A 72,089-nucleotide genomic window follows, 5' to 3' on the forward strand; every position below is an offset into this window, starting at 1 on the left:
AAGGCTGCTCCCTTCTTTGTTAATCGGGTAATTGGTGCAATTATCTCCGAAAAATGTTTGATAAAACGTCTATAAAAATTGGCGAATCCCACAAACCGTTGCACCTCCTTCACATTTTTGGGAATGGGCCAGTCCATGATTGCTTGAACTTTACTAGTGTCCATGCATAATCCTGAAGGAGAGATTACATAACCCAGAAACTGTATTTCCCTTTGATGGAATTCGCACTTCTCTAGCTTGATGCAGAGTTGGTTGTCCCTCAAACGTTTCAGCACGGTCTTCACGTGATTTTGATGTTCTTCTAACGTGTTGGAAAAAATTAGAATATCATCAAGGTAGATGACAACAAATAAGTCTAGTAAATCTCTGAAAAGGTCATTGACAAAGTGTTGGAAGGTTGCCGGTGCATTACAAAGACCAAAGGGCATGACCATGTATTCAAAATGCCCATATCGTGATCTAAACGCTGTCTTCCATTCATCCCCTGGTCTAATACGAATAAGATTATAGGCTCCTCGGAGGTCTAGCTTTGTGAATATTTTTGCCTGATGGACTCTCTCCAGCAACTCAGGAATCAATGGGAGGGGATAACGGTTCTTAATGGTAATTTTATTCAGCTCCCTGTAGTCGATGCATGGTCTAAGGGAACCATCCTTCTTTTTAACAAAAAATATGGGTGCGCCTGCTGGTGATGAAGATGGACGAATAAATCCCTTTGCCAAATTCTCATCAATGTATTCCTTGAGAGACTTCAGTTCTGGTTTGGCTAAAGGATAGATGGTTCCAAAAGGTATAGCCGCACCTGGTAACAACTCCACCGGACAGTCATAATCGCGGTGTGGCGGGAGTTTGTCAGCATTCTTCTTATCGCAGACATCAGCGAATTCTGCATATATGGATGGCAATCCTGTAGTTGATTGAGGATTCTCCTCTGGCTTGCTCTGGGGTTGTTCCGAAAAACACTCCTGTTGTAAAGACTCAGATGGGAAGGATATTTTCTTAGTCTCCCAATCAATTATAGGGTTCTGTGTACGCAGCCATGGCAATCCCAAAATAATAGGGAAGTGTGGAGATGAAATTAGAAGGAAAGATAGGACCTCATGGTGATTAAGCTCCATGACCATCTCCAGGGGTTCGGTCTCATGATCAACTGGTCCTGAGTTCAGTGGAGACCCATCCACAGTTTCCATAACGATAGGAGACCGCCTTTTTTGCAGTTTCACCCCATGTCTTCTGGCAAAGTCAATGTCCATAAAGTTACCGTTAGCTCCAGAATCGACCATAGCTTGTGTGGATATCCACTGGGAGTTGGCTAGGAATTTTACAGACATAACACAGTGGGAGTCCTTGTTCTCCTTTCCTATACCAGGTGCGATGGAGCGGGTAACTGCAACCACAGGTGAAACATGTTCAGAGCACACAGATTCCTCATCTGAAAATTCTGGTTCGACCATAGCGGCAACAGTCTTGCGCCCCCGGTGGGGACAATTAATGAGGAAGTGATCATTCTTTCCACAATAGAAACATTGATTCTCTCGAAGCCTACGTTCTCTTCTTTCAGCATTTTCACGTCTCTGCATGCTGTCTACTTGCATCAGCTCTACTCCGGATTCCTGGTACCCTTTCTCCTGGGAGTCTCTGGTAGCTGGAGCTGAAACAGAAGTATAGCTGTTATTATTACGGAACCACAAGGAGCCCCATCTCTCCTGTTTACGTTCAGCCAATCTAGTGTCAATCCGGATACAGTGTTGTACGAATTTATCCACCTCAGTGGGGGCTTCAGCACGTGCCAACTCATCCTTTATTGTCCCAGAAAGTCCATTTCTGAAGATTGTAAGCTTAGCAGCATCATTCCATTTAGTGTCAATTACCCACCTCCTGAATTCCAAGGCATATTCAGCTACTGAGCGTTTGCCCTGGCGTAGTGCTAGTAAAGTCGCCTCTGCTGTAGCCACTCGGTTGGGGTCGTCAAACACTTCACTCATAGCTGCCAGGAAGTCTTTTAAATTATTCAGCCGAACATCGTTTGTCTCGATGAAAGGGCTAGCCCAGGCTAATGCCTTATGTGTCAGGAGCATGATGACGCACAAAACCTTGGATCGGTCTGTGGGGTAATGCATGGGATGAGCTTCAAAAAAGAGTTGGCACTGATTGAGGAATCCTCGAAATTTATCTCGGTCCCCACCAAACCTAAAGGGTGGAAGTGGCAGAGTGGGAAGGGCAGATGCTGTTCCACCACGCTCTTGGGACTCCAGTTTGACCACGCGGTCAGTTAGATCACGTACCAATTCCTGCAAGTTTTGGATGGCTTGTCCATAAACTTGAATGTGGTGTGTAGTCTGATTTTCCAAGGCCGTATGTTTAGTCTTGAAGTCACGCACCTCACTATGAAGCTTGGACAGTGTACCGTGCATCTGGTTCACACGGTCCTCCAGACTCTTAATCCCGGCGGATTCCATTATTAAGGCTTGAGTATCCTGTTACGATACTGGTGATACAGCTGGAATCCAATAGCCAGGAAGGACGGCAGACACAGCGGAGTAGGAGACTTGGTCGATGGATAGCCAGAGGTTGGTGCACAGAGCGGGTAGTCGGGTGAAGCCAGGAGTCGGTACACGGAGCGGGTAGTCAGATGAAGCCAGGAGTCGGTACACAGAGCGGGTAGTCGGGTGAAGCCAGGAGTCGGTACACGGGGCGGGTAGTCAGATGAAGCCAGGAGTCGATACACGGAGCGGGTAAGCAGGAGAAGCCAGGAGTCAGTACACGGAGCGGGTAAGCAGGAGAAGCCAAGGTATACTGAGCAAGAATACCTCAGAGCTAGAGGACTGGGAACAAACACAATACTCAAGCATTGTTTATAATATGCTCTGGCTATATATAGGGCCAAACAGGAAACAAGATGGCCGCCAACAGGAAACAAGATGGCCATGGTCATGAAGCAATACTCGCCATATTAACTGTGGGCAAGAGTCAGGGAACAGCAGCCTCCAGTGGTGGGAGTAGTAATGACATTTGAATAGCGGCCAACAGTGGAGATCCTTGGAACAGCATCTTCACATGATGATGAAACACAGGTTCTAACACACAGATTCTGACATATTCCTTCAAATTGCAAATTTTTGAGCATTAAGGTTTTTCATGAGTATTGTAGTAACGTGAATGGCTGTGTTTCATATTACTTAGAGATGAGCAAATTGTTTCGTTCTGAGATGGGTTGGACCTGAATCTTCCGAATATTCCAAACAAAACAATTTGTGATTTGACTTGAATTAGCTAAAATGGATGCCTCGGAAGGCATTGTGGTAAATCATCATATTGAAGAGATCCCAGAGTATGATAGGTAGAAGCCTTGAGGAGGTTAAAAAAAATAAAAAACATTAATATAATCACCTTTCATTACATTTTTTTGGGCCTCCTTGCAGTGTCCAGCACTCTTCTTTGATGTTACCAGCCTGGGCTCAGTGTTGGTCGCTGAGCTTCCCTCTCCTCTTATGGGCCTCCACTTTTGTCATGACATCATCCACCCAGGGTCCTAACTGAGGTCTGTGATTGAGTCACAGTAGTCACATGACCACACCAAGTGTCATGATATCATCAGGGACCCAAGGCACCCAAATCCAAACCAGATCAGGGCAGCATGGTGTCTCAGTGGTTCTCACTGTTGCCTTGAACTCTTAGAGTCCTTGATTGAAATCCAACCAATCTGCAAGACATTTGTATGTTCTCCGTGTATTTATATGGGATTCTTCCTATATACAAAATACTGATAGGGAATTTAGATTGTGAGGCTAATATGGGACAGTGACTGACAACTTCAGCAATCAATAAATCAGCAATTAAATCCTTAAAGGGATTCTACCATTAAAATCAAATTTTTTTGTTGATCACACGAAGGAATAGCCTTAAGAAAGTCTATTCTTCTTCTAGCTTTAGAGGTCTTCTCTGCTCTGCCGTTTGGTAGAAATCCTGGTTTTCATCGGTATGCAAATGAGTTCTATCGCAGAACTAGGGGCGGTCTTCAGCGCTCAAACAGCACTGGGGCATCCCCAAAGCTGTGAGAGAAATCTCCAGCGCCGCCTCCATCTTCTTCAGGAACTTCTTCCTGCATCTTCTTCCGGCGCTGGGGGTCAAACTTCTAGGCCTCGGGCTGAGCCGACAGTGCATGCCCGCTTATACAGTAAGTAAGCGGCCATTTTATTGTGGCCTGTGGACATGCGCATTTGGCTCTGCCCGAGGCCTTGAAGTTTGACCACCAGCGCCGAAAGAAGACATGTGAAGAGACCGTTCCTGAAGAAGATAGAGGCGTCACTGGAGATTTCGCAGCATTGGCGACGCCCCCAGTGCTGTTTGAACGCTGGAGACCGCTTCCAGTGCTGCGAGAGAACTCATTTGCTTACTAATGAAAACCGGGATTTCTTCGGAACGGCGGCACAGGGAAGACATCTAAAGGTAAGACAAGAATAGCCTTCCTTAAAGCGATTCCTACGTGTGACCGACAAAAATTAGATTTTAATGGTAGAATCCCTTTAAATCCTTAATACAAAGGTGACTGTAATCTATACGATACTCTACTATGTTATACTTTATTATTACAGCAAGGATATGATGGTTAAAATATAAGCAACAAAGAGAACTAGAAGACTCCTTTAAGTAACTTGACTTGGGTTTTAGTATAGCAAAGGTTTTCAGCTAAAGCATGCTGTGTAATAATCCGCCTATGCAAGACCTCAGGCAAGTTCTCTCCAGTATTCACATTTATATGCACAATGGAAACAGTTACCTGTGACCTGAACTACTGTTCACTATATCTCAGGTTATCAATTTGCAGAACTGCAAACTGTATTTTCTTATCTCTCCATATAATTGGAGTGAATGATAGCATTAGGATGGGCTGGAGGTAATGACCGGGCTCTCTGGAGTAAAGAACTCGGAGCTGATTGACAGTGATAATTGTTATGACAACTGGTTTGGAAAACAAAATATCCACATTTTATGTACGTGATGAGCGTGTCATAAGAGAGCACCCAAAATAGAAGAATAAACAAGTATCCTTCAGACAAGTAACTGAAAGTTATCACAACTAAAAACTATGGGAGACACAGTAGTGAACAGTATAACACCAACCGGCGTACTAGCTCTCCCAGCAAACACATCCACCAGGTTAGGTTTCCTTCTCACTGTGCGGTTCCTGCTACTTATGCCGCTCAACCTGCACATAGAGCAGGTTTGACCTTCCACCTTGCAAATTGATGTACACACCTGTGAGCCTTCCCCAACCAATCCCTAACAGCCTTAGGTATAAAGGTCACACCTTGCCAGAGCACTGCAGGTTCACAGCGTAGTTTGTTCTTGCATGGACATCTACTGGTTTCTCCAGCATTGTAAGGATTTTGCTATGTATCGGCCATCACCCTGGCTACTGTATTTGTATGTTCCTCCTGATGAATTACAGAGTAAATAAAATAGGCATGTATCTTATGAGTTACTGTAACATTCTGGTGCAACCTTACAGCCCTTTAGCCAATAGTTAGAGGTAGGTAGACACCTTACAATGCCATATACACTATATAAGGTGCTGCATGTGTCCTCAGAAACTAGTTGCCGTAATGGTGGAGATAGTGAAGGATCTGTGATTCTGTTCTGCCTTCCAAGTGTTGTGTTCAGGGTCAGAATCCTTTCCATTTTAGAAGATACTCTACCTCTTTCAGGTGGCAAACCAAGCATGCTGATAGTATGCCCCAACTTTTTTTTAGACAGAAGACCTTGAGAAAGCCTATATCCATGGAAGATCTGTGCTTAGTTCTCAAAGATGTTTAGAACAAGCTTCCTGTGCAAATGTGGCAAGAAGAATCGATGGTGTTTTGGAGGCAAAGGACGATCACACCAAGTATTGATTTGGAAGACAAGCGTCATAATGTGCTTCACCTGACTGTGATTGTGCTTTAGCAGTCTCCTGGGCCTCTAACAATATTCAGAAGGTCATAACAAGAAGACTAGGACCCGCATATGATGCTGCAACAAGCACAAAAGATGTGAGTGTTTCTAACAATAACTCACCTCTGCTAAGTTCTCTTTAGACCCCAGAGCTTAATATTGGTTTGTGAGTAGCCCCCAAAATCTCAGGTTTAGCCAACCCCAAAATTCATAATAACCCTGGCTTGTTCGCTCATACCTCACCAAAACGAAATTTCCCCATATGTTCTATTTAGCTGGATTCACTTCTTTTTTTTTATAGGCAAAATCATGTTAAGAACTGCATGTTTTTTATTTGCTGTAATGTGTAGCACACACTATTATGCACTTCAGCTGAGTTGCACATTTCTACTATGCCTATCAGCCAGTGTGTGAAGGATCTCTCCTTTGCCAAGTCATTTGGCACACCTGCGATCACTCTTCTTACCTTCCACTTATGCTCCGTGAGTTTCTGAGTTCATAGGATAATATGAAACGAGTTTTATAAATTTTATATATTTCTTAACCCAAGTGGGCTGGTAAAAGCCACTAACATATCCAGAAATATATATCAATGGCTCACGAAGCAAATACAGGTAAAAGCACAATACAATACAGAAAATAAAATGGGAATAAAGGAGTAGAAAAGGATAGGTGTGGTCTGGTTCGCTGGGGCCTCACTCCTAGTCCTCTGGGAATTTTCTTCAGTCACTAACTGAGCATCAGAATCGGAACATTCCTTGCTGTCTTTTTACTGAATGACTAAGAATCTAGGTCTTCTTTGCACTGTGTAAACACAGCCTTTAAGATTATTGCAGAACAGCTTCTGACTTGTTCTTTATCTTGCTGCTTCTATCTCTATATATCACACAGGGACTATTGCATGGTAACAGTGTGAACTAGACTTCTGTGACACACTTTCTGTACTTGAGTCTATGGGGAACATTATATCTCTATATCTCCATTCAAGACAATAGGCAATCCTACGCACCCATCATGGAGTCATAGTAGAAGCTGCCAGCATTTTTTGATTTTTAGATTTTTTTTTTTTGTCTAGGAGGTCAATATAGTTTGGAAATTTCCTCGAAAATTCTGCAGGAGGAAACTAAAAATCGAAGACCTCTACTAATTGAATACACCCAGGAGGATACAATATAAGCTGACATCGAGATTATAACTCAAAAAACAGTACGATATGCTCTTTAAATAATAGACATCCCCCGGGTGTACTATCTCAGGTGAGAGGCGCCAACACTTTGCCCTATCTTTCAGTGAACAGTGCTCCATGAATTTTTCCGTTTTCAAGTATACCTAAGTAAATGTCAAGTGATGTCAAAAAGTAATTTACGATATTCTTTAAAAAGACCTATTCTCCCAAACCCAATTTTTCTGCATATAGATTAGCCATTTCTTATCTTTCTAACCTTAAAATGTATATAAATGTATACCGGCGACATGTAAGGAATGACATTTGCAGGCAATCAAATTCGTATATTGAATTGGCAGTATCAATATTGTTATACAATGTGACAACCACACAAGAGCCCAAACTTCATTTATAAGAAAACACTAGAAATATATTATGTGTCAAGGCAGAAAACCCTGGTACAATTTCATCCTTAGAGATTAAGAAGAAAAAGCCAGGAAACTTCTTGTCTTCAATTAACACCCCATAGGTTTCCACAGTCCTTCGTCTATATGAAATTAATAAAAGCCTTCTCTGTTGATAATTCCAATTTAAGTTAATCAATCTTGAGTGGGATGCAAGAAAGTATTATTTTTTCTTTATTATCAAGTAGATGACGGGATTAGCCGCTTATTATTAATATGTTCTGGAACCCACGTGTAGAATGAAATGCATTTCTTATAGAGGGTTACCATTTTTATACGGCAAATTGACTTAGCCCACCATCTCATTGGAAAAGTCCAATGAAGAATGACCCTTAGTTCCAAAAATATTCTGGATTTCGCCATTGGACTGTATCTTCATGCATTAAAGTAGTGCACACACACTATCTCATATACATAGTAGAGATGAGCGAACACTGTTCGGATCAGCCGTTCCGAACAGCACGCTCCCATAGAAATAAATGGAAGCAGCTGGCACATACACTTTGCCGGCGGCCGGTCTCTTAACCCCCCGCGTGCCGGCTACGTCCATTCATTTCTATGGGAGCGTGCTGTTCGGAACGGCTGTTCCGAACAGTGTTCGCTCATCTCTAATACATAGAGTAAGGGAGGTTCTTAATGGGAACACATCTTGTATGTTATCCTGGGTTTTCTAGGTTACCTGAAAAAACAAGGAGAAGTTGAGGGTGAGTTAAAATAAAAGAAGTGATACTCATCTAATCCCCACCTACATTCTGACGGCATGGTGCCAAGCTGAAAGTGTAGGGTCTCAGGTGTATGGTGCGGAAAATTACTGGTCTCAGTGGTCAGACGTTGGGCACAGTGACATATCATCAGTCACCTGAGCCTGGGCACTTCTAGACCTACTGAGCCAGCAATGGAGAGAATGGGGGGGTGCATCCACCAAATGGAGGACCAGTAGTAGGTGAGTATCACTTCATTTTTTTTAACAGAGTTCAAGGTGTTGACTCGTTGACTTATTTTGGTGCCACAATATGTATCTTAACGTACACATCATTGACAGACATTTTTTTTTCTATTGAACGAATATGTCCAGAGTTCTTTACCAGCTTATTGTTATGATAGTATCTCTGAAGCAAACATCAGAAATTGCAGAACCTGGCTGAAAACAGAGAGCAGTAGAACAAGGTGTTACCGGACAATCAAGCAACTTCATTACTGACAGCGGCAAAGTCAGATAGACTTTTGCTGAATTTGGGGCCCAAGTTATCACCACAGGAACAGAGATAAGAAATAAACACTCCAAAAAGTGAAGTTTAATCAGAACCAATGGGGATGAATCAGAAGAGTGAACATGTCCAAACCAAAAGTCAGTCTCAGCCAACAAGCAGATTTACAGTAACAAGTCAAAGGTCAAAATAGAGCAGTCCAGTACACACAATAGAGGATATAGCAGACACAGTGAGTGTAACCAAATAGCCGGCACCTGGCTGAGAAGGAAGAGGGTTTCAATATTCCTCCCCAGCTGCTAATTGGATCAACATAGGAGAACCCTGAAAACTGGAGAAGCTTCACAGGTTGGCACAGTAACCATAAAGCAATAGCAGCTAAATTGAAATTTCTGACACTTACATTCATATACTCCACATATATGGGGTCTTTTTTGTAATTCTGAAGAGTTAACAATTCTGAACAAGACACTGGAGACCATTACATTACTAATCCCATCCACAAAAAGACATGGTAGCATGACAACCGTGCTGCAAAGAATTGGTAGAGAAAGTGACAAATAACTTCTTCTGATGTCATGTTGCCATCATCTAGTAAGCATTCAGATACATATTTGCCACTTCCTATGTTCATAAGCTTAGAAAAGTTATTTAAGTTTGTTTAAGTTTTTGCAGATTTTATACATTCTGGTTGGCCCATGTAGCACCTTAAAGGGGTATTCCCATCTCAAGGATCCTATCTATACTGGTAGCTTATGTAAATTGAACAGTTTTCCTACATATATTGCTTTAGAAATACTGTTTTGTTTGCCTGCTATGTGAACTTATTCCTCCTATTGTTTACACAGAGTTGCTATAACCACGGACCTATAGGACAAATGATGTCACTTACTCACTGCTCTTGCTGGCAGGACTGCAGTTTGCTGATATAGCTGAATCTCTTATCTCTCTATGTAAACACACAGATAAGACTGAGCCTGTTCTGTACAAGCATCTGCATATTATCTGATCTACATAAGTATTAAGGGGATATTGTCACTCCTTGAGGAGAGACCACCATATAGGTGTGTGGAGACTTATTAAGCCTTTAGCACTCCACTTCGCAAGGGACCATGGGAAGAATATGCAAATCTGTCTTCCATGATGTAATTAGGAAGTCAGCTGCTGCCTCAGTGTTGCAAACCAATAGAGGGCGCTTACTGGAATGTGCAAGCCTGTCTTCCCTGATGTAGTTAGGAAGACAGAATTTCAGTGAAATAACCCAATAAAGGTTTGCTCCCTTTCACATCATGCTCAACCTTCCAAGAGGCCTTTGTTTTGCAATGACGCTAGGATTATTACCAGGTATAGTCTCTCAATCGAGGACAGCCGTTTCGATGTACTTGCATCTCGTCAGCTCGATGTAGAGAGGACTATAACCTGGTAGAGGTGAGAGGCTTAGACAGGGTTAAGGGGATATTGTCACTCCTTGGGGAGAGACCACCATATAGGTGTGTGGAGACTTATTAAGCCTTTAGCACTCCACTTCGCAAGGGACCATGGGAAGAATATGCAAATCTGTCTTCCATGATGTAATTAGGAAGTCAGCTGCTGCCTCAGTGTTGTAAACCAATAGAGGGCGCTCACTGGAATGTACATAAGTATTGTGATACTTATCAGCAAGCTGTGAGAGGGGGAGGGAAAAATGCGGGAAATGAGAAGAAGAAGCAGCTGAAACACTGAGATGGGAAAACCCCTTTAATAACTCACGTGCATATACAGCGCTTATTGACTTTGTTACTAAGAATCAAATCTGTACCTCTGTCTGATATTATATAAAGGTTTTTTTTAGAGCTTCCTACAGATAATATGATGCCCTGAAAAGACTCCACAGGGAGAAGGCGCCATTCATGTGAATAATGGAGAAACTAATATATCAACTGGTCAAAGACTGTTTTCCAGTTGCCTGGAACAGAACCAATTAATTTTTCACATGTAGCGCAGGTGAAAATCTCACAAGTTAATAAAAATAAATCCCTCCTTCAAAATACATCAATATTGGGAATTATGTTTTAACCTGCACAACAAAAAATGTAAATATAAAGTGATATGAATGACAATGGGAATCCTGTTGACCAATACTTTCTCACTTTTTAATTATATTTGCAGAGACACCAGCGCTAGGAAAGATTAGTCTCCTTTCTTCCTACACCCACACGTTATTCACATTAATCAGGGAGTTATTAAAATAGACACACTTCTGATAAGCTCTCCAGACTCTAAGCTTACTTTTGTGCTTTTAACAGAATCCTTTCTCCTTCAGGTCTATTTAGACACTGAACAAAGCTTTAATTGAATAAAGTGAGAAGTAGATTAGGTGAAGTTCTTTGTAGATTAGGTGAAGTTCATTGTACCAAGCATATTTTCTTTTAATAATAATAATTTCAAATAAAATCTTACTATGCTCTTATATTATAATATAAGATTATGTTTGCTTGAGCTGTACAGGGCAAGGCAAGAGGGGAACAAATAAAAAAAAAAAAATGACAAAAAAATACAATAAATGCTGTATACAAAATAGCAAAAAAAATATAGAAAATAATAAAATAATGACATATATACAAAACATAATAAACAAAATAAAGATATAAAAATAATAAAATAATGAGAGATATGTAAATACACAAAACAAACTTTAGATATACAACAAGATAATAAATATATAAAATTAAAATGTACATATGAAACACAATAAACTCTCTCTCTGCACGGAACAAATGGACAGAAAAGTAGTTCACAATCTACTTTTCTGTCCACATGATTCGTGCAGAGACTGTGCGGAAAGCACATGGACCCCATTATAGTCTATGGCAGTGATGGCGAACCTATGGCACGCGTGCCAGAGAGGGCACGCAGAGCCCTCTATGACGGCACGCGTGCGGTCGCCCTGATTGCTCACTACCGCGCAGCCTACACTGACTACAGTCTCTGACCCATTTCACACCTACCTTGACAGTTATAAAAAAAAAAAAAAAAAAACGCATAAAAAACCGGGAGTGATTAATAGGAGTTGTTGAATGTGTGACATATATGACGCTAGGTTTACAACTACGTTCAGGTTCCCATTCTTTGGGTCCGCTTGGGGACCCGAAACATGGAAACCCAATTTGCTTACAAATCAGTTACCCACAGGAACCAGTGGACCTCATAGACTATAATGGGGTCTGGCGGTTTTTCGCCCGACAAATGCAGAGAGAAAAGTCCTGCTAGCATTTTTCAAGCGGATTTGGAAATCCCTAAATGGAAACCGGGCTCAAGTGGGAATCTAGTCTTAGAAGAGTTTTTAATTTTTTAGATAACAATATTGCTATCTGTTTATGTCAGCCATGAGTTGGTGTAGCCCCAACAAAAAGTGAATAACATGCCATATGTGCCATTCCCAACATCTCCTCCACTCATACAGTACTCTCTTCTACACTTTTGTTGAGTTTTTCCAATATTTCCCACCCAGGGTCCCTACTGGTCCATTATTATTTATTTTTATATGTAGATTGGGAACCCCATATAGGGATCACAATGTACATTTTTTTCCCTATCAGTATGTCTTTCGAGTATGGGAGGAAATCCACGCAAACACGGGGAGAACATACAAACTCCTTACAGATGTTGTTCCTGGCCGGTTTCAAACCCAGGACTTCAACGCTGCAAGGCTGCAGTGCTAACCACTGAGCCACCGTGTTGCCCTTCCCAACTGGTCCATTATGTCCACTCTTGTAACTAAGAATCTGAATAGGATTTCTAGAAACTTCATTGAAGGAAACAGCTCAAGGACATTTCCGCTTCTGTGAGTTTTTGACTTTAGAGGGAATGCTCTGTAAGCCTCGGCATAAATCTCTGCCCTCTAATAGAAATTTGTGTAGACAAATTGAGTCAGTACATCAGTCAGCGCCGGAGCTGCAGTGCAGATTGTGCTTTGATCTCTTGTATTATCCTGTTTTCTATAACACCTGTACTCTGATAATCTTCCCACGACTGCTTACATAGTCTGTCACATTTGCCAGTTTTCTTGTCACTGGATTATTTAAGTCCCTTGTCATAACTTCAAGGTTCATTTTATTGTCACATCTTCTTACTAATCCTCTATCAGCATAATTTTCACACCGATCTTTCATGTTCACGTCTCTCATATGATTAATTTAAAGTGCTTATCCTGCTTTTCACCTGGGGAGCCCGAACCCCCCGACTGTTCACCTTTTGTTTTTCCCTCACCCCCTATGGCGCACATAAAATACTAAAATCACGAACAGAGGAGGACATCACGAATAGATGAAGAGCAAAGCATATAGGAATGCGAGGACGACTTTATAGAGAAAGTGGAAGTTCGGAAACAAAGTTGATGCCGAGTCGAGAGCTTAAAGGGAATGTAAACCAAAAAATTATTTGTTATGTTTTTAAGATTTATTTGTTGATTTTATTTTTAATTTTCCATTTCATTATCTATATAAAAAATTAATTATGTCCTGCAATTTTCACTCTGACCTCTAAGCCTCCGTCCATTACATCACAGACAGTATTACAGTAGACAATACCACCGACCATTCCTTGCATCTACTACTGACAATAGAAGATTTCACATCTTTGCTGCTCCCTTTCCTTACACAGGGCGTGCCAAGAAAACTATGACCAAATGCTGTTCACAAAGCAAAGGAGAAGCTCAGACAAAATGGCAGCCCCCATGAACCGAAAACAGAGCAAGGCTACATTCACATTGGCATGTCCATTGTTCTGGTCCTCATCAGAACAATGGATGGGTGGACTGATAAAATAGCAGATCTATATGGAGCCTGACAGATCCCAGTGCTTACAATTGTATCCATTGGGTGTCCATTGCTTTTAAACTGAAAGTGGTGGCTCAAAACGTTGTGCGTTGAGGAATTTTCAGTCTGCCAATGTCAGGTGCACAATGCAGATGTGAATGTAACCTAAAATCTATCATCAGGTAATAAAAAACAAAAATTCTCTATCTGGTTTTAATAGAATAAAAATTGGTGCTACAGTATATGCAAGGCATTGCCCATAGATATTGCCTACCTGTAGAGTTGAGCAAACTTCCCAAGATCCATTTAGTTTTGGGTTTAGGTGGCTGGGGTCGCTGATTCATTTCAGGTCAAACAAATTAAGTATGAAGTGAAAGTGAAATTATTAGAATCTGGTGTAAAAAAACATAATGAGCGTGCTATTGGCATTGCGAATCCGCCTGCTCCGGCGTTTCGGCAGTTGGCCTGCCGCTGAACTCATTCTTTTTCCAGGTATGTTTAAAATTGGCAAACTGCCAATTTGGATTAAAGGGGTTTGTCAGCACTGCCTGGAGCAGATCAGATAATATGCAAATGCATGTACACAATGGACTCAGCGTTATCTGTGTGTTTACATAGAGAGATAACAGACCTGGCTTTATCAGCAACCTGATAGCTGAGATAAGAGCAGTGTAATACCGTATATTATATGAACATAAATTCATAACAGTCGTGAAGCCAAGTCATTAACCATAGGTAGCCTGTGTGTTAATCGAGGTTACAAACTATCTATGTGCCAAATTTCATCCAAATCCTTTCAGTTGTTTTTGCGTGATCGAGTAACAAACATCCAAACTTTCACATTTATAATATTAGTAGCAAGGAGATTCAGATTTGTTTAAAGGTTCTATAGCCTCTAAAAATGTTGCACAAATGGCTGAAAATGGATAAAAAAATTGACTATCCCTTGTCAGCAATTTCGGTATCAACTTTGCACATGTGGGCGCTGCCATTGTTGTTCACATTCATGCAAAACTTTACACATTCTGTCAAACTCCCTGGGAAAAGTGAACATGCAACTATGCTGAAGTCCAGCCACAAATTTTCAGTTGAAATGTGCTCAATGCATTGACTCGTTTCTCACAAACTTTGACATTGTTGTTTAAGACAATTTTCTTAAGCCTACGTTTGAGTTTATTGTCTTCCAGGACAATAAATCCACGTCGTAGTTCTCTTGCCAACCGCAGCAGATTTTCGGCCAGGATTTCTCTGTATTTTGCTGCTTTTAAGTTTGCTCTAACTTCACAAATGTTCCAGAATCTGCTGCAAAGATGCTTTCCCATAGCATAATATGTTCAGTAATATTGTCTATAACTCATGAATAGGGTTGAGCCGATCTGGAGAATTCAGGATCGATTTTAAAATCTGATTTCCGATAATTTTACAGCCGATCCTGATCGTGGAATTTGCTCGATCGCTGATCGGGATCCAATCTTTCCCAATCGCTCAACCCTATTAATGATATTTACATTAATAGGGTTGAGCCGATCTTGAGATAACCTCTGACCTTGATTCCGCCGGAAAAGATCGGAATTCCGATCGTGAAATTTACTCAATTGCTGATCGGAATCCGATCCCGATCGCTCAACCCTACTCATGAAGGTTAAAAGATAAAATACATTTGAGATTAATGGAATTTTTAACGGATTTGTGATGGTTCAGCTAGTGTACATTGCTAAAATCTTGTAACGGACACTGCTGACTCTCACCAACAGTAGTGTGAACAATGCCTTAGCCATAACATTAAAACGTATTCACATGTTGTTGCACTTTCATTTTTTGAAAAGTCTTATTAAAAAAAGAAAATCCACCATGGATTATTTTTTTTTTAAGGGGATATTGTCACTCCTTAGGGAGAGACCACCATATAGGTGTGTGGAGACTTATTAAGCCTTTAGGAGTGACAATATCCCCTTAACCCTGTCTAAGCCTCTCACCTCTACCAGGTTATAGTCCTCTCTACATCGAGCTGAGGAGATGCAAGTATATCGAAACGGCCGTCCTCGATTGAGAGACTATACCTGGTAATAATCCCAGCGTCATTGAAAAACAAAGGCCTCTTAGAAGGTCGAGCATGATGCGTAAAGGGAGCAAATCTTTATTGGGTTATTTCACTGGAATTCTTTCTTCCTAACTACATCAGGGAAGACAAGCTTGCACATTCCAGTGAGCGCCCTCTATTGGTTTGCAACACTGAGGCAGCAGCTGACTTCCTAATTACATCATGGAAGACAGATTTGCATATTCTTCCCATAGTTTTTTTTAGGCAATAATACAATGTATTTAAAAAACGTAAAGGCATGAATACTTCTTTTAAGAATTTGTCAATTTGAAAATAGCACAATGTGCCGTCTCCAATTTCCATAGGCCTGTTGGTAAACCTGCTGAGCCATCTTGGCTTAATGGGATAGGATGGGCAAAACAAACAAAATAATTGACAAATCCAACTCAATAACAGTCGGAGACTCGCAGCGTTCACACCGTTGCTCACTTCTAAAGATGTTCTGTTACATTGGCCATTAACAGAGAATTACATCATCGCCCGGTGACATGCGAGTGGGGTTAACATTAAACCGTGGGTACGTTAGTAGATTCCTCCTCTGTGGCCGAACTCCCGAATGCATTTGGCCAAGTATTCTGCATTAATGCAACCGTTAAAAGTCGCAAAACAATGAATAGGTTTCGTAAAGCAGAATACACCACAGGCTGTTGGCATTCCAGTGTAATGTTTGCCAAAAGAGTCATCATCATTAATACGAGAGCCAAGTGGTAACAGCCCAGAGACAATGCTTTTAGAAGGCCCCGGTCCAGATCCTAGAGCTGGTCAGATGTTCATCCAGGACTAATGGTTTGGGATTTCTTATTTATATGTCCTGTTATAACTTCATCTAATACAAGTTAGCTCAAGGAAATGTAACGTGTCTGCCATGTACTATCTGTTCCTGCCAGGTTACCCCTGTGGCACACTTAACAGCTCCTTGCTGTTCGCTTGTATCATCCTAGCAAACACAATACTGAAGTTCTCCATTGCTGCCTTGCACTGAAGCTGCTCTGTGGCTCTTCCAGTTGGTGCAGTACACACAGTAATGCACTTCTGCCTAAAACGAGCGAGGAGAGAGAAGTGTCAGAGAACCCCTAGCTGCTGAGTAAACACCCCGAAAGCTTTTCCACTTCACTTGCATCACTATAAAATTTCTCGGTCCACGACAAGAAGATAGAATTGGAAACAAGGTGCTGTGATTACCTTCATGTCCATTTCCTACTGACAGACTCCCTTTAAAGACGACCCTCTACTTTTGGTTTGGCTTTAAGACAATGGGGGAGATTTATCAATCCCTCTATGCCAGAATGTGGCGCACATTTGGTGAAAGGCGTTTTTTTGCACCAACTGTGCACCACAACCCCCAATCTGCGCCTTGTCTAACACATTTTTTTAGCTGTGGGTGGAGGGGGGGCTAGGAACAGGACAGGATGGGGTAGGGACGTCTAGGCCTGACTTATTCATTAGAACTCACACCAGTTTTATGGCGAGTTATAATGGAAATTTACACAATTACCTAATGGCATAGACTTCCATTCTTGCACTTGGATGTCCAGGCCTTCTTCATAAATAATGATTTATTCCTTACACCAGTGAGGGACTTTATTAAGACTTGAGTGTGATACAACACTCTTAATAAATCTTCCCTACTATATGTCCCCATTAGGATCCTCTTTTACTCTGGGTGTGCAATACTTTAATGTATAAAAGATACAGATAGCGACAGAGTTAAAATTGATACTTGCCGTCAACAGTGGAGCCGCACCAGAACAGCGGGACTGTCATCCATCCTGGTTTGGTGAGTGGACCCCCTACCATCGGACCTGGAGCAGATGCACTATTTGCCCCTATGGTTAGCGTAGCCTTGCTCTACACACTGTATAATGGTCTAAGGCCTGGTACACATCTGCATTCAGTAATCCGTTTGCGGAGTCCACTTGACAAGCGGTGAGCTTATGAAAGCACACGGACCCTATAGACGTGTGTTTTCCACGTGGAACATGCAGAGAGAAAAGTACTTCATGAACTACTTCCACACGGACCCTATAGACGTGTGTTTTCCACGTGGAACATGCAGAGAGAAAAGTACTTCATGAACTACTTTCCTCTCCACATGACTCACTTGGACACCGCGTGGGAAAACACACGGACCCCATTATTGTCTATGGGGTCCGTGTGCCTTCATAAGCTCACCGCTTGTCAATAGGGTTGAGCGTTTGGGATCGGATGTTGATCGGCGATTGAGCAAATTTCACGTTCGCGATCTGCTGGAAAATGATCGGAAATCGGATTTTAAAATCGATCCTGAAATCTCAAGATCAGCTCTACTTGTCCCCAAGTGGACTGCTTTAACGGAATACTGAACGCAGATGTGAACCAGGCCTAACAAAGGCAAAGTCTACATTACGAGACGTAGTACCCTTTCTGACCCCTGCCTATTACAATCTTGTGTTGTATTAAACAATGGAATAACGCAGCTAAAAGTCATTTGGCAAAACTCTACCAAGGCCATTTTATAAGAGGGTGCCCACTAAGGACCCCATTAATAAGACTTGATAGAGTGCCACCTACTACACACAAATACATCAAGTGTATCGTGAACAGTTTTTACAGCAATTACTACCTACCCAGGAAAAGATTTTAATAAAATCAATCATTAACGTTTACTCTTCATCAGCTAAATTCATGGGATCAAAACTTATTTACATCTAAACGGGCTCACCTGGCTGAGCAACGCTATTCACTTAATTACCATAATGTCTACTGACATTGCAGAAGTTACAAAATTGCTGATTTAATTATGTTACCTTAATGGACGGTGAATAAAAAGTCAGAGCCGGAGATGAATTTTAATGAAAAAGGTGAAACCACACATGTCCCACCATCACCTCCGGCAATGTGTATTATTGCACAATGTGGAGAAATACAGAGAGGGTTGGAGATGAGGATTAAGAGATAATCAAACTAACATGTTCAAAGTATTTTCCTTCTGCCTTCCAGCCGGCAAAATATTGAACGGCTAATAAGAAGCTGAGGTTTTAGAAAATTCTAAAATATGACTTTTTAAAAATTAAGACCAGATACACAATACTTCCCATACATCATTATACTAGTAGCAATTTTGGCAAAAATATTGTCTCGATTTTTTCAAGTTCATGGGCAATTGTCGATATCAATCTACCGCATATACTCGCGTATAAGCCGACCTGAATAGAAGCAGAGACCTCTAATTTTACCACAAAAAAACTGGGAAAACTTATATGAACTACAATGGAATAACACTCTGACTTCCAGTATTTCCGAATCCTCAGGCAGTTACTGTATGAACTATTTCAATCTTAGTTGCTTGCAATATATCCTCTTCCTGCCTCCTAATTTAAAAAAACATGTCGGTCATTAATGGGATTCTTTCATGTTTTTCATACAAAGACTACGTCAGAATAGACTTTAGAAAGGCTATTCTCCTACTGTCAAGACTTGAACCCAGGGACTTCAGTGTCCAAGGCTGCACCTCTTCCAACTGGACAGCTGATCTGAGCCTAGTTCCCGTTGCCTCTAGTTTCAGTTACCGCCTCTCTGGTTTGGGCTCCACCAAGTTCTCTGATTGAACTTCCTATATAATCCACTTCCTGCCTTGTGAGATTATTGAGCTCTGCTTGTAATCTAGCTAGACCAGGGGTAGGGAACCTTTGTCTCTCCAGCTGCTGTGAAACTACAACTCCCAACATGCTCCATTCACTTCCAAGAACAGCAGAGCAAGTATGCATGTTGGGAGTTGTAGTTTTGCAACAGCTGGAAAGCCAAAGGTTCCCTACCCCTGAGCTAGACTCTCCTGCTCTACTGCCACTCACCTTGTGCATTGACCACTGGCTTCCTCTTAAGTTACCAGCCTTGCAAATAAGTCACCTTCCAAGTAGTAGCAACTTAAGACTCTGAACCAGACCATTGCACCTACCTTTGTTATTCTGATCTAGCGACGCTGCTGTCTCATTCTGCTGACATCTCTCCGCCACATCATCACACGCATGATTAGCCGGCAGAACCGATTGCGCATGTTCATTCGGCCATTTTTGCGTTTCCTCTTACACGAGTGTCCGACTCTGCCAGCTGATAACGCAGTGACGGAACAATACAGAGGCATTGCTGGAGAGTCTTCGGGGAGCACAAGGGATGCACCCTGTGCTTTGTGAAGACTCATTTATATAAGGAAGAAATTTCTCAGGAATGCCTGCTAAGTTTGTTTTATATACTTCTATTTGATATTCAAAAAACCCATATTAGACAATGCTGATTACACATAAGCTTATTTTAGGAAGACAGGGCTTGGTGAATAGGAGTTTTAGGAAAAGTGCCCATATAGTGCTTCCATAACTTCGGGAGCTACAGAGAAAGTATAGCCCCATTGTACTATACCATTTCCTTAATTCCCATTTACCGCTATGGGAGTTACAAAAACAGTGTACGACAGCCGAGTTCAATAATTTCTGTATCTCCTGACCATCTTAGATTTCAGTGTCATTTTCATCCCTGTCTTCTCCTTACCTCTGAACAAGTTGTTGTCTCCTTTTTTTTTGCCACCTACCACGGATCCGGTTTTACGTCGCTTCTGCGCCACATACTGCTTTTTGCCAGAACTGGAATGTCCCAAAAATGACCAGCGAAACAGACCGGTGTTTCTCTGCCCAAGGCTGCACAAACATAGGCCTCTTCTATTGCACTGTGTCAAATGTGTGGGCCATCTCCTGACAGTACAGAGACTAAATAGCACATCAGGCACCAAAACTAACAGCATTGATTGCTCAGAAATGGAGGGGGCTAGAGAGAAAAAAAAATCCAACTGGGCCAGAATCAGTGAAGCAGTTTTGGTGGTGAAGGGGAAAGGTTCTCATGTCCTCCAACATCAGCCGTGTTTTATATTGCAGGAAAACTGACCGTGCGCTGACTTCATTATGGTTGCAGAGATATTGGTACCATTAACTTTGGTACTGATATCACTGTACTGTTAGAGGGACATGGCAGCTCTGGAACAGCATGGGATTGGACATTATGACTCTCATAATGGCATACAGCATTCTAAAGGTTTTGTTTTGTTTTTTTCCTAAAAAACGAGCCAGAAAAAGGTTATTTGGAGTGTTAGGGAGCCTTCACATGGAGTAAACGCGTGTATATTTTTGCAAAATACACGTGTAAAAATACACGTGTAAATATGAGACTCCCATTGACTTCAATGACATTTTACAGGCGTATTTTTACACGTGTAAAAAATATCATTGAAGTCAATGGGAGTCTTATTTTTACATGTGTATTTTGCAAATATACATGTGCGTTTACTCCGTGTGAAGGCTCCTTTACATTGTGAGAAAAGTAGCCTGTCTCCGAGTAGTCAGGTCTTGACCTCAAACTTTAACAGGACGTTACTCCTTAGGGCAGAGACGGGCAGCGCTCAGATAACTCTTCTTCTGTATGACCATGTTATAATTTCAGAAACTTACCAATAGAGTGAAGAATCATATTAAAAATATCTCCTGATAATTAAGATTAACTGAAGAGAAAGACATTAACAGTAGAGCTGTATGCAACAGGGAAAGTTATAGAAGAAGCAATATAGATTTGAGATAGAAAAATAGCAGAGGCAAATAGAGAAAACGGCAAGACATAGTATAAAGGTAAAGACTGAAGAAGGTACTAAGATCCCTAGGTAATGGGAGTGCCTCAGATAACATAGTAGGGGGGCGATGAGGCTCGAAACTTGTGGCTATACATGGAAGCTGTTTAAGGAAAACCCTAAATAAATAAGACATGACACATGGAGGAATTACTGACAATGCAGTAATACAATGAGAACGTTGGCTTGCCTAGAAATATGAAATTTTACAAATTCTTGGGTGCCTTTTTAGTGCCAAATTTTCTTGTAAGCACAAAGCTGTGGGTGTTTTTTATTCCCTCCACCCCGAAAACAAATGCCCATAACCTTCAGCCTTCTCGTTGTAGTGAAACTAGATCTCCCTGCACGTTCCATTCTCTTCGGTTAAAAGTTTAATAAGAAGCCAAGCAAGACTGGACTCAAATACTTGGACTTCTAGGCTTACAACAAGATGGACCCCATCCCTATAAGCAACCCCTTCCCCTTCTTTGTGACTAAACAGAATCAGACAAGCAGCCATCAAAGTGTAGGGAATGTGGTGAAGGAACAGACTCTTAAGCTCCACATCTCAAGTGACGTTGCCAAGAAATGCATCTAAAAGATATTACATTTAGGCAAGTGGTAAAGAATTCTGTATTCAGAAAACTGACATTTACAGCATATCCACCTTTACCAAGAATAGATATTGAGGAGCTAAACTTGCTGCTGTGAAGGGAGAGATGGCCACACGTGTGACTCTGTCCACTATCTTTCTAGGGATATCTATACAAATAGCTGAGCGTTCTTATAGCTAAGGCCCCAAATAGAGAGCCGCAGCCCAGACCTAGACCCCCCCCCCCCCCCAGAACTCTATTGTCACCATGAAGAAAACGCAATTCCTATCAGCATTGATGACTACGGTTCTGGGAATCCAGGTCACAGCATAGGCTTCTGCCTGGAAAATATGGCCGACATCCAGACATAGACCTCACCCTTAAGTCCATTTATATACCGGATTCTAAACATTTCAGTGTTGTGGTATAATGCTGGCCATGTATATTTTGGACAGTTTTATTTTGCAGTGAAAACTGCATAAGAAAAACCTGATCAAAATCTGAATGTACAGGCACTTTATTACAATCCTAATTATACTGACAGCCTAGCATTAGCACAGGCTATTAATATGCCGAGCCCAGAAAACTACTTTATAGCTCCCTTCATTCTGAAGTTTATGCGGGTGTAGAGATGAGCGAGTACTCCCGTTTCGAATAGCACGCACCCTTAGGAATGAATGGATGCAGCCGGCAGGCAGTGGGTTAAGTGGCCGGCCGCCAGCAAAGTCTGCGTGCCGGCCGCTTCCATTCAATCCTATGGGTGCCGTTTCGAATAGTACTCGCTCATCTCTATGCGGGTGGCATCCCAGTACATCCTAGGAAGGGGAAAACATTTGAATTCTATATGTAAAATGTTGTTAAAGGTGGACATAAGCCAAGTAAATGTCTATAGACTATGGATACAAATTTTAAGATTTTTTTTTTTTTTTGGTAAAAAATGAATTGCAAAAATTAGGGAGGGGGGGGGGGGGGTTATTTTACAGATACGCTAGGTTCACACTAGCATTCGGGTTTCCGTTCTCTGGGTCCCCCCCCCAAAAAAAAGGATACTCCATCTGCTTCAAAAACGGTCACCCGCAGAAATTTGCAAAGCCCATAGATCATAATGGGGTCCGCAAGGTGGAGTGAAAAGTCCTGTTTGCCTATTTTCAAAAGTAATGGGAGACGGAGTCTCCAAATGGTCACCCAACACTATCAGCCTTGGCTTTATAGGAGACAATTTGCATTTATTGACAATAGGGGACAAATAGTTTACTCATTGACTCCCACTTGCATCTATTGGAAATACAAAAAGGAATGGGAATGGAAGTTCTACATGAGGCAATGACAACCCCAGGAAGTGAGGAATGCAAAAGAGTCTTAAAAAAATAAATAAAATTCAAATGTTAAACGGAATCGGAATATAATAACATTTGTGCGGACTCTTTGCTTTCTGTTTATCCTCCGTCAACGCCTCAAACCCTCCAACTTTGTTAAAGTAAACCATGAATTCCCACCAGAGGAGAGAAGTGTGAATTTAGAAGCATAGTAGAAAGAAACAGCGGAGGAAAGAAGAGGCAGCAAGAGAGAGACAGAAGAGAGAATACAGAGCTACAGAAGTGTTTATTGAGCATGCTACAGAGGTAAGCAGGATACACACAAGATGAAATCAAAACCACCGTCAAACCTTCCGACTTTGTTAGAAAATTAATTTTTAATTGTGCCGCAACCAAACTAGACTGAATTTTACATTTTCTAAAGATGTAAAAACTCAACTAATAGAAAATATACATGACCGTTTATTTCCTACATAGATAAACAGAATCTATGGATTGTAACCAAATACATCAATTGGTAAAATGTACTTGTCCTGGACCGAATCAAGGGAATGGCTCCGGTGGGGGAGGGGAAAACGAGGAGCCGCTCTCTTGCCAGTGGCCTGTAGATTCTGAGCCATGTCTATAAGTCAGGTCTGTTTCTAAAATACAAAATATTTCTGAAGTTCTTTATTAAAACATAATATTACAATGCAAGGAAGAAAAAAAAAAAAATTTAAGACTAAAGGCACATAAACTTTGGTCCCACCTGGTTTGTCAGTTCTCAAAAAAAAAAAAACTGCCACTGTTCTCGTCGTAGGTCAAAAGGGCTCTCCCTGCCATAGTAAGAACACATGCACCGGTTTCTGAAAATCGCTTGACCAGTCTGCACATGCTCAGAAATCCACAACTATATCCAAGTAGAATTACAAACAGAAGATGGCAATATATAGTTCAATGCACATCAGTCAATGTCAAACTTCAAAAAACTACAGAAAATATTCAGCCACAAACAAGACGTTACTTTAGTGCCGACATTTAAATGATACGACTCACGAGAGTGGAGGGTAAAGGTTAAGCGTTTACAAGGTTTTTCTATCGTGTGGCCGAAACTTCCGGAACCTTCCTTGCTGCCAAATGAGGAAAAAGCAAAATAAAATAGAATAAAGGGCGCGTGTCAGAGCCGTTGTCAACGCTGAACTGACTACTGGGTAAGGGGGCGTACAAACTTGCGCCACTGTCCGCCTGCCATGATCCCGCTGAAATTGGAGCTTGGGGGGGCGGCTTGCATACAGTCAGTTTAAAAACCCTCTCATTTTAAGTCGGCGGTGTCCGTGTGAGGCCTCTCCACCGTGAAACTGTTTTTTGTTTTTATTTTAGCACAGACACAAACGCCTCCATGTCTGACTTTGTGTCCATGCAAAAAAAAAAAAAAGGTGGTTTCACAGCGGAGAGGCCACATACGGACACCACCGTCTTGCTTTAAAAACCCATTGAAGTGGGGCAGCACGGTGGCTCAGTGGTTAGCACTGCAGCCTTGGAGTTCTGGGTTCGAATCCCACCAGGAACAACATCTGCAAGGAGTTTGTATGTTCTCCCCGTGTTTGCGTGGATTTCCTCCAATTCTACAAAGACATACTGATCGTAAAAAAAAAAATACATTGTGATCCCTATATGGGGCTCACAATCTACATTAAAAAAAAAACAAAACACACACCTCCTAGAAATGAGTGGGCTTTTAAACTGACTGTATGCAAGCCGTCCCAAGCAGCATCACGGTGGGAAGACAGTAGCACAAGTGTGAACGCCTTGATTTAGAATTGGAGAGAAAATGAAAATGTATCCAGTGTGCAAACGAACCACAAGTGCCCAAAAGACGCTCCTGACTGTGCCAAGTACTCTTAAGGTCTCCCCCCAGCTTTGACAAATAAACCCTTTGCAGTTCGACATCACTCTGTGTGGCGCAATAATCTTGTGTATGTACCTTGCGGCTTTGCTACCCGCCACATTGACATACTGTTTCTGATACACGTGCTGTCCTGGGATCTCAGCACGGTTAGGACTGTCCACTGGACATACTGGATAAATCCATTTTCTCGCTAACTAGTCTGTGGCATTTAAGGGTAAGTTCACACTGGGTTTTTTGGTCAGGATTTTGAGGCCGTTTCCGCCTCAAAATCCTGACCAAAAAGATGGCTCCCATTGAAATCAACGGGAGCTGGTCAGTTCTTTTTTCTGGGAGCGACATGCTCATTCTTCAGGGCAATTCGCCTCACGACATCCGCCTGAGACACTCCCTCCTCCCGACTAGGCCCATTCATTTGGGCCTAATCCAGAGCAGAGTGCGCGTCTAGATGCCTATGCATTGCACCGGCATCCAGTCGCAACTACCCGTATTTTGGTCTGGAACCTGAGGCAGCCTCTGCCACAAGTTCCGGACCATAAACCCCCGTCTGAACTTACCCTAACACTCCTACCCAATGCTGAAAATCAGTCACTAGTGACCAAGGCTCTGAGCGAATCCCTTTCAATCTCACCTTGAGATTATAAACAGGTAAACTAATAACATAAAGAATCCCAGAACACATAACAAGGCAATCGATAGGAACGGCAACAAAAAGGGGTAAAAAGCAAAAGCGGTTCTGAGCAGAAGCAGCAAACCTTAACCTTTGCCCACATCTGGTGCATAATGTATTTATACACATGTAACAATGTGCCCATGATGGTTCACCGGTGTCTAAAATGGTAACACTTAAGGAAAAAATACACACTTTCATAAGGCACATGTCCATGGAGGAAAAAGAAAAAGCTGAAATGGAAACTTAAACACAAATGGCTTCCCTAGTCACCTGGTACAAGCTGCAGCTAAATGTTGACTGCGTCTTAAATCAATTCATGTAATGAACCAAGGAATGATGACAGAGTGAAGAACAAAATAGACTCTGGTCCCCACTGTTGTGAACAGTCTATTGGTGACAATACACTGAACAATGCAATAACACCAGACGCTCTGTTTGCTCGGCCTCCTCCTCGCCCCCTTAAATGGTGGACTTGGAGAATGAGACCCTCAGATGGTGATTATCAGCAATGTTGTAGTTGTGGAGGTCAATCAGCGCCTGGATAGCTTCTTCCACAGTGGACATCTGGAGGAGGGCCATTTTATGGTCCCTAAATGGAAGAAATTCAAGAGAAAAATGACATGCTGTTATATAAACTCTAAAATGGGGAAACACAATAGGGTCGGGGGCAAGGCAAGGTTACACACTGGTAAAGCTTCAGGACTAATGTACACCCTGATCTCCTGGTCATTACTTTTGCAGAGGGCTGCAGGGGAGGCCATAACTCTCATTCCTGTGTCTCCCCTGTAGCCACTTCAGACTCCACAGTGACTCTGGTCACAGTTCCATTCAGTAGGATGAAGTCGGTCATGTGACGCCGGCTTTACGAGCGCTCCCATTGAAGTGAATGGGAAGTGTTCGGGATCCTTCCGCAGCGCTCGCGTGTACGGCTGTGAATGAGTATTTTTACAAGCCCGGCGTTACTCCGTGTGAAGGCAGCCTTATTTTGTTTTGTTTTCGCTGCAAATTGTGTTTTAGAATTTTACCATATAATATTTGGTGCAATGTACTGGAAATCAGAAAAAAAAAATATTTTTAAAGATGTTTGGTTTCAGCGGATTGCCTATAATCAGTATTGCAGTCTATGGTAAAATCCCTACCTCAGGCAAGCCTCAATAGATATACAGTTATGACAGGCCTCCTGGCCGACATGGACACAAGATAGCTCCTGCCACATTGCTGTGCGGAAAGATCCTGCAACATTAAAGAGAAGAGGTGCGGGTGCCACGGGAGGAGCATCAGAGGGTAAAATAGGGTAGAAGTAAAAGGTTAATGCCCTGCTATCGAGGCAGACTCTGATCGTGGGCATTACTGTCAGATCTCTGCTGTATGAACCTGGTTAAGGTGTCTACTCTAACCTGAGTGACTGCCACCTCTCACGGTAATAGTACACCTCAAACCAGCCTCCATTGATTTCAATGGGAGTCAGATACTGAGTTTTTTTGTCTGGCTGATTTTTTTTTCAGTTAGCGAAAGAAAGAAAGAATGAAAAAAAAAAAAAAAAAAAAAAAAAAAAAGCGTTACGCTCGATCTCCAGGAGGATTCCACCTGGTAACCCCCACCGAAGTGAATGGGAGTCAGAAAAATTAAATACCGCCTGGCAGATGCGGAGTATGGTCAAGTGGAAAAATTCAGCTTCAGATTCATGAGATTTTAAACTAGGTAAAATCCCTGAACCTGAAAAATTCAACTAGGATTTTTTTTTTTTTTTGCGTGAATATAACCCTAATATCTCAGAAATTTTTTTAATTTTTTTTTTCTTCATATAGATTGTGAGCCCCGTATAGGGATCGAGGTGTACATGTTTTTCCCTATCAGTATGTCTTTGTAGAATGGGAGGAAATCCACAGAAACATGCAGAGAACATACAAACTCCTTGCAGATGTTATTCCTGGTGGGATTCGAAGGCAGGAATCCAGGGCTGCAATGCTAACCACTGAGCCACCGTGTTGCCCCTCTAATATCTCAGAATCTTTGATTTGTTCTGGTTAAAAGCAAACAATAGTATGTTGCATAGTCTAATAAGTCCCTGTATGAGAGAAAATCCCCAGATCAGGACCTCTCGGACAACCAGACATTTCCCTGCTCTGCACTTGTGAGAGGCAAAAACTTAAAAACAGCTGTTTGCGGATAGCAACCTCTACCTTCTGGAGGAGTGACACTGGTTCAGCTGTTATTCTTAGATTATCCCCTTAGGTAATTTTGGTATTAGGTTATTGACGTTAGGTATTCATCTATACCAGGGGTAGGGAACGTACGGCTCTCCAGCTGTTGCCAGACTACAAATCGCAGCATGCATAGTCGCTCTGCTCTTCTTGGAACTCCCAGGGAAGTGAATAGAGCATGTTGGGAGTTGCAGTTTCACAGCAGCTGGAGAGCTGAAGGTTCCCGATCCCTGATCAATAGGGAAGTACCTTCCAACAGGTGGCGCTAGGAGCAAATTCTTCATCTGTATTCCTGATACAGAAAATCTTTAAAAGGATTTTATAGATAAAAGATTGGTGATGGGAAAAATGCCTTATGTGTGATGTTTGAACGACAGTTAATAGTTAACAGGAGCTTACTGGCTCTCATATGAATCTGCTTTTTTTTTTTTTCTTTTTTGCCAAAATTCCCTTTTTTGGTCTCTACATGACATGAAATATAATATAACTCACTGAAAAAATTTGAAAGCCTTCACGGTTCCTCCTGTGTTGGTAAACAGTGTGCGCAAGTCATCTTCAGAAATTGTTTGCCTAAGGAAAAAACACATATCAAACAAGGAAAACTTGTTAACTTTTGAATATTGAAAACTTCTTTATAACCCACTTAGTCCTGCAGCCCCAAAAAAAAAAAAATGCCCCAGTGGGTATTATTGAATGGTTAGAAGATGGGCCGGGGAGCGGAGAGAAGACACGGCCGGAACATTGTGCCTTTACTTACGGAATGTTTGATAAGTGAAGAGTTGCGGAGGGCGGGAAAATATTTTGAAAATTTTTAGAGCCAGGCTTCTTGAAACGGTGGAGAGGGGAGTTGCCAAAATCTTTTGTTAACCCTTGATCATCCAGCCCTTCCCGAGGTAGCTGTACTGTCTGATGTTTGGACAATGTAACCCTGATAATCTTCCCGTACATCTTCTGTCCGTTCAGATGACTCATGGCTGAGAAAGAAATATTGGCATTAAAATACAGAGTGCATGGAAAATAAATGACACACAATATTTGTCAGCCAAACTAGATTTTATTCGCTGTGGGCATCTTACTCAGTTACATCACAAAGCACGTGGTGTAAAAACAGTTACCATATATATCCGAATATAAGCCAACCCGAATATAAGCCGACCCCCCCTAATTTTACCACAAAAAACTGGGAAAACTTATTGACTCGAGTATAAGCCGAGGGGGCTTTTTCAGCACAAAAGCTGTGCTTAAAAATTCGGCTTATACTCGAGTATATACAGTAATAATTCATAGTCAATGTGGCTATGCAGGGTCTATTTATGACATTAAATGTTCACTTACTATAACTGTATAATGAAAAAGTACAAGTGAATGAAGGCAACACTGAAATGTACACAAAAAATGGTTGCTTATCCTGAAAGATCATCCAAGAGTTTTTGGCACACGTTTACAAACTAAGCCTGAAGCCCTACGTGGAGTAGTTTGGCTTTTAGTGTTTTACAGTCCCTGCAAAGTGAATGGGATTCGCTAGATTTCCATCCAGACTCTGCAAAAATATAACCACAGATTTCCAAAAACGTGACAGATTATGGTCAATTATTCCTATGGAAACGCTGGTTGCTTTTGTATAGGTATAATGGAGGCAGAAATTCCGCAGAGGAAAACTCTGCAGACTTTCTGTTAAAAAAAAGTCTGGATTATTCGGCAGCACTTTTGGGCTGCGGCCACCCTATACGGCACAGACCAAAAAACCCCACAGCTGAGGGTGGTACTAGTGTCCCCCATTGTGACAAGTGGTGATGGTCTCAGCAATCAGAACGCCACTAGTCTGGTGGTCGTGGCTAAAAAGTACAGCAAGGTACAGCAGGTTTACATCTGTGCTTGGGTGACAGGAAGCTTATTCATTATGTAAAAGGGAAGAGCGAGCTCTAACAAATGTCATGTCTACAGAGTTCTTAAAGGGGTTGGCCACTTTCAGACCAATACTGACAAATGTACAATAAAAAGATATACAATTTTCCAATATACTTTCTGTATGAATTCCTCACAGTTTTCTAGATCTCTGCCTGCTGTCATTCATTCTGTTCCTTCTAGAGGATGAAACTCTGACCATGGTCATGTGATTTACGGTCCATAGTCATGTGATGAGAACACAGGTGCCGTTCGTTACAGTCACAGCACAGTAATCAGACATCTGCCTGGTAATCAGCTGTGCACCTGTGTGCAAGTCACATGACCATGGACCGTAAATCACATGACCATGGACAGAGTTTTATCCTCTAGAAGTAACAAAATGAATGACAGCAAGCCGAAATCTAGAAAACAGTGAGGAATTGATACAGAAAGTATATTGGAAAATTGTATATCTTTTTATTGTACATTTGTCAGTATTGGTCTGAAAGTGGCCAACCCCTTTAAGTGGTTAGATTCAAGTAAAACTTTCTGGATCTACCAATATATCCAATTGTAATAACCTGAAAATAATAACAAACGTAAGTCTTAGGAACAAGTAACAAGTACTGCGCCAACTAAGGCTGCAGTCTCCATCAGAGTGGCCACCTCAAAATCAGTTTTACGGACGCCCTACCTACCCCATTGTAGTCAATAAGGTCTGTTGGACTCCTTGTTTTGCCTCTATTTTAGTCCGGGTTCACACAGGGTTTTTTGATCCAGAACCTGAGGTGGAGTCGCTTCAGGTCCCGAATCAAAATAAGGTTAGCTGCACCGGCATCCAGTCGCGCACTCTGCTCCGGATTAGGCCCAATGAATGGACCAAGTCGAGAAGAAAGAGAGTGTCTTCAGACTGATGTCCCGAAGTGAATCCGCCTGAAAGAATGAGCACCTCGCTTCTTTTTCTGGGAGCCAGAATAAACGGCTCATTTTGGTCAGGGTTTTGAGGCGGATACGGCCTCAAACCCCGTGTGAACTTACCCTTAGTGGTCGCCTCTCTGTTGTTTTGGTCCATCAGGACCAGAAGAACAGAGAGGAGACACTAGTGTGATTGCTGGTGCAAGTTTTTGCAGGGTTTGGCAGGGCTGTGACCTCTTCTGGATCGGTCTCTGCTACTTTATTGTTGATTTCCGTTCGGGAGGAAGGAGGCATAAACCTTTTACCTTTATGAACTTTCTTTTACCTTATATTTCACAACTTAGAATAAAAGGCCCCTCCGAATCCAAGTTAACAGGTTTTCGTTTAGAAAAAAAAAAAAATAGAAAACAATAGTAGTATTATTTTGGCAGTTCTTAATGCAGTACGACACATCTTACCCAGTTGCGACTGGTTGCCATCAGCCATCTGTATAAGAGCACTGTCTTTCTTATTGTATAAAATCTTCACGCGCTGCACGTCTCCATAAACACCTTTTATTAAAATCCGAGAGGAAAAAACAAAGAGTGTAAAACAACGAATACGAGTCCGGCCGGCGACTTTAGATACTGAGAGTTCAAATGAAACAACCAGACACCAAAAGTAACCCATTCAACCAGCGCCTAACATACACAAGAATGAAAGCAGATCTTGAACAGTGAATTTCGGATAAGAATATATTCGCTATACCCTCAAACCTATGTGAATGACAAAATTAAAAAAGACCATGCAAAATAAAATTAAACATGCATTAAAAAATAAATAGTGACTATGGTGAGTTTGTTTGTTTTTTTTTTTAAAGAAGAAAACAATGATAAAAAGAGACAAAAAAACATTGTAAAAAACAAATAAAAATCAAGAAAAAAAATAAATCAAAATTACTATTCAAAATTACACCAAAGTGCTAGCTACAAATTAAAAAAAAAAAAAAAAAAAAAAAAAAAATTAAAGGTGAAATAAAAAATGAAATTAATAATAAAAGTATAGTGCTAACAATAACATACCGAAGAGGGTAAACAGACTTTGGGGCGAAACCATCTTTAGAAGGAGAGAAGAGCAAGCAGCGTAAGACAAGAAGAGAGAAGAGTCGAGGAAGAGCGGAGATGAACAGATCATCCATAACGAAGGGTGGTTCCCGTAGAATGGTGAAGGTGGTCATGGATCATGGTTCAAGGCAGTTAATTGGGGCAAGTTGGTCCGAGGAACATATTGTTCAAGCAAAGAAGCGTGAACATAAGGGAGGGGAGGGGGGAGGGGAGAGGAGGAGGGAGGGGAAACAGACACAAAAATGGGAAGAAAAAAAAAAAAAAAAGTTTGACAGCAGTATTTTTTTTGGAAAACAATAAGATACAGGAAAGAACATCACACACGAGGAAGAGGATGTAAAAAGGGGGGGGAAGGGAAGGCGGGCGGGGAGATGATGCAGAACAAAAGAAAAAAAAGAAGGGAGAAAATAAAATAAAGGTCAGTACAAAGGAAATGCAGGAGTTTGGTCAGAATAATGGTTGGCTTATGTACTGTACAAGAAAAACTAAAATGTAGTCATCCGAGACAAATATGGGGAAAAAAAAAACAAAACACATTCATATCAGAGATCACAGTGCTAATCTGGCAGGACATGGGGGCGGCATGCTGTAGAAACAAACTATGCTTTACACTTTACTGCGCGTCTGGCTCTGAAATGAGTAGGAAGTATCAACGTGGATGGCTGGCTCATTATCAAGACATGTAAAATGATGAGACCTACGATATACAGGTGGCCTAGGTTACCCAGAAATGAACACAAGTTTTAGAACGCAGGAGGGCGACTCGCCTCGCTTCCGAGGATCAAGGCCCAAGAAGGAGGAAAGCAAGTCGCCCGCCTTCACTCTAGAACGTCGTAACAAAAGAAAAACAAAAAACAAAAACAGCCATCGGGAAAAGACAAGATCTCAAACTTCCCACATTTCATTCCCGTATACTCCGCATCCAAACAGAAATGAGGGAGAGGAGAAAATATATATATATATGACAGCACCGGGAAGAGGAGAGACAGGTCGTAAGAGATAGAGACAGCCACAGAGAAGGGGAGAGTAATGGCCAGATACTGTAAAGAATAAGAGATTACTAAAAAAACAGGAAGAGAGCTTCATCAAAATCTTTGGAAGAACCTTGAAAGAAACACGTATTAGAGCAGTTGATACAAATTGAGAATTGTAGAAATAATAAAAATTTAAAATAAAGAAAAAAAAAAAAAAAAAAGAATGAAACACATAATAAACAGGCAACCGATAGATAAAAGAAAAAACCCAAGCGCGGTAAGAACTGACACAGATGACGCGTTCATAACGTATAGCCGGTGTCATGGCGGTCTTCCCACTTCACCTGTGTTAGTTTTTACGCTTTTAGCCAATAGTTCAATTCTTTCTCAATGTGCAAAGTAAAAAGATGGAGCAAATAACGAAAAAATGGAGAAGGTGTAAAAAAGAAATAAAAAAGAGAAAGCAGAGAGAGTCACATTTACATGTGCTGAACGTGAATTTGTATCACTGACCTCTTCGTTCAGATTGCTTACAAGGAGAACGGTGTTGCTAGCCGTTGGAACGCCGTGCATACCCACGCGGCCCGCAGCAGCGGCGGCTGCGGCAGCAGCGGCATTCGGGATTCCTAATGGACTTAGCGCACCGGGAACCGCTGCAAAATTGAAATATTCGTGAAGAAAAAAAAATACTCTCTCAATGGTGCACACTACAAATGTAGAATGAAGATGGGAAACATTAGAAAGTCAGCGGCACAGCAAGTAGAAGTCACCTGTAACCTGCGGCATTAATAGCGATCATGGTTTTAGGAGAGATTAGGACTTGGACAGAGTGGGGTTTAAAGGGATCTGTCATTGGATACCCTTTTTTTCTGTCTAACACGTAGGAATAGCCTTAAGAAAGCCTATTCTTCTCCTACCTTTAGATGTCTTCTGCGCGCCACCGTTCGGTAGAAATCCTGGATTTCGTTGGTATGCAAATGAGTTCTCTCGCAGCACTTGGGGCGTCTCCAGTGCTGCGAGAGGAATCTCCAGCGCCACCTCCATCTTCTTCATGAACGCCCTCTCCCTGCGTTTTCTTCCATCCTGAGTTTCAATCTTCTAGGCCGTGGGCAGAGCCGACTGCGTATGCCTGGGTCACAAGAAAATAGCCGCTTACACCAGCTTACTGTGTAAGTGGCCATTTTCTTGTGGTCCGGCCATGCGCAGTGGTCTCTGTCCAAGGCCCAAGAACTCATATGTATATCAAAGAAAACCCAGATTTCTACCAAACGGCAGCGCGGAGAAGACATCTAAAGGTAGGAGAAGAATCTTTCTTAAAGGCTATTCCTATGTGTTAGTCAGAAAAAAAAAAGGGATTCCAATGATAGGATCCCTTTAATATGAAGCTTTGGGAAGAGGAAGATTCTGTTTTATATGTCATCAAATCTGAATAAGGGGCCAATAATCTAATTGTACAGCTCGTACCTCTAGTACATGTGATAAATGCAACGTTTCATGAATGAATAGTGCAAGTGAATATAAGAAACTTGGTAATACATCTTATCTTAGTAAAGAAATAGATTTATTCTCCGCTTTTCAGAAGAAGGGATAGAAAAGACGCCCAAATAATTGCTGCTGGTCCTGGCCAATTGCTGCTGGTCCTAGCTTTTTTTTTTTTTTTTTTTTTTTTTTAAACACTGCTAAGGGCTCGTTCACATTTGCGCCTGGGACTCCGTTCTGCAGGTTTCCATTTCCTGCACAAAACAGGGCAGGAGACGGAAACCTGCCGGACTATTTCAATCCCATTCATTTAAATGGGTTTGAAAAGTCTCCGGCCGTGAGCGCCAGTGAGCGTTTTATGCGCTCCGCAGCGAAACAGTTTTTTTAAAAAAAAAACAGACACAGAGTCGGACATGCAGTACTCTGTGTCCAGTTTTAAAAAAAACTTTTGCCACGGAGAGCATAAAACGCTCATCGGCGCTCACGGCCGGACTCGGCATGACAGGCATTGCAGATGTGAGCCGAGCCTAACTGAGCTGCCCTTGATAAGTGTAAAGGTAAATTTATTCTTGCAGGTGAGGGCATAAAAACAGCGCCAGTTGTCCGTCATAATCCTAGTGACAAGAGCCAATGCAGAATGAATAGGAGAGGAATGGCTGCCGCCAAGATGGCCCCCTACCCTGTTCGGCGGCACTGGTTATTAGCAGGGCAATGTGATATAGATTCTCTTCTACACTTCACAAGAGACGCGTTGTAGGCTTCGCCGTAATCTTATAAACACGTGAGACAATGCATGTGTATTTTTTTTGTAATTAAAAACACACCAATAAACAAAGCAGCATCTGCAATGATAAATATAGAAAGCCAGCTCTGTCGCCGTGTACAGCTGCAGCTCAGTTATTTATGGGTTTTCTTAATTAAAAAAATACATGGGGTTTTCAACTGTGTTTATGAAACCGCAGAAAAAGGCAAACAAAACGCCCTGTGAGAACCCAGACGTAACGCTCAGTCCTGACATGAATCGCCCTGGTTACTGGGTCAATGAAGAGGCCCTTAATGTAAGGCTATGTTCACACTCCCGTTATTAATGTCCATTACCATCATTCTATTTATTATTATACATTGGGGTGAATGCAGACGGACACACAGAAGGGTCTCGGTCTGCATCTGTCGTTATATGTCTTTTGCTCTTATCCTGTGACTGATGACAGTGAATAACAGAAGCGTGAATCTATCGATACATGTACAGAGGATTGCTGGTAAGGGCGGCTTCAAATCTGCGCCCGCTCTCCGCTTTCAGTTTCCGTCTGCTGCCGACAGGAGATAGAAACGCGGCAGGCCGTGTCCGCCTGTGAACATTTTGAGGTCTCCGCGGCAAAAACGGGTTTTTTATTAAATAACCAGACACACAGTCCTGCATGTCCAACTTAGTGTCCGGTTAAAAAAAAAAAAAAAAACGGTTTCGCCGTGGAGACCATAAAACGCTCACGGGCGCACACTTTGCAAACCCATTCAAATGAATGGGTTTGAATAGTGACTGCTGGTTTCTGTCTCCTGTCCAGTGTCTCGGGCAGAAGATGGAAACTGAAAGCGGAGACCGGGCGCAGGTGTGAACCCGGCCTAACAAGTATATTTACAGAGGACCTATGACTTCTCCAGACACTTTTCAGTACATATCTGTATTAAAATAAGGCCTTATCCACACACCTGCATTTCACGTGTGGACACCATATGTACCCATTCATTTCATTGCAATACGTTTAATCAGCCGCCAGTGTCTTTCTGCCGAAGGCCGCTGATGCAGATCGTGAACCAAGGACAGCACAGCGTCCGCAAATGAGCAGGGTGAGGTGCCGTCTGTGAAGAGCTGCAGATGTGGACATGCGAAAAAGGCCTAACAATTCCCTTTAGTGCTGTGTCCCTGACACCATCCGCACCGAATGTTCAACGTAAGAGCGTGCAGAGACACATCGCCAAAATCTAGCAGCTAGATTGCCAGCATCTGACAATTTTCAGCCTGAACATCAGAGAATGTGCACCAGAGTTATAAGTTATGGAGAATACAGGTAAGCACTAGGACAGTCGTGTCAGGAGTGGTGACAGGTTCTCTTTCACACGGGACACCATTAGAATTTTAACAACAAATGTTTTCATCGCCTCTGATGCTAATGGGCAATGTACTGTTTTCTATACTAAGATTAGAGAGGAAGGAATCAAGAACAGATGGATTTTTGCCTGAATACTGTTAGGGCATACTAGCCTGGTCAAGAAAACAGTGTAAGAATTTAATGAGAGCTATTGGGAGGTGGTGGAAGTTGCGCCTGTGGCCTGCACTCGTCTGTACGATATGAAAGCGACGCTTTATAGTAACACAAGTTATAAATAACAGGGTAGAAATGGAGCCATCCTGGGGTAAGCAGGTGAAGATTTCCAGATGCACAGAACAGTTAATATCAGTCTCCTCATTTATGTAAGCAAACCTGGAGAACGCCATATTAGGTTAACAACAGGAACCTGGAATGGATCTGAAGCGACATAAAACATTGCAGCGAGAAGACTTTAGCACAGCTCACACCACTATATAAGGGAAGGCTGTGTATGAAATAAGCGTCTGTGTGGGATGGAATCGCGATTGCAGAAAGACATACCTAGAAGTGATGTCTCCTTGGCAAACGCTGCAGCGATTGCTGGATCTAAAGCGGGTTGCCCATCCCCAGATGGCAGGTCTGGACGCGTGTAGTCACGACTTTTGTCATTATTGTACTTCACATTTAGGTTCACCAGCTTAGAGAAATCAATTCGGAGGGTGCAACAAGCGTTATAGATATTTTGACCGTCTAATGCCTGCATTATAAAGCAAGAAAAAAATAAAAATAAAAAAAAAGGTTTAGCCGTGAACCTTAAAAAGGACCTTTCACGGAATTGGGCACATGCGGTGTTATATACCGCTGGAAAGCAGACAGTGCGCTGAATTCAGTGCACTGTTGGCTTTCCCGATCTGTGCCCCGGGTAAAGAGCTATCGGTCCAGATACCGTAGCTCTTTACAGTCAGAAGGGCGTTCCTGACACTCTGTCAGCTACGTCCTTCTCCACAGCAGCGCCGATAGCACTGTACAGTGTGAGCGGGGAGGAACGCCCCCTCCCCTCCTGATAATACTCGTCTATGGACAAGCACTGTGAGCAGAGGGAGGGGGCGTTCCTCCCCACTCACACTGTACAGTGCTATAGGCGCTGCTGTAGAGAAGGACGTACCTGACTGTAAAGAGCTATGGTACCGGGACCACTAGCTCTTTACCCGGGGCACAGATCAGGAAAGCAGACCGTGCGCTGGCTTTCCAGCAGTATATAACATCGCATGTGTTCAAATCCGTGAAAGGTCCTCTAAGTGAAGAGCCCCACAATCCTGCAGACTGATGGGATTTCTGTACATCAGCTATGACAATGACTATACAAGGTCACCTACCAGCTTTGCCTGTTGTGCGTTCGCTGGGTCTGCATACTGTAGCAATGCTTGAAACTGATTGTTTTTCGTGAATGTGATTATCTTCAAGACCGTGCCAAACTTTGAGAAGATCTAAGGGTCGAAAAACAAAGGGACATGAAACGCATTGTTACTTGTACAAATCAATTCATGAAAGCAAAACAGAACTATTGGCCTCCCGAACCTGGTGAAGGACGTCGAGTGTTACAGGGTAGTACATGTTGTCGATGATTATTCTCAGCACTGGGCTCTGTGCAGAAGACACCGTATTCTCGCTTCCTGCGGTATTACCCACGGAGGAATTAGTAGTATTCTGAACTGCGGATACCGCCTGAAGCATGGCTTGGGCACGCTGAAAGAAAACACAAACAACTTTGAGGTGGTGGGAATGAGAGCGGCGAGCGTTGTACAAGGGAAGAAAGGGAATGTGCAGACACTGCTGATATAGGACAGAATAGGGAATAATACAGAAGGAAAAGTTTGTTTAATTCTCAGTGAAACACAATGTTACATTGGCAGGCCTCTGAAGCAAAGACATTTCTACGCTACAAATAGTATTTACACATGGTCGGTCCACATCGGCTGCGTCAAGGTTCTTCGTGCCTAAAACTCCCCGTCTGCTCCAAGGGCAACTCTAGCACCACCCAGAGGACACTTCAAGCAGAGCGGAGGGTTAGGGGAAACTTTGATGTTGGTAAAGCACCCAGAGGACACTTGGCTTTGAGGCATTTGACAGATTAAAATTTATTTTTTCATGTCTCCCTCAGAGTAACAAAAATCCATCTAACCAATCTATTTAGAGAATTGTGGAATCAGTAAAAGCAAAATTCAGTATTGAATCAGACTCCTATTTTTTCACAGCCCAACTCCGACTTCTACTCTGACTCCTTCAAAAACGCCTGACAGCCAGGGTCAGACAAAAGCAATAAAGTTTCTTTAAGGCTAAGGTCCCACGGGCTGGAAACAATGCTAAAGTGCTGCAGGAACAACCGCGGCGTGAACACATTGCGGTTCTTTCCGCAGCGTTTTGAAAAGAAAATTCATGGAGTTTTCTTTGCGGACTTTCTGTTACCATTATATCTACGGGAAAGCCGCCGGCGTATAACTGACACGCTGCGATTTTCAAAACCGCATCGGTTTTGTAAACTGCAGCGTATCCGCGCTGCGATTTTTTCCACAAAGTGGGCATGGGATTCACATGAATCCCATCCACTTTGCAAGTACTGTAAAACGCTGCAATTTTTCCTGTGGCAAATTGCAGCTTTTCCGGCCCGTGGGTCACTGGCCTAAGGCTAGATTCACATCTGCTTTCAGGTTTCCGTTTGGGGAGTCCCCTTGGGGACCAGCTGAATGGAAACCTAATCCGCATAAAAAAAAAAAAAAAAAAAAAAAAAAAAAGCAGTTACCTTAGGAAACTCGCGGACCACATAGTCTATAATGCTTTCCGTGACGTTTCCGCACAAAAAATGCAGACAGAAAAGTGTTGCTTCCAAAAAAAAAAAAAAAAAGCTGGAATTTTAGTCTATTTCTTAACAACTACCCCCAATACTGGTCCCTTCTCCAAATCCACGTCCCAGTTCCCCTCCTCATGAACTTCTTTTGCCTGCTGACTAAAACTGAATAGACTTCTGACTTACATCAAAACCATAAACAGAATGAGCAACATAAGTGAAGAAACAGAGAATTTCTGCACTATTGGGTTATGAAATAAAGAAAAAAAACAAATAGTATTTTTTTTTAGACCATAAATGTTAAAGTTCCAAAAAAATCTCATTAAATACCACTGTATAATTGGTTGCTGTATACTGCGGTACGGGAAAAGGTCAGTGTAGACAAAAGTGAAGATTTTAAAAGCCAAGACAAGGAACGAGTTCTGTAAATGTGCTAAACCTTACAAGAGGCCTACCTGGTTTAGTGCACTGTCTGTTTTAAGTTCTTTATGGTTGGAGTACTGGATATAGATCGGTTGGTTACGTAAGTGAGGGGTCATTGACGTGTAATAATTGACCATCGTGGCAGCGGCTTCCTCTGTTGCCAATTCCAAAAAAGCCTACAATAAAGAGCCTGGAATTAGGATAACACATAACGGCGGGACAATGATATTCATGCTAGGCCTGTCTATAAAGCAGAGCTGTTGTTTCATTTAATATCTCAGGATAAGGTGCCGCGTGTGGACACAAGGAGTGACGCAAATTCTGGTCATTATTTAACCTGTATTCTGCATTTTTAGCAGTTTTCCCTTCACCATGTGGCATCTGTAACCTGCAGTCCTCTCTGAGCTGGTGGGTGCAGACTCTCTGCTATACACTGAACACATGAAATACAGGAGAACCTTCTCTGTAACCATCTGTCTCACTCCCAAACCGCAGCACCATGCAGGACATGTAGAGAGAAATACTGGTCTGTACTTATGTGCGTAAAGCGCTGTAATAGAAAGCCTCAGGATTGGACTAGAAGCTCTCTGTCGTCTTATATCCCTCTGTATCTGCTCTGTCCGCTCTATAAACTCGAAAAGAGATGAATTATCTAAGTCATGTGACCTGCAGTTCATCCATTTCCAGATGAATGAAGCAGTCGTTTTCACAGTGAAACTCCCTGTAGCAGAGGGAGGGCGATCAGGGAAACGGCCCAATAGAGCAGAAAGTACTAATTCTTTATTACATAGATTAGAAGGTTTCTTGCAATGATCTGCACTGCTCCTTTATTTTTCTATTGGAGACAACATCTCCAACATATTCTGAAGAGTTGGACTTCTAGTAACACCAAGCCTAATGACACTTTCTGCACAACTCCATACTTCTCCTTTGCAGAATATCACCAGTATCATAAGTGAAGTGGCATCCAGGCATGGCCGCTCACAGAGGATCACTTGTATCGGTGATAAACAGCGCTACAGCTGGATCCTCAGGAGACATTGAAGCATCTGGAGAAATGATTATTAGTAAGTGTCAATATGTGCTGACTATAGAACATGGCTGAAGGTTTAGTGAAACTGGCCAAAAAGTCTTTAGGCCGGGTTCACACAGGGTTTTTTTGGCCCGAAAATTGAGGTAGAGGCCGCCTCAGGTTCCGGTCCAAAATACGGGTAGCTGCGACTGGAGGCCAGTGCAATGCAGTGCACCGTCATCCAGTCGCGTACTTCGCTCCAGATTAGGCCCAAATAAATGGGCCTAGTCGGAGGAGCTTTCAGCTCCGCCTGAAGAATGAGCATGTCCGTTCTTTTTTCCCAGGAGCTGGAACAAACGGCTCCCGGAAAAAAGAACTGACCGGCTCCCATTGATTTCAATGGGAGCCGTCTTTTTGGTCAGGATTAAGGCGGATACGGCCTCAAAATCCTGACCAAAATACCCCGTGTGAACCCGGCCTTAAGGTCTTGGCAAAAGGATGAGTAAAACACTCCTGGTTTTCTGCAGACTTCTTCATAAGATAGGGGGACTAAGATTTTTGCTGGGTTTGTATCTAGGACCCCTAAACCTACATTCTACATTCTTTTATTCGGCTAGGAGTTGCAGACCTAAACCTGTGTAAATGGCAGCCTTTGGTCACCAGTGTGAGGAGGAATTTAAAAGATTTTTTTCCCATGAACATAACCAGATTTAGATTTGTAGACAATTAAAAGTTAAAACATTTTTTTTTGGAAATAGAACCAATCAAAAATTTTGCTGAATTTGAAAGATTTTCTCGCTTTATTTTTGACGGACACAAAGTCCTGCGTGTCCACCTTTGTGTCTGTCCAAAAAAAGCAGATTCCTGGCGGAGAGGCTGCAAACGGACGGACACCTGCGGATGGTTTTAAACACCCACTGAAGTGAACAGGTTTTTAGACGGACCTTTTGCAAACCATTCCCAATCTGTTTTTCCACAAATTCAGCAAATCCACAACAGACGGACAGACAGCAAGCGCAAGTGTGAACGAGGTATAAAGTGTGGGAAAGACAAAAGACATTACCTGATTTTTTCCTTTTAACATTAGGATATTTGTCACTTTCCCAAAAGGCAAACCCAAAGCAATGACTTCAGTTTCTGTTACTTCACCAGGAAGTTTTCGGATGTGAAGCACCCGGGAAGGAGCACTTTCCATTTTATCATCCCCTTTGAACTTTTTGTTATCATTTCCATTGGCTGTAAAAAAAAAAAAAAAAAAAAAAATTAAATAAGATAAATCATCATAACTGAAAATGAATGCAGGTAGTGTTTTTCCATCTGACACCAGAAGCGGCGCCTCTTGGGATACATTATGGCATATAGGGTTCCCTTTGGCTGATGTGCACCGTGCCAGAGGAGTTTTGGTCACAGACTGGCTGCCAAAGACACCATGAAGAGTACACCAAAAAACACAGCCATAGGGCAGGTTCACACCAGCGCCCGGTCTCCGCTTTCAGGGTTCTGTCTTCTGCCCGAGAAACTGGACAGGAGATGGAAACCGGCAGTCACTTTTCAAACCCATTTTGTTTGAATGCAAAAGTGTCTGCCCGTGAGCGTTTTGTGGTTTCCGGCGAAACCGTTTTGTTTTTAACTGGACACAAAGTCGGTCATGCAGGACATTGTGTCTGGTTAAAAAAAAAAAAAAAAAAAAAAGGTTTCACCGGAGAGCACAAAACGCTCACGGGCAGACACTGACTGCCGGGTTTCCGTCTCCTGTCGGCAGAAGACGGAAACCCACAAGGCGGAGACCGGGAGCAGGTGTGAACCTGCGCATAGTTGGAACCAGAGCAGCGAGGAATCTGTGAGAAGGGAGTATAATGTTCTTCATGTCCCCGTGTTTAGCTTTTTTTTACATAATTTTTTGTCTTCTGGGAAAAACCCTTTAAAGATAATTCTGTACCAAGGTTTATGCCGCCCTATCTGAAAGGCAGATACCAAAAAAAAAAAAAAAAAAAAAAAAAAGGAAAATGACCCAGTAATAAATGCAGGGTCTCAGGCAGAACGGCATAAACCTGGTGGCAGAGCAAAGACCTGCCACTAATAATTCCAGAAATTTAGCTCCATTTTTACAATATGGCTGCACCTTGTACATCTGAGGCATGTCTATGTACAGGAAGGTGAAAATAACAAATGTAAAAAAAAAAAAAAAAAAAAAAAAAGTTCTTTGACGCTACTTCACTTTCCGTAACGTATCAATAAAAGGCTTTTGTTCTTGCAGAAGAGAAATCTCCTGTTTTGTTTGACAACCGCCAATGTAAAACATTTAGGTCTCTGTTCGTGGGCATTTCTGCACCTGCTTTACTGTCTTCTCCCAGCAGAAAATGACCTTGGAATAAGTGAGGAAAGTAGCAATGAATAGATTCTTTACAATGTCATAATCATGGGGAATAATTCTACACTGTATGTCTGAATCCCATTTACCGCCTAACAAAAGCCTCTACACATTCTCAACAGCTTTACTTTTAAAGTGTCCTAAATGCGAAGCCTTTACAAAACCGCTATTCACATCCAGCGAGAACACGCAAAGAAAAGAAGCTCCCTTTTGGAGGGCCAGATGATGGCTGTTTCAAGGTAAATTAAAATAAAAGTACACGAGCATCACAATCGAGAAATTGGATGCTTTTCATCACCCCGGAAAGTTAAAACTTATGGAATCAATACTGGAGCGTTTGGACTGGGGAAGGGGGGGGTGGTCACAATGCGGCTCCGGTTTGATTCCATATTTAACCCCTTTGTTGATAACACATTGAAAAACCCAAGTAATTAGAAGCAAGTGATACTCACCTCACAGTGATAGACCTCATATCCCTCTGCACTATGGGTCCTTCTCTACACACACCTAATGATCGCTCAGCCACTTAGTGACATCGGCAGTGACGCATTTCCAATTGGCTGAGCGGTCATTCCCATAGGAATGAATGGAAGTGGCCGGCATGCAGACTTTGCCAGCAGATGGCCGCTTCCATTCATTCCTATGGAAGCGGGCGATTCGAAACGGCCGTTTCGAATACTACTCGCTCATCTCTAATTATATTATATTGTAATATATATAACACAACCGCTACAATTTGATTTTAGAAAGATGTTCAATATTTTAAAAGATGTCAGTAACTCTAAAAAAAATAAAAAAAATTACTCAAAAGATTATGTGACAACAGTTATGTAATAGGAGATATATTTGTTGTAAATCAGAAAACCTACACAAGGATGTGTTCACACAGAGGAATTTGTGGATGCTAATCACAGGGGAGAGGAGTGGGGACTTTGCGTTCCCATTCTCCTGATTGGCAGTCAAATTCCCAATGACTTGACACTTATTCCCCCTCCTACAGTCAGGGGATAAGTGTTCTTAATGGTACAACCTCTTTAAGGCTAGTCTTTGGTCAAGAGACCTTAAAGGGGTTGTCGATTTTATATAGTTTTCTGCAAGAAAACAGTGGAAGGCAAAGACGAAACCATACTCTGGTATCTCCTAGTGCGTTCCACTCCTGCTGCCTTGTTCCGGTAGAAAAGACTGCACGTGACCACTGAAACCAATCAGCGGCCTACAGAAAGAACACATGATGTGACAGGTGACACGCGAGTCACGTCTCCGTTCCTTTCCCCGAGGCCATTGATCGGCCCCAGTGGTCATGTGAGACGAGGATTTCCGACAAAAAAATAAGCACCAGGGTACAGACAAGTAGGTTTGTGGGTTGTTTTTTTTGCAAAAAATTGTATATCCTGGAAAACCCCTTTAAGATTGCAATGCTATGCTGCTAAATCACAGCTAATCATACTGACTACGACTGGATTGCAGCAAAAAAAGTTAATCCGACTGCCGCTAAAAATCCAAACCTGTTGAGTTTCGTTTTGCAATCACACTCACTATTATTAGCGGTGATTTAGCAGCGTGACATTGGGAATATTAAGCGTAAAGTGCTGTGAGCTGAACCCTTAGACACAAAGCCCTTACGCGGTGACTGCACAACGCAGGAGCATTAGAAAGTTCTCAGGTTTGGTCAGTCTAAATAAAAGGCTAATCTTAAATTAAAAGGTCCGGACTTCCCTTTTAATCTGATACGTGGGAATAGAGAACTTCCATGCTGTGTAAGGAGCAGAGTCGGCCGCCCGGCTGTGTAACGCCATGTTATTACACAAGCTGGATAACTTGTTTTATAATCCCATGCGACTTTATAGCGCTGTCATAGGACCAAATAACTGGCGATGGTCACCATGGACCCTTTTACCCACCTGTCACAACTATGCTGGTCATATTGGAGCTGGGACCATTAAGAACACTTCCTGAAAGCAGCTCGTCGGAACCTCTCTGAAAGGGAAGGAAAGGTAAAGGTAAGAAGGCCGCTCCTCGAGGTGTACACACTAGAAAAAGGACTGTGACTGCCATTATGCAAGTAATAAAGTCATTTCACTTTATTAATGTCCACTGAGAAAAAAAAATAGATATGTAGGAGGTATCTGGCGCACCCGTACTGAAGGCAAATAGGCCTCACAACAGCCAATACATATTACACAAATGGAAATCTTTACCTTAACGCCCACTGCAACATCAGTAACAACGCTGTAAAACAAAAGAAGAAAGATTAATGTCTTTGTTCAACCATATTAACATCGCTGTACAGAAATATTCTGGAAGCAGAGAAACAAATGTCGGCAACCAACACAATAAACCTCTATTATAAAAGCCAAATAAGGTTTAAAAGCAGACCATATACTCAATGAATGGGATCAAGGCGGAAAGTGAAAGCCTGTACAGGAGCCAAGCGACTAAAACAGAAAGCAGCAAGGAAAGAAGGAAGGAATGCATTAATCTCCCCGATCACAAACCAATCTGTGTTTAGGAAAATGACCTAATGGAAATCTCCTACCAGCCAGTCATGTGCAAGTCAGGAACTCCTGCACGTTACCATCACAAGTACGCTAAATCACTGTGTGACTGGGGACTACACAACGCCACTTGTGTCCAGAACCCCACCAGGGGAGTCCAAATTCGCCAGAAGAGACGGCTGAAGTAGTGTTGTCTTACCAGCCCAAAACACAAGCCACATTATGAAGCCGAGTAATTATATATATTATACAATTTGAAATCATTGCTATTGCAAGTACAAGTGAGCAAACCCTCCCAATGCACACCTCTGACGCTGGAAGGATGAAATATAATATGCACAGAGCCTATTGCAGCACAAGTAAATGAAATGATCCGCACCAAAGGGCTCGTTCAGACAGGGCAAGAGAGGGCAGATTTTGGCGCTGAATCCACATCCGAATCTGCCCCCTCACAATAGAGGTCTATGCAGAACGCTAGCTTCTTTTTTTCCGTAAGCGGCATGTTCCCGCTCACGGAAAAAAACACTTTGGATGCGTTTGCCTTCTATATAAAGTTCTCAACCACAAATGCCTATAGCACATAAATAACACTGAACCTTGTGCTACGCCCCATCCAACACTTCAAGTTTCATTCAAGGAAGCAAAAATCCCAGTCTGATGAGATCTAGGTCATCTTCTAGAGACAGACAACTTCCCATGAAGCAGCAGAAGAGCATCTACATACAAACCTTTAGGGCACATTTACCCATCTGTCTAAAAGTAAAAAGGTGTCTTTGTGGCCACAAGTAACCAGGGGTGGCTTTCGTTTCTTAACCTTCCACAGTAGCATCCAAGCTATTCTGTGACCGGATGCTATGATAGTTTTACGATCAGACAGTTTGGATAAATCTGTCCCAAACGGTTTTAGTTTGTGACATTTTTGCTTTCTGGCATCTGACACTCCAGTCTTCATCTAATTCTTGCTGCCTTAGAATGTGTCCTGTCTGCAAACACCGTGTATTATATACTATTATGTGATTTAGAGATATTGGTGCCTTTAGAGTCACCTTTAAAGAGGACCTTTCATGGTTTGGGCACAGGCAGTTCTATTCACTGCAGGAAAGCCGACAGTGCTCTGAATTTAGCGCACTGTCCCGATCTGTGCCCCGGGTAAAGAGCTTTCTGTCCCGGTACCGTAGCTCTTCATAGTCAGAAGGGCGTTCCTGACAGTCAGTCAGGTACGTCCTTCTCCACAGCAGCGCCTATCGCACTGTACAGTGTAAATGGGGGAGGAACGCCCCCCTCCCCTCCTGATAATACTCGTCTATGGACCAGCACTGTGAGCAAAGGGAGGGGGCGTTCCTCCCCGCTCACACTGTACAGCTCGATAGGCGCTGCTGTGGAGAAGGACGTTCTTGACAGACTGTCAGGAACGCCCTTCTGACTGTGAAGGGCGGTACCGAGACTGAAAGCTCTTTACCCGGGGAACAGATTGGGAAAGCCGACAGTGCTCTGAATTGAGAGCACTGTCGGCTTTCCAGCAGTGTATAGAACTGCCTGTGCCCCAGACCATGAAAGGTCCTCTTTAAAGGCGACTCCAACCATTATAATATTTTCCTCTGATTGTGCCTTTGAGCAAGTGACATGGAAATAAAAATAAATAAAAAAAACCTTACTATTTAGACCTGACGTGTGAACTCATCCTGAGGAATCTGTAAAAGTATGGATCAAATTGTGACCCATTTATTAAAATGGAGCAGAGATTTAGGCTCATACAACGAAGTTATGACAACAAAAGAAAAATAATGTCCAGATTCTACACACACACAAAAAAAAAAAAAAAAAAGAAAGAAAAAAAAAAAAAAAGGAAAATGGATGAGTGACAATATTTTGACCGAAATACTGGTAAATGAACGTACGACAGCGACAAACTAGATAGTTTCCTATTTTAAAGGAAAACTAAGGCATATTTTATGTGACATGAAAACAGGAAAAGATAGATTTGGTGTTGTATAATGAAGTGCACAGATGTCTCGGCAGATGTTACAATACATCTTACACAAGTATCCACAGCAGACAACGTGACTAACAAAACATGTTCACCAACAGCTTTAAAGGGACATGAAAAGTTATTAAGGCTCAACTCCAACTGAAACAGCGCCTCCTAGTGGCCAAACGTCGTACATGGCGATGGTCACTTTAAGTGCTGAAAATTGAGCTAGTTATTGACTCATTGAAATACAAAGATGACCTTTCATGGCCTCCTGCACATGCGGTGTTATATACCGCTAGAAAGCTGACAGGGCACTGCATTCAACGCACTGGCGGCTTTCCCATTATGTGCCCTCGGGTTGGAGATATTGGTACCGTTAGTTTCGGTACTGATCTCTGCCCAAAGTCAGAGGGGGTGTTCCTTACCGCCCAGCAATGATGCTAAGCTGTGAGGAACATCCCCCTCCTCTTCAATACAAGGCTATGGACAAGTACAGTCGGGTGGACGTTCCTCATAGCCCAGCTAGACAGTCAGGAACGCCCTTCTGACAGTGGGCAAACATCAGTAATGACAGATATCTCCAGCCCCGGGGCACAAAACGGGAAACCACAGCTGAAACCGCATGTGCCTGATGACATGAAAGGATCTCTCTAACATATGTTGAAAAGCTTGAAACAGAAAGGAGGAATCTTTCAATACAGCGAGATTCTTCAAGGCTTCCTAGAGGTCCATCTGACAGGAGAGGAGACCAGACAGCTGAGGCCCCTTATACAATGGGACCTATTAAAGCGTTCAAAGGGAACCTCGGGCCGGCTGCAGATTAATTAGCCAGATCTCTGTTGGGTGAGGGGTGGACACATCTAAAACCTCTAGACTGAGGTCACTCCAAAGTGTGCAGAGTAGGACTTAACTCAACCCATAACGGTGAAGAGTCTTGTTCGTCATGATGGTCTCCATAAGCCCTAAGGCTACGTTCACATCTGTTTGGGTCAAAAAATAAATAAAAAAAAAAAAAAAAAAAAAAAAAATCACCAGACGAAAAAGTGTCAAAAGTCTGACTTTTTGTCTCGTGGTTTCAGTTTAAAAGAAAGGACATCCAATGGACCCCTCACTGGTAATGGGGGTCATCGTGCTCCTGTTGTAGTGGTCCACCTAGACATTGCTCTAGTTCTCTGACAGGGCACTAAGGCTACCTACTGCTGCTAAAATCGCTTTATGTAGATAAAAACTGTTTGGTCGCCCCATTAGAATTAACATTTGAGGTCAAGTCCGAACATATTGGCAACCGCCCAGCCAAAAACTGTGCCGAGCTGAGGCTACAAATCAAGTCACTGAAGCTTAGCCCACAACCAAGTGCATGGCAGAAGATCGGCAGTAAGACTATGGTCACACTAAAGTTTGTGGATGATGTCCCCCATTCCACTTAAAATATGCAGGACTTTTCTCTCCACCGATTTTGGGCATAAAGATGGCGGACCCCATATTATAGTCTGTGGTCTGCAGACAAATGCTTTTTAAGTGGATAGGGTTTCCATTTTTTGTGTCCCTAAAAACAGAAACCCGAAAGCTAGTGTGAACCGAGCCTCACCTGGTCTGCTGACTGTTCTATTCTCTGTATATCAGGTGCTGAGAACCGCTGAATGGCGGGGGTCCCGGATTTCAGCTTCCCCCACCAGGATAAAACCAACAGCTTTTCAGCAAAACATAAAAATAAACTACACTATTTAATGAAACTTTCTCTATTAGGAAATCCCAGTACGTCTTATAGTCTGTTATCTGAGCTGTAGTCACAATGACCTAGAGAACCCCTTTTAATAATGAATACATCTATCATTACTGTAGCAAACACAAACAATAAGACGTTTTATTCACCTTAGAAAAAGGTTTAGTAAATAAAACCATGAGAAGAAGAAGAAGAAGAAGAAGAAGAAGAAGAAGTGATCTATGCACTAAAAGTTCCTGGAAAGTTTGGCCATCAGCCGGCGATGCAGCCATTACAGACAATGCTCAAATTCCATTTTATCAACCAGAACAAGACACGTTCAGGACGCATTTCCAAGGTCACATTTTTTAAAGATATTAAAGGGAGTCTGTCATTAGAAAATCACCTTTTTACCTAATGGTACGTTGGTAAAGCCTTTAAAGGGATTCTACCACTAAAACGCTGTTTTGTTGGCTTTAGACGTTGGAGTAGACTTTAGAAAGGCTATTCGTCTCTTACCTTTAGACGTGGTCTTCGCCGCGCCGTTCCTTAGAAATATCGTTTTTAGCGGTATGCTAATGAGTTCTCCGTAGCAATGAGGGCAGGCCCCAGCACTCAAACGGCGATGGGGGCGTCCCCACTGCTGCCCGAGAACCCGCTCCAGCGACACCTTCTTCTTCAGCTGCATCCTCCCCTTCGCTGTCGTTTTCCTTCTTCGTCAGCTCTGACACCTGCGCAGTCTTGCCTTGCAGCCTCGAAAATATGGCCGCCGGCCAGCATGCGCAGTCGGCTCTAGAGGACAGAGAAGGGGATGCAGCTGAAGATGGAGGCGTCGCTGGAGCCTGTTCTCAGGCAGCAGTGGGGACGCCCCCATCACCGTTTGAGTGCTGAGGCCCACCCCAATTGCTGCAGAGAACTCATTAGCATACCAGTAAAAAACGATATTTCTAAGGAACGGCGCGGCGGAGACAATGTCTAAAGTTAAGAGACGAATAGCCATTCTAAAGGCTATTCCGACGTCTAAAGCACACAAAACAGCGTTTTAGTGGTAGAATCCCTTTAAGAAGGCCACTCTATTCCTACATTCCATACTCTTCTTCTCCCCACTGTGTCTGTAAACATCTGTTTCGACATACAATATGCAAATTACTCTCAGGGAGCACAGGGCGCATTGCTTCTGTGCTCCGAGCACCCCTGCGTTATAACCTCTCACCACCCCTTAGTTAAGTCTGTTAATGCCCCTCTTCATCTTCTCCTGATCTTCTGCCTTGCGTAGGCATCTAAGGCTGTACTAATTGTACAGTGCTGTGGAATATGTTGGCGCTATATAAATAAAATTTATTATTATTATATGGGGATGAAATCTTGTGCATGGGCAATCCTCTCTGCCACTTTGGGTTCAGGCAGAGCAGATTGTGCATTCTCGGTCCGCCATTTTGCAGTGGTCTGTTACAGGTGCAGTACACTCGTGTACATAAACGCCCCCTGTGCTCCTTGAGCGTAACTTACATATTGCAAGAAACAGATTTTACAGAAACGGCAGAGAGTAGAAGCAACGTCCACCACCAGTCACGTCCACTTTCAGTCAGGCTTTGGGGTGAAGGATCCCCCATTCTTAGGCATCAGTAGGAGTCTCAGCAGTCACACCCCCATCAAATTGGGGAATGCACAAAGCCTTCCTGGAACAAGCCCAAATCACATAAAGAAACAATCCATTCACAATCTGTGGCAAAGTCAGTGTTTCAACCGTCCACTGTCAACCATTTTTCATATCCGTGGCCTGGGTTTGAGTATTGAATGGGGAAATCTTGTATCATAATAAAGAGGTATTTCAAGGACAGACTATTATTAGGTAAGCCATCCATACCCTCAGCATGCCCAATAACCAGGTGCTTCAGTGGTCTGTGGTGTCATAGTCTGGCTACCTGACCCCCCTACTACTCAGACTGTAGCAATGGCCTGACAACACCGCATAACAAATCCATAGCCTGCCTCCCTATATACAGAAACAGTACACTGCTTATTCCAGGCTATACAAACTACATTTTCTGATTTCAGTATAAATAAAATAATTAGGCTGCCATGAAAATGCCACAAGAGGAAAGCCATCTTTATTACAGGCTTGTGTTAATACATCAGATGCCAGTGCGAGTCTCAGCAGCATTTCCTCAGCCCTATGATACATATAGCTATTATTACAGGGTGTTCTCAAGGCCTGATCTCGGCCAGGCCATTGTTTTGTCTGCCTCAATTATCTCCATCATGCTGCATTTATGAAGGTGGATGCAGTGGTCACAATAAGCAGAGACCCCCCCCCTCCCTGCCAGACACAGTCATGTAATGTGCTGACTGCTCTCTCTGGAGCAATGCCAGAATACAAAGGACCAATTCCATATGGCTGAAGCCTCCACTGCCAGACTGTCCTCAAAACAAAGCTTCCCTCTTCCATAAGCGGTTTTTTTTTTCTACTGTGCATCAAATTAAAGCAGAAGATTATACAAATAATGTGTTAAAAGGAGATATCATATCCAAGTGGCAGGATCACAATGTGCGCGGACAAAGCAGCCGCCTCTCACTTTACAATAGGTGGAGGGAAGGCCCGGACAATGATAAAGTATCGGGATACAAGGGAGATATGTCGGGGCACATACATAAGCCCATTTACCTCTCCTCTGCCTGATACTAATGGGGCAAACACTGGAGCATACAGGGAGGGACAAAGCAAGCAAAAGGAGCTTTCTACTATGATCCACATATACATTGCTGACCATACAATGACATCATGACAAACTACATACACATCCCACTCTTAGGGCTAGTTCACACGGGGCACGGGACAGCATATTTTGGTGATTTTGATGTGGACCAAAATGCACCTGCTGCGACTGTCGCGGCTTCCCGCTCCAGAGTAGGCCCAAATGAATGGGCCTAATCCGGAGGGTGCAGTCGTGAGGCGGACGCCGGGGCTGAATCAGCCTGAAGAAAGGGCCGGAACATACCGCTCACGGAAACAAAGGAAGCTAGCGGTCTACATGGACCTCTATTGTGAGGGGGTGGATTCTGAGGTGGATTTGGCATCAGAATCTGCCCCCCTTGCCCCATGTAAATGAGCCCTAAAGAGTCTCCTTGCCCATAGCAAGCAGTATACAACTTCCATTTTCAAGCGCAGTTTTAAACAAGATTTATTCACAATCCATACTTTCTGGAGAATTTTGCTTAAGGAGGTTTTGCATTGTACGGAGAACAACCAAAATGTAATGGAAAAAGCTTAAAGTCACAGATCTATATTACTAGATGTGTACAGTATAAGTGATAAGCCGGATGAATGGCTGGAGCCGTCTAGGTCTGCTCCCTCAAGATTACACGTATTAAAACCTGATCCAGAAACTTCTCACACGTGTCTTGTTTTTTTCCTGTGAAAATATATCCACTCAGGGTGAATAAGAAACATTACCAAAATATATTTTTCACAAAACCCCCATCCTGATTATACTGTAGTCACTGCAATATATTTGGGACCAACCAGTGGATCACTATGGGTATGGCTGTAGTAACCCGTGAGTGCCTGCCATAGGTTAGCGTAGTATACATGTCATACACACAGTGTATACAGGCACAACGTGAAGGCATCAGGTTAAGGCTAGGTTCACATCTGTGTCCGTTGCAAAGTCCGCCAAAAATTGACAGAAGAATAAGTTAAAACACAATAGATAATATTTAAAGGGATTATCCAGGGAGTTCTATTCTTCTTTATGGCTTATCCTCAGGATCGTTTGGGCATGGATCAGGGATCATACTCCCTTATATGAGATGCTCCATTGTTCTTTTCTGCTCCCTTGCTCTCCTGTGCAGGAAGCCACATGATTGGATTGGGATCGGTGACATCACTCACATATCACTAGTTCCTTACCATGGACCGCTGAGGCCACTGGTTGGTCCTGGTGGTCATGTGACCCTCCCCACCTCTTGCATAGGAAGAAAGGTGACCGAGACAGGGAAACAAAATGCCCAGGATATGAATATCCTTTTTGTTTGTTTTACACCAATCCCCAAAGCTGCGAGAGAACTCTCCAGTGACGCCTCTGTCTTCTTCTGTCCTGGGTTTCAATCTTCTAGGCCTCAGGCAGAGCCGATTGCGCTTGCCCAGGCCACAAGAAAATGGCTACATACACTAGCTTACTGTGTAAGCAGCCATTTTCTTGTGGCCTGGGCATGTGCAGTCAGCTTTTCCTGAGGCCTAGGAGATTGAAACCCAGGATGGAAGACGACACAGGGAGAGGGCATTCCAGAAGATGATGGAGGCGTCGCTGGAAATTTCTCTCGCAGCATTGGGGACACTCCCAGTGCAGCGAGAAAATTCATTTGCATACCGCCGAAAACCCGGATTTCTACGGAACGGCGGCGCGGAGAAGACATCTAAAGGAAGGGGAAGAATAGCCTTGCTTAAGGTTATTCCTACAGGTTAGTCAGAAAAAAAGGGTATCCAATGATAGGATCCCTTTAAGCTTCAGTCTGGAGTCATACATCACATACAACGCTTCCACTCCACCAAACTGTAGCCAGATTTCCTACTTCTATGCTAGGTCCCTGCCTAAGTCAACACTAAAATGTGTCTGCATAAAGCTCATGTAAAAGCAACCTTTGATGTCAGGCAGACAATGCAGCCGTCTTACCTAGAGGTACAAGGAGGCTCAGTATTACAGAGCCACTGTCTACACCGTCATAGGATTATTCTGTGCAATGCTGACAGTAAATCTCCATATGAAATAGTAGGAATATATAGAAGGACCCTACAGAAGTCTATGGCTGGACATACACATTATATAGCTGTCGGAGGGGGAGAAAGCCATTACCAGACATGACTTGTCGCAGGCTATAGATAACACTGCTGCTCCCCAATGGTAACCAAATGTACAGGGAAGTGACAGCAGGCGCCGAGAAGTCCTAGGAAAAAACAGGAATCAAACACAAGGGTAGCGCAGCCATCCATAGACATAACCAGACTCCTTACTATACCAACAACAGGTCTCCAAAACTGCTGATAGGATCTTTGGCTGCAACCATGAAGGCTTTAACTTAACACTATATCCAGATCAGCTTTCCATGAGTTTTAAATTGATGACCTATCTGAAGATCTGCAGGGTCTGACAGCCAGGACCTGCAAGGATCAGCTGTTCAAAGCAGCATCACCTCTCCCAGAGCATGGCTTCTGCTTCACAGGCCATGTGGCCTCCTGTTCATAGATCACATGGCCGGATCGCAGCTCAGTCTCATTCAAGAGAATGGGCTGAGCTACGACACTAAGCACGGCCAATGCAAAAATGTGTGGGCACTACCCCTGGCTACTACTGAAGAGGCTCCAGCACTCAATGGCCGGGATCACAGATGTCAGACCCCTATCGATCTTTAAGTCCCAGAAAAAAAACTTTTTGTTTTTTAAGCCAAAGCAAGAAATGAATTTAGCAGAAGTGATATGCACACGGCAATCTGCAAGTCTAGGAGAATTTTAGCAAGTCTTATTCATCGATATTGTAGAACCAGTATGAGACCAGACTCTGTCACCAGGCACATGAGATCCCCTAATAACAGTCTAGACCTCCGCATCATACGACCGCGTCTAAGACTTCTTACAAGGAGGCTACAGTGGCCGAGGTCACATGATCCCTCCCACACTAACGTGGATGCTCTAAAGCAGGGGTAGGAAACGTACGGCTCTCCAGCCGTTGCAAAACTACAACTCCCAGCATGCATACTTACTCTGCTGTTCTTGGAACTCCCATGGAAGTGAATGAGGCATGCTGGGAGTTGTAGTTTCACAGCAGCTGGCGAGCCGAAGGTTCCCTATAGAAATATAACTATAGAAATAAATTTTTTTTATTATTATTCTTCCCTACCCCTGTTCTAAAGTAAGAATTTGGGGTCAGTTTGTAATCACCTATATGGCGAGTAAGCAGCTCCTGACATGTAAACATTACCAGGAGAGGCGCTGAATGTCCCCTAACAGCTGATCTGTAGGGGTCCCTGGCAGATCTATTATTAACAGCCTATATAAACAATAGGTAATCAATATTAGAAAGTGTATACCCCTATATATACTGTATATATAAATCATTGTAAAAGCAAAGCCAGACCTGGAAATACCTCGTGTCACCTCCTCTACCTCATAGATTGTAAGCTCTTGCGAGCAGGGCCCTCAATCGACTTTCTTTGTAATGTATCTTTCTGTCTGTATTTGAACCCTACAAATTGTACAGCACTGTGGAATATGTTGGCGCTATATAAATAAAAATTATTATATTATACCTGAACACAGGAGAGGAGAGCGAGTGACTAGACAGGTACTGACAATGATCACATGAAGAAAGACGAAGAAACCAGCCTGGAAACCTGAAGATCGTCCACAATAAAACCTGTGGGGTTGTCCGGAGAGCGTTAAATCACTTACCTGGTGCCAAGGATGCTTTCCATGGACCCCGGAGTTCCTGCAACGACAACCTCGGGGGTCCTATGATCTGAGGCAACGTTGGGCTCCCCAGGTTGCTCTGCCCCATCCCTCGCTGCCCGATCTCACAGGTAACAAATGTGAGATGGGAGAAGGATTGGTTGGGGCTGAACACTTGCTTGGGTCACCTTATGACAGTGCCGAAGCCCCCGGGATCCTTCAATAGCATCCCCGACAACAGGTAAGTGATTTAATGCTCCCTGGACAATCCCTTTAAGGCTATGGAGTGGTTCTGACTGTAATATTAAGTGCAAAGCCAAAGTCTGCAGACTATCGCAGCTTTATTGTCAATAATGACCATGAATACTGTCACACTCACAAATTACAACTAATGCAAAAAATCCTTCATAGTTGCAAAATTTTGCTGGTGTTGTAGTCGAAACATAACCGCATTCACTTGCCATAGACCGTAGCCCTGGCCTCAGTGACTATAGTCAGCCAATCCCCAGCCCAAAGCGGCTGCACCCAGAGAACAATAGAAGGCAGATAACAAGTGCACTATCCCTTTAAGAAGGAGGCAGCTCTCTCATCACAGGAGTGTGGAGGTGCCGATAACAATGACAGTACACAGCCATATGTAATTTGAGGCCCAGGTGACACATCTCCAGACGGCCTTCACACCCAGGCCCGTCCTCCGCCTCCAGCGGACTTTCCTAAACCCTCCCTCCCACAGCCCTAACCGGGCACACCAGCTGTGAGACGAGCTCCTACGGCCCAGCTTGTAAGCAGAGCCGCGACTCCTTCCCGCCATAACGGGGATGCACAAGGTCTGAGGTAACTCGGCGGAGCTCACCTCACACAGCGGCCCGGTGCCCGTACACCCTGTCAGCACGGCCACACTCACTCCGCACATAGCACCACAGCCTGCAGCCTAAAAACCTACCCGTCCATTGCCGGATTGGTCTCCGCTCCTTACGTGATCTTAAACTGCTGCTCCGCCGCCGACTCCACACATAAACAAAATGGCGCCGCCCGATGGGACGGAAAGAGCCGAGCGCTGGGCGAGCCGAGCGACGACACTGGACGGAAATTGCCGAATGTGACGCGCCGGAGGATTGTATTGTGAGGCGGCCTGAGGTGTGACGGGCCTGTCTGTCACTCCATGTCTGAGGGGGAGCAGTCACCACAGTCTCCTTGATACCAGCTTGTACATGACCACAGCTTTACTCCACTAATAGCTTTTTTTGTAATAAGTTTAATTTTCTTTTGCTTGTGCAAATAAAGTGTGACGTGTTATATTCACACAGTGCGGTTTTTTCCATCGTGACTTTAGACCTGTTAGAGCCGTACGGTTTCCAGTGCAGTTTTTTAACCCCTTAAGTTCAGGTTCACATCTGCATTGGAGTCTCCGTAGGTATCACCTATGGGGAGAAAAGCCCTGCAAGGCGGATTATAGTTTATGGGGTCCGTGGGGGTCCTCAGGTAACCACTTTTTAGGGTAGGTTCACACCGAGTTTTTCTGTCAGGATTTTCAGCCGTCTCAAAATCTTGACCAAAAAAATGACTCCCATTGATATCGATGGGAGCTGCTCAGGGCTTTTTTCCGGAAAAAGAAGCGAGGTGCTCATTGTTCAGGCCAAGTCGCCTCACGATTCGGCCTGAAGACGCTCCCTACTCTGGACTAGGCCCGTTCATTGGTCCTAATCCGGAGCGGAGTGCGCGGCTAGATACCGGTGCAGTGCACGCACTTTCAGTCATGGCTACCCGGTCTTTGGTTCGGAACACCGCCTCAGATTCCAGACCAAAAAACTCCATCTGAACTTACCCTAAAGTGGTAGAGCTCTCTGTTTTTCGAGTCCCTATGCAAGTGTAAATGAAGCAAAGCCAAACGCTAGGGTGACCCTAGAGAAAGTTAGGGTCAATGCACAGAGTTTTTGTGCGCTAATTTTGGCGCAGAATCCATGTGGAAAAAAAATGCCTCCCCATAGACTTCTATGGGTTCCACTCGCTTTTTTTCTACTCGTGGAATGTTTCCGCAAGCGGGAAAAAAGCTTCCTTCAGGTGGATTCCGCCTGCAAAAACCAATGCGGTCAATGGGATGCGGAAATTCCATGTTGCGGAATAGGCAAAAACCACGAGATGTAAAAAGTGCATCAAAGACCAAAAAACGCCAAAAAATTCCATGTCAAAATCAGCGCACAAAAACTCCGTGTGCATTGACCCTAAGATTTTGATTTTATGCTTAAACGGGTTTTATTAAAGATTTTTCAAAATAATACAGAACAAACATGAAGTCGAGCAATAATGAAAAAACATAACAGTCCGCGGACAGGGAGGCCAAAAAGACCCCCCTCCGCACAAATCAAATATAGCCCAACGAGAAAGGGAAAAGGAATAGACAAGAAACAAACAAACAAACACAAGACGAAGACTAAAAGAACCACAACGGAAGCAAAAGAAGAAAAGGAGAAGAAAACAGACGGCCATGTCACACTCAAGCAAAGGCAGAAGAGAAGGCAGACGACTCCTGGAACATAATCCAGGGACGCCAACGAAGTTCAAACTTGGAATAGTCAGGGGAATCTTCCGCCACCAAGGTCTCCATCCGCTGAATAAGAAGGAACTCCTGGAGGAACTCAATCAAGGAGGGAGGGGTAGGGCTGCGCCAGTGTCTGGGGATGACGGTCCTGGCGGCCACGAGAAAGTGCCCCAGGAGGTCCCTCTTAATCTCCGACAGCTTACCAGGGATAACCGACAGAAGTGCCAGCTGGGGAGAGACAGTCACCGAGCGCCCACTGACCCTGGAATACAAAGAAAACACCGCGTCCCAAAAGGGGCGCAGAACGTCACAGTCCCACCATATGTGCAACATAGTACCCCTAGCAGAGCCACAGCGCCAACACAAGTCCGGAACAGCGGGAAAAATCCTATGGAGAAGCACTGGACACCTATACCACCGGGACAGAATCTTATAATTCCTCTCCTGAGCACTACAAGGGAGGGCCAGCTTGTGAGAGAGCAAAAAGGACCGGTCCCAATCCGCAGATGACAAACCCACAGGAAGGTCGGCGTTCCAAGCGGCGACGTAGGGAGGGAGTTCCGCAGTGACATCCGAGAGGAGAACATCATACAGAAGCGAAAGGGCACGAGAGGGGGAGGTCTGACGCCCGACATAGGATTCAAGGGCTAATGGAGGAGAAGAGAGGCGAGGAGTGAGCGAAAACTGCTTCAGAAAGGACTGGAGTTGAGCGTACTCCAACCACGAGAGGCGCAGGTCAGGGTGAGAACTACACAGCTGGGCGAACGGAAGGAGCGGAGAATCACCCGCCACCTCCTGAAGACAAGTAGAATCCGCTCGGTCCCAGCAGAGGAACCGGTCAACCGAGCAACCAGGAGGGAACATAGGGTTGTCGAAGAGGGGAGTCAAAGGGCCCGGGACACGGGCCAAGCGGCCAGAAGAACAGACCAGATCCCATACTTTCAGAAAATGCGAAGGGAGAACGTAGAGGCCAGGGGATTTAGGACGAAAGTGCGGAGGGATCCATGGCCAAGAGGAAAGCGAAGACGAAATCAGATCAAATTCGATGGAAACCCACTGCTTATCATGGCGACGGAACTGCCAATCGAACAGACGAAGCAAAACCGAGGCACGATAGTAAAGGCGCACATCCGGGAGACCAACGCCACCCCTATATTTACGCCGGACAAGAGTACTGAACCCCAGTCTGCTCCGAGAGGAACCCCACACAAACTTCCCGAACAACGACTGTACCCTGGCTAAAAAAGCGTGGGGAAGAGGGATGGGCAAGACCTGGAATAGGTACAGGAACCGAGGGAGGACATCCATCTTAAGGGCATGAATGCGACTAAACCAAGAGGGGAGACGAGCTCCATAGAAACGTAGATCAGAGGTAATAGTATCCAAAAGCGGGAGATAATTAAGTTGGAACAGGGAAGCAGGATCAGGAGAAATACGGATCCCCAAGTATTTGAAGGAAGAGGGTTGCCACCGAAACGGAAAAGACCAAGACAGGAACTCAGCCTCAGAAGGGGGAAGTGAGACATTAAGAGCCTCGCTCTTAGATAAATTGACCTTAAAATTGCTAAGGGCACCAAAGCGGGAGAATTCACGTAAGACAGCCGGAAACGAAACCCGTGGTTCAGAGACATACAGCAGAAGATCATCTGCATATAGCGCCGCCTTGACCATACGGGAACCCAACTGTATACCGTGGACATCGGGGCAACGACGCAACGCCACCGCCAGATGCTCCATCACCAAGGCAAAGAGCAAAGGCGAGAGGGGGCAACCTTGGCGGGTACCATTGCGGACCGGAAAAAAATCCGAGATCACTCCGTTCACCCGGACACGCGCCGACGCATTCCCGTTAAAATCTTGCCCAGGAAACCGGAGCCAACCCCGATCTGTGCAAGGGTCTCCCGAAGAAAACCCCAATGAATGCGATCAAACGCCTTCTCGGCATCGATTGAGAGCGAACAAAGAGGAACCTTAGAGGAGCGGGCTATAGAGATGGCCAGAACAGTTTTGCAAACGTTATCACGCGCTTCCCGACCCGGGATAAAGCCGACCTGATCACTATGAACCAAAGCAGGCATGAAGGAAGAGAGGCGATTCGCCAACAACTTTGCATACAATTTCACATCAATATTGATTAAGGAAATAGGCCGGTAACTCCCCGGGCATACAGGGTCCTTACCAGGCTTAGGAAGCACAGTGATCAGGGCAGACAAGGATTGCGCAGAGAACGGAGACGAATCCCCCACACTATTAAACACCCGCGCCAGATCCGGGGAAAGGAGGGAACTGAAACATTTATAAAAGCGAGCAGAGAACCCGTCCGGTCCCGGCGCTTTACCCGCGGGTGTAGACTGGATTACCGCGGCGACTTCTTCTAACGTAAATGGCGACTCAAGGGCTTCCGCGTCAGAGCTAGAAAGAGAGGGAAGAGCAGTGTCGGCTACATACTGTCGGATCTTGTCTCTAAGCACCGACGGGTCCAAATCCGCGTAATGACCGTGAATATCATACAAGTTTGAGTAAAACGAGCGGAACTCCGCAGCAATATCAGTGGGGTTATGAACAAGACCACCCGACCCAGTACGCAGGCGCGGAACATACGCAGGGGAATCTCGCGGGTGAAGACGACGAGCCAGCGAGCGACCACATTTATCAGCAAACTCATAGTAGTGTTTCTTAACGCGGTCCCTAAAGCGCAGATATTTCCCGTCCAAGAGGGCGCGAAGTTCCTCCCTCGCATTAAGAAGCTCCGTAAAGGTTGAACGGGAGCCAGACTGTTTGTGAAACAGCTCCAGGCCATGAATACGGTCTAAAAGGGCGATAACCCCAGCGGCTCGCTCTCTCTTAAGACGAGCGCCGTGTTGGATAAGAACCCCCCTCACCACGCACTTCATAGCCTCCCATTGCATAGGGAGAGAAGTGGGATCAAGAGCATGGTCTAGCCAAAAATTCCGAATGGTCTCCCCGACAGCCTCCTTACAGGGGATGTCTTTCAAAAGGCCCTCATTCAAGCGCCAGTTAAAGGGGCGCCGTGACAGGCCAGGAATGTCCAGGGACAAATGGACCGGAGCATGGTCCGACCAAAGAACCGAATCAATACAAACTACCGGGGACCATGAAAGGGTATGATGGCTAGTCAGGAAAAAGTCAATGCGAGTTATGAGCCGGGGAGAAATAAGTATAATCTCGACCCTGAGGATTTAGAATGCGCCAAACATCAACCAATTGGGAGTTATGAAGAGCCAACAACAAGCGGCGCAATTGCGAGGGAGCGTGGGAGGGGCGCGGGGGGGGAGGAGTCCACCTGAGGGTCCAGGACAAAATTAAAATCACCACCCAAAACCACGACCCCCTCACTAAAGTCTGCCAATCTGCGGATAAGGGACCTACAATACGCCAACTGACCCTGATTTGGAAGGTAGCAACCCGCCACGGTGAGAATCGTACCACCGGTGCGCAATTTCAGGAGGAGGAACCTACCCTCGGGGTCGATACAGGTGTCCAGAACCTCATGCTGCAGCGAACGGTGGATAGCAATCGAGACACCCTTGGACTTAGCAACTGGGTTGACACTGTGGAACCACTTAGGGAAGTAACGGCTGCGGATATCCGGGACGTGGTCCTTCCTAAAATGGGTTTCCTGCAAAACAAGGACATGTGAGCGCTGTTTGTGCAACTGATACAAAATCTGATTACGCTTTTGGGGGACATTGAGACCCCTACATTGAGGGTACAAAAGTTAACAGAGGACATGGCCAAGGAAAAAAAAAGAAGAGGAACAAAAAGAACGAGACCACAAAGGGACAAACGAAGAACAAGCAAGGGAAACAAATGAGAAAAGAAAAAGGAGAAGGAAAATAAACGAGAAATAGACAAACAAGACCAACTAAGTGGGGTGGAGGGAAGAACTCCACACAAAAAAAAAAGGGTGGGGAAACGGCAAAGAAAAGAGTTGCCAAAGACCACGCAAACAGAAAGCGTGGAGACCCCGGTGGGAAACGGGCTTTTCCAAATAAAGAAGCCGGCACCCCATCCCGGGCCCCCAGGCGAAAACACCAATACCATGAACAATCTAACACAAAATAAAATGCTGACCAACAAAATAGCACATCAGGGGTCCGCACAACGCCGCCCAGGGCATCTTAGCAAAAAGGAAAGAAAAATGCAGGCGGACCAAACAAAAACAACCAAACCTTAGAGAGGGTAGGAACCAGAAGCGAAACATATCCCGGAACCCTCCCAAAAATGTCCCAAAAAAAAAAAAAAAAGGGGGGGAGAGTCCACTACAGGTAAACAGGAGTGACAGCGAACACTGCAGCAATCAGGTGGGGGTGCCAGAAGCAGCCAGGGACAGGTCCGCCCCCTCCGGGGAGCGGATCTTACGACGCCTCCCAGGGCGCCGTTGAGGACGAGCAGAAGGAGCCGACAGAAGATCACCCGGAAACGGAGGCCAAGAAAGAGCAGGAACCGACGGCAGGCCCAAAGCAGAAGCAAAATGGTAGAGTTCATCCAGATGAGACATGGAAATGACACGGCCGCCATGGCGAACCTGCAGACGGAAGGGGAAGCCCCAGGTATACGGCACTTGATGCTGGTTGAGGACTTCCAAGAGGGGCTTCAGCGCCCTCCGCTTAGCAAGAGTGAGGCGAGACAGGTCCGGAAGTAGCTGAATCTCAGTGTCCTGAAACAGAACCTTCGGGGCTTCCCGTATTTTGCGCATGATTGCCTCCTTCAGCTGATAGCGGTGGACCCTGCAAATGACATTTCGAGGCCTATTGTCATCAGGAGGGCGCGCACCCAAAGAGCGGTGTGCGCGGTCAAGTTCAATGGGTGAATCCGGGGGGGCCCCTAGAATGGAATTGAAGATGGTGCGCAGGGTAGCATCCAGGTGCTGCGGCTCAACGGATTCAGGAAGGCCCCGCACTCGAATGTTATTACGCCGGTTCCGGTTCTCCAGATCATCCAGCATATCGGATAGGAACCGCAGCTGTCGAGTGTGAGAAGCAATGGTCGCCTCATGAGTGGAAAGCTGAGAAACGTGGGAGGTAGAGGCCGCCTCAAGGGAATCCACTTTAGTTTCCAGTTGTTGCACAGAAGACCGGACAGCGGAGAGTTCCGACTTGTAAGACTGCTCCAAACGCACCACATAGTCCTCCATATCCGACTTAGTGGGGACTGCCGCCAAGTGGGTACTAAGGCGGCGTAGCTCAATAAGGGTATCAGCAATGGAGGCAGAGGAAGCGCCAGCAATGTCATTAGCAATACAAAAACGGGGCCCACAATCCACCACAGCAGAGGACAAACCAGGAGGGACCGGCACGGAGGCACCAGAAATATCTTGACCCTGGAGAGGCTGGGAGGGAGCAACGGAAGAGGGGCCAGAACCCCTAGGCTCAGCCAACAGGGGGGATAGTCCACAGTCCTTAACAGGTGCACAATCAGGGGCCATATGAGGCAGGGGTACCGTCCCAGGATCCAGGGACACAGCAGCGGGGCCCAGTAGGGAAGCAGGGTCCAAATGCGGGGGGGAGGATCCAGCAGAAAGCCAAGCAGGCCTGTCTTCTCCCCAAGCCTGAGCCCCAGGGACGACTATCATAGGCTCCAGAGAGGGGGATGGCAGGGGAGCTGCAGGGGAGGGCGGCAGAGACGGCCAGGAGCTGTCTGATCCTTGTGTAGGCAGGAGGGAGGGTAGGGGAGAGACATGGCCTACCTGACCCACAATAGACACTCCAGGGGAGAGGAGGGTAGAGCCGCTGGGAAGAAGCACCGGAGAGCTGGACTCAGGCAGAGGCGAGGCGACCATGTCAGCACAGGAGGCAGGGGAGCGGCCGCCAGCAGCATTAGAGGCACCCGGTGAGCGAGTCGGCGATGCGGAGGGCCGGCCGCGTGGAGCAGCTGCAGTGACGGGCGCCATTTTGGATTCGGCCGAGGAAGAAGACTCTTCACCGCGCGGCACCCGGATGAAGCGGGCAAGGGACGAGGGTCCAGGAGGGGTAGAAGAGGACCGCTGGGAAGGCCTTCGGTTCTTCCCCATCTCCAGGTAAGTGAAATCCGTGTAGGTCAGCAGAAAGACGGCTTTTCACCGAGGGCCAGGGACGGAGCAGAGGCAACACGCGTCCTCACTCCTCCATGGCCAAGCCACGCCCCCAAGATTTTGATTTTATGATGTAGCAATTTTTTTTTTCGCCAACCCTCCTGCCTCTGGGCAATAACCTTTTTTGGTTTTTCAGTGATCTAGTCAAGCCGTTTTTTTTTTAGTAGGATATAGTTTTATAATGTTTTATTTAGTATTCAGATCAGTATTTTATATCTGAGCTTCTCAGCCAAAGCTGTGCGGTCCTCGCTTATATGGCTCGGGCCACACGGCGAGTTTGGCTGTGACTTCTGTCCCAAGACTAAAGTTCGCTGAGCTGCCCTGCGACTCTATCAGTCATATTAGGGAACGGCGTCACATCTAGACCCAGAGGGTGCCACAACTTTTAGTTCCCTCAATAGACTGAAGGCTAAGAAGGATATCCAAAAACGGTGCCCCTTGCATGCAAAGCGGCGATTAAAAACGTTCCATTTTTACGGCCATTTTGTTCTTTGGTTTTATGAATGTAACTTTAGGCTCAGGACAAGTGCCATTAGCTCGTACAGGGTTAGCCATGACAGAATCTCCAGCGGCTAACCCAGCATCAGTGCCGTCCATCTGTAATAACACACAGTATTGCTTCAGTGTGTCATCTGGATTTGCAAAAAAAAAAAAAACTGTTGGCCAGTATCCGTGAGCCCTCCATTGGCTTCTATGGGCGAGCCCGTGCTGCAGACACTTTATGAAGACTGACCCTTCCTAAATATTGTTGCAAGTGGCACTTTAAAAAGTCACAAACCATAGTTTTGCAACTTTTCTTTATGTGGGGCCTTCATGAATGTGTCTTATTGTTTTTAAACATTTTATCCTTGGATCTTTGCATGTCACAATGTATACAAAAATAATAATGAATAATGAAAATACTGTCGCTTTTCACTCTTGCCATTAGAGGATTCGCAACAAACTTTCTGTTTCAGGTATCTCAGTTTTCACCCCCTCTGTGCCCAGTGGATGTGTTATCAGAATCACCTTCTTATCAGTGGTCGGAGACGTTACAGGGACAGATGACAGCTCTCTTGTCCTAGTGAGGGCTCTTATCCTATCAGTAATAAGGGAAAGCCAGTAAGAAGTGAGATCACCTGCTTCAAGATAACCTTTCACCACCTCCAACAAGTCCAGCTCTTCACATCAATTACTAGCCGCTGCTCCACTGATTCTGACATTGTTGGAATTTTTTTTTCTAGTCCCCACCATTCCTGAGCATTAAGTGCTGTTGGTTTTGGTGTCTGTTAGGGGCCGTTCACACGGAGTAACACGCCGCTCATTTAGACACGTAAACACATGTCAGAGCGCAGCACTTCAAAACAGATCCTATTGATTTCAATGGGTGCCGGCATATGCGTGCTACACATTGAAATCAATGGGTTACAAAGCCTCCCATTGATTTCAATGTGTAGCCGGCACCCATCGAAATCAATGGGATCTGTTTTGAAGCGCTGCACTCTGACACGTGTATACGTGTCTAAATGAGTGGCGTGTTACTCCGTGTGAATGACCCCTTATGCTGTATAAGCTCTATACTGTCAGGAGAGCGGTGTCAGACAAGGGGTGTGATTCTGAGCTCTGACACTGTCCGCCTCTGATTATAATATCTTGTAGTGCTGCTGCTACATTTTCCATTAATGTCATTTTTGTTCTGCATGACAATTAGGGCTGGTTATCTAGAGCATAGAGCGAAGCCCCAGTGGGGGAAGAAACACTCTTAAGGCTAGGACCGCATGGGACGTAAATGTTGCGAGAAAAATCGTGTGAAATGGACCCGCCTCCTCACAGGATTTGGCCAAGAAATGGACAGCACTTTCTCGTAGGTAATAATGATACTTCTTTATTGACACACAACGCGTTTCTAGCTTACAGCTTTTTCTCAAATGTATAAAATTCTCGAACAAAGCAAATAAGGAACAATAAAGTATTAGAAAGTGTAAAAACATACATTAGACAAAACATATTCATGACAGCCAAAACAGGGAATATATCAGGCTCTGCACCCAAAACATCAAGTTTTTTAACTGTGACAGTTTTGGTATAATTGAAAAGCGTTGCAGGGAAAACCATGATGCGTTGCCGCCATGTTTTTTCCCACAGCACATTTTTGCTGCGGCCCGCTACATGGGGCCTTAGCCTTACAGTACCAGCTAAGAGCCGTATTTTTGAAAAACACATGTCAATTTTACCTACATAAATGCAAGCATTTTCCCTGTAGATTAAGGGGAATGAAAAATGCAGGCAAAATGCTATTAAAAAATGCAGCAAAAACACAACTAAAAGATTTCTTGTACTGCATTTTTTTCCGCTGCTTTTTTAGCTGTGGTTTGCTACATGGGGCCTTAGCCTTACAGTCACTCAGTAGCGCCTCTCTACATGGTCTCCTCACACTGACAAACTATATATGACAAGCCGTATTGCTGCCCTGGACTCGCCACAGATCAGGCTTTACCTGGGGAGAAGTGAGGCATTTATCTTTTCCATACACTGTATAATACTTCATTATAGCCCTATTGACTTCTAAGGGGAAAACTGACTAGTCAGCTGCACATAATCCAGCCTACAGTTCTGATATCACATTCACTGCGTTGTGTGTATAAGATGTCTACAGCTGCAATTCACTACAGTGTGATTACTGAGCGGCCAGACTGCAGAAAAAACAGTGGCCCGGACTGTCTAATAGTTAGTCTGAGAATGTGCCAGGAATAATCACAGTGGCTACTGCTGGATGTTGATCTGCTGCATCCTTAGACTGTAAGGTCGAGTAGTAGAAAAATATTCCAGTCCGCACTCCTGAGATTTACTTAAAAATTAATCTTTAATTGTCCATATAAAAATGGGTAAATCCAATGTAAAAATTATATGTGACAGTGATAAACACAAAAGTGCATATAAAAACCCAAGAACTGGCTGACGCGTTTCTGGGTATGCTGTACCCCTTAGTCATAGCGAGTTTGGCTGTGACTTCTGTCCCAAGACTAAAGTTCGCTGAGCTGCCCTGCGACTCTATCAGTCATATTAGGGAACGGCGTCACATCTAGACCCAGAGGGTGCCACAACTTTTAGTTCCCTCAATAGACTGAAGGCTAAGAAGGATATCCAAAAACGGTGCCCCTTGCATGCAAAGCGGCGATTAAAAACGTTCCATTTTTACGGCCATTTTGTTCTTTGGTTTTATGAATGTAACTTTAGGCTCAGGACAAGTGCCATTAGCTCGTACAGGGTTAGCCATGACAGAATCTCCAGCGGCTAACCCAGCATCAGTGCCGTCCATCTGTAATAACACACAGTATTGCTTCAGTGTGTCATCTGGATTTGCAAAAAAAAAAAAAACTGTTGGCCAGTATCCGTGAGCCCTCCATTGGCTTCTATGGGCGAGCCCGTGCTGCAGACACTTTATGAAGACTGACCCTTCCTAAATATTGTTGCAAGTGGCACTTTAAAAAGTCACAAACCATAGTTTTGCAACTTTTCTTTATGTGGGGCCTTCATGAATGTGTCTTATTGTTTTTAAACATTTTATCCTTGGATCTTTGCATGTCACAATGTATACAAAAATAATAATGAATAATGAAAATACTGTCGCTTTTCACTCTTGCCATTAGAGGATTCGCAACAAACTTTCTGTTTCAGGTATCTCAGTTTTCACCCCCTCTGTGCCCAGTGGATGTGTTATCAGAATCACCTTCTTATCAGTGGTCGGAGACGTTACAGGGACAGATGACAGCTCTCTTGTCCTAGTGAGGGCTCTTATCCTATCAGTAATAAGGGAAAGCCAGTAAGAAGTGAGATCACCTGCTTCAAGATAACCTTTCACCACCTCCAACAAGTCCAGCTCTTCACATCAATTACTAGCCGCTGCTCCACTGATTCTGACATTGTTGGAATTTTTTTTTCTAGTCCCCACCATTCCTGAGCATTAAGTGCTGTTGGTTTTGGTGTCTGTTAGGGGCCGTTCACACGGAGTAACACGCCGCTCATTTAGACACGTAAACACATGTCAGAGCGCAGCACTTCAAAACAGATCCTATTGATTTCAATGGGTGCCGGCATATGCGTGCTACACATTGAAATCAATGGGTTACAAAGCCTCCCATTGATTTCAATGTGTAGCCGGCACCCATCGAAATCAATGGGATCTGTTTTGAAGCGCTGCACTCTGACACGTGTATATGTGTCTAAATGAGTGGCGTGTTACTCCGTGTGAATGACCCCTTATGCTGTATAAGCTCTATACTGTCAGGAGAGCGGTGTCAGACAAGGGGTGTGATTCTGAGCTCTGACACTGTCCGCCTCTGATTATAATATCTTGTAGTGCTGCTGCTACATTTTCCATTAATGTCATTTTTGTTCTGCATGACAATTAGGGCTGGTTATCTAGAGCATAGAGCGAAGCCCCAGTGGGGGAAGAAACACTCTTAAGGCTAGGACCGCATGGGACGTAAATGTTGCGAGAAAAATCGTGTGAAATGGACCCGCCTCCTCACAGGATTTGGCCAAGAAATGGACAGCACTTTCTCGTAGGTAATAATGATACTTCTTTATTGACACACAACGCGTTTCTAGCTTACAGCTTTTTCTCAAATGTATAAAATTCTCGAACAAAGCAAATAAGGAACAATAAAGTATTAGAAAGTGTAAAAACATACATTAGACAAAACATATTCATGACAGCCAAAACAGGGAATATATCAGGCTCTGCACCCAAAACATCAAGTTTTTTAACTGTGACAGTTTTGGTATAATTGAAAAGCGTTGCAGGGAAAACCATGATGCGTTGCCGCCATGTTTTTTCCCACAGCACATTTTTGCTGCGGCCCGCTACATGGGGCCTTAGCCTTACAGTACCAGCTAAGAGCCGTATTTTTGAAAAACACATGTCAATTTTACCTACATAAATGCAAGCATTTTCCCTGTAGATTAAGGGGAATGAAAAATGCAGGCAAAATGCTATTAAAAAATGCAGCAAAAACACAACTAAAAGATTTCTTGTACTGCATTTTTTTCCGCTGCTTTTTTAGCTGTGGTTTGCTACATGGGGCCTTAGCCTTACAGTCACTCAGTAGCGCCTCTCTACATGGTCTCCTCACACTGACAAACTATATATGACAAGCCGTATTGCTGCCCTGGACTCGCCACAGATCAGGCTTTACCTGGGGAGAAGTGAGGCATTTATCTTTTCCATACACTGTATAATACTTCATTATAGCCCTATTGACTTCTAAGGGGAAAACTGACTAGTCAGCTGCACATAATCCAGCCTACAGTTCTGATATCACATTCACTGCGTTGTGTGTATAAGATGTCTACAGCTGCAATTCACTACAGTGTGATTACTGAGCGGCCAGACTGCAGAAAAAACAGTGGCCCGGACTGTCTAATAGTTAGTCTGAGAATGTGCCAGGAATAATCACAGTGGCTACTGCTGGATGTTGATCTGCTGCATCCTTAGACTGTAAGGTCGAGTAGTAGAAAAATATTCCAGTCCGCACTCCTGAGATTTACTTAAAAATTAATCTTTAATTGTCCATATAAAAATGGGTAAATCCAATGTAAAAATTATATGTGACAGTGATAAACACAAAAGTGCATATAAAAACCCAAGAACTGGCTGACGCGTTTCTGGGTATGCTGTACCCCTTAGTCATAGCGAGTTTGGCTGTGACTTCTGTCCCAAGACTAAAGTTCGCTGAGCTGCCCTGCGACTCTATCAGTCATATTAGGGAACGGCGTCACATCTAGACCCAGAGGGTGCCACAACTTTTAGTTCCCTCAATAGACTGAAGGCTAAGAAGGATATCCAAAAACGGTGCCCCTTGCATGCAAAGCGGCGATTAAAAACGTTCCATTTTTACGGCCATTTTGTTCTTTGGTTTTATGAATGTAACTTTAGGCTCAGGACAAGTGCCATTAGCTCGTACAGGGTTAGCCATGACAGAATCTCCAGCGGCTAACCCAGCATCAGTGCCGTCCATCTGTAATAACACACAGTATTGCTTCAGTGTGTCATCTGGATTTGCAAAAAAAAAAAAAACTGTTGGCCAGTATCCGTGAGCCCTCCATTGGCTTCTATGGGCGAGCCCGTGCTGCAGACACTTTATGAAGACTGACCCTTCCTAAATATTGTTGCAAGTGGCACTTTAAAAAGTCACAAACCATAGTTTTGCAACTTTTCTTTATGTGGGGCCTTCATGAATGTGTCTTATTGTTTTTAAACATTTTATCCTTGGATCTTTGCATGTCACAATGTATACAAAAATAATAATGAATAATGAAAATACTGTCGCTTTTCACTCTTGCCATTAGAGGATTCGCAACAAACTTTCTGTTTCAGGTATCTCAGTTTTCACCCCCTCTGTGCCCAGTGGATGTGTTATCAGAATCACCTTCTTATCAGTGGTCGGAGACGTTACAGGGACAGATGACAGCTCTCTTGTCCTAGTGAGGGCTCTTATCCTATCAGTAATAAGGGAAAGCCAGTAAGAAGTGAGATCACCTGCTTCAAGATAACCTTTCACCACCTCCAACAAGTCCAGCTCTTCACATCAATTACTAGCCGCTGCTCCACTGATTCTGACATTGTTGGAATTTTTTTTTCTAGTCCCCACCATTCCTGAGCATTAAGTGCTGTTGGTTTTGGTGTCTGTTAGGGGCCGTTCACACGGAGTAACACGCCGCTCATTTAGACACGTAAACACATGTCAGAGCGCAGCACTTCAAAACAGATCCTATTGATTTCAATGGGTGCCGGCATATGCGTGCTACACATTGAAATCAATGGGTTACAAAGCCTCCCATTGATTTCAATGTGTAGCCGGCACCCATCGAAATCAATGGGATCTGTTTTGAAGCGCTGCACTCTGACACGTGTATACGTGTCTAAATGAGTGGCGTGTTACTCCGTGTGAATGACCCCTTATGCTGTATAAGCTCTATACTGTCAGGAGAGCGGTGTCAGACAAGGGGTGTGATTCTGAGCTCTGACACTGTCCGCCTCTGATTATAATATCTTGTAGTGCTGCTGCTACATTTTCCATTAATGTCATTTTTGTTCTGCATGACAATTAGGGCTGGTTATCTAGAGCATAGAGCGAAGCCCCAGTGGGGGAAGAAACACTCTTAAGGCTAGGACCGCATGGGACGTAAATGTTGCGAGAAAAATCGTGTGAAATGGACCCGCCTCCTCACAGGATTTGGCCAAGAAATGGACAGCACTTTCTCGTAGGTAATAATGATACTTCTTTATTGACACACAACGCGTTTCTAGCTTACAGCTTTTTCTCAAATGTATAAAATTCTCGAACAAAGCAAATAAGGAACAATAAAGTATTAGAAAGTGTAAAAACATACATTAGACAAAACATATTCATGACAGCCAAAACAGGGAATATATCAGGCTCTGCACCCAAAACATCAAGTTTTTTAACTGTGACAGTTTTGGTATAATTGAAAAGCGTTGCAGGGAAAACCATGATGCGTTGCCGCCATGTTTTTTCCCACAGCACATTTTTGCTGCGGCCCGCTACATGGGGCCTTAGCCTTACAGTACCAGCTAAGAGCCGTATTTTTGAAAAACACATGTCAATTTTACCTACATAAATGCAAGCATTTTCCCTGTAGATTAAGGGGAATGAAAAATGCAGGCAAAATGCTATTAAAAAATGCAGCAAAAACACAACTAAAAGATTTCTTGTACTGCATTTTTTTCCGCTGCTTTTTTAGCTGTGGTTTGCTACATGGGGCCTTAGCCTTACAGTCACTCA

General features: G+C 43.9%; 1 protein-coding gene across 1 annotated transcript; it reads right to left on the reverse strand.

The window, feature by feature from the left end:
* Nucleotides 1-23,467: 23,467 nt before the first annotated feature.
* On the reverse strand, nucleotides 23,468-56,780 carry PTBP2 (polypyrimidine tract binding protein 2). The gene is made up of 14 exons (XM_075286744.1): nucleotides 56,613-56,780; nucleotides 45,257-45,287; nucleotides 44,960-45,035; nucleotides 41,751-41,923; nucleotides 39,708-39,851; nucleotides 37,986-38,153; nucleotides 37,784-37,894; nucleotides 36,969-37,164; nucleotides 33,355-33,494; nucleotides 31,826-31,859; nucleotides 31,223-31,315; nucleotides 28,720-28,936; nucleotides 28,455-28,532; nucleotides 23,468-26,347 (listed from the first exon to the last, which is right to left on the reverse strand). Exons 1-14 carry the CDS (start codon nucleotides 56,618-56,620, stop codon nucleotides 26,218-26,220), a joined length of 1,599 nt encoding a protein of 532 aa, XP_075142845.1. The 5' UTR covers nucleotides 56,621-56,780; the 3' UTR covers nucleotides 23,468-26,217.
* Nucleotides 56,781-72,089: the final 15,309 nt, after the last annotated feature.

The sequence above is a fragment of the Leptodactylus fuscus genome, chromosome 9 (assembly GCF_031893055.1).
Source record: "Leptodactylus fuscus isolate aLepFus1 chromosome 9, aLepFus1.hap2, whole genome shotgun sequence".
NCBI lineage: Eukaryota > Metazoa > Chordata > Amphibia > Anura > Leptodactylidae > Leptodactylus > Leptodactylus fuscus.

Bases quoted from the DNA above. Each gene is read 5' to 3' on its own strand.
- PTBP2 (XM_075286744.1), bottom strand. The intron at 41,924-44,959 runs GTGGGTAAAAGG...TTTTTTTTACAG, and splicing joins GACCAGCATAGTTGTGACAG to CCAATGGAAATGATAACAAA. The intron at 37,895-37,985 runs GTTCGGGAGGCC...TTCGACCCTTAG, and splicing joins CACTCGACGTCCTTCACCAG to ATCTTCTCAAAGTTTGGCAC.